The sequence below is a fragment of the Saccopteryx leptura genome, chromosome 5 (genome assembly GCF_036850995.1).
Source record: "Saccopteryx leptura isolate mSacLep1 chromosome 5, mSacLep1_pri_phased_curated, whole genome shotgun sequence".
In the NCBI taxonomy this organism is placed as follows: Eukaryota; Metazoa; Chordata; class Mammalia; order Chiroptera; family Emballonuridae; genus Saccopteryx; species Saccopteryx leptura.
In genome coordinates, this window is record NC_089507.1 from 186,871,733 (window position 1) to 186,943,821 (window position 72,089).

At 41.4% G+C, this 72,089-nt stretch overlaps 1 protein-coding gene across 1 annotated transcript; it reads right to left on the reverse strand.

The window, feature by feature from the left end:
- Positions 1-15,775: 15,775 nt before the first annotated feature.
- On the reverse strand, positions 15,776-55,296 carry LOC136406625 (adhesive plaque matrix protein-like). Its single transcript, XM_066386594.1, has 6 exons — positions 55,241-55,296; positions 50,314-51,038; positions 48,700-50,158; positions 26,304-26,442; positions 25,986-26,087; positions 15,776-15,838 (listed from the first exon to the last, which is right to left on the reverse strand). Exons 1-6 carry the CDS (start codon positions 55,294-55,296, stop codon positions 15,776-15,778), a joined length of 2,544 nt encoding a protein of 847 aa, XP_066242691.1.
- Between the last annotated feature and the right edge of the window lie 16,793 nt (positions 55,297-72,089).

Genomic DNA, 72,089 nt, shown 5'->3' on the forward strand with positions numbered 1-72,089 from the left:
AGGGCAAATCTCTAGAGAAGGGAACAGTTGTGAGCCTGTAATATTCACAGGAGCCTGGCAGGGATAGATCTTCCTCATACAGGGAAATTAGGCAAGGTGCCAACAGCCCTCATTGCCTATGGGTTTGGATGTTCACCTTACATAACCATATCCTAGGGTATTGTAAATAAATGATATTTTGGGGAACTCAGCATGTCTTTAATTTTTTCCTTGTCTCCCCTGATTGAGGATATGCTGGAAAAAAATAATGCTCCCATTCATATTTCTAATGGGGACACATTGGACCAAGGTCTCAGAAAGCAGCAAGAAAGCTGCCAAGATAGTGTCAAGCTCTCTGAAACTTTTCCCATCTCCAACCCCAGCTTCTCTCTTCCCCACAAAGTGTCGTGGTCAGAATATAATCCTGTCGGAAGCTGTGTCTTATCTGAATCTCTTCGTTGCCTGGTAACATTTTAGATTAACCTTCCATTGATCTCAAATTGCAAAAAACACCTGAGCTCAGAAATAAAGTAAGCCCTGAGTAAAATAGAAATGAGTGGGCAGGCTTTGGTGTTGAAATTCTGGCTTATCCAAGGCCATTTTTAAGAAGGACTTTTTGTTGAGTAAGAGTGAATGATTTTCAAGATAAGTTGGGGTCATCACTGAGTTGATTATAACAAAAAATAATGAAGATAAATGTGGGTATTCCTGCAGCTTCTGTGGGTTTCCAAATATAAAGTCATTTACAATTAAGACATTAAAAATAGAGAGAGAGAGAGACAAATCAGTACAAATATGTTAGTACAATTATCCCAAAATTATTTACTGTCAGCTGAACAAAATGAAGCCTGTTCTTTCTACCTTTACTTCACACACAACCAAGGGCCTAGCACCTAGACCACCCTAACATTCTGAAGTGATTTCCCAGTTCTCAAACTCTTCCTCTCTGACTATAGCCCTTCACACATACAATGAGTTACCTATGGAAACAGGGCAGCATCCCTCTATTGCAAAACCCTTTGAGGGCCCCTAGCTGACTACCAAATATAGACCAAACTCATTTGCTTGACCTTGAAGAGCCTCCAAATGTGACCCCAAACTGGTACTCCTTCCTTTCCTTCTGCTAACATCCATGACAAAAGGTGATGTAATAAAACATGAACGTTGGGGTCAGAACGACCCTGAGTTCCCACCTAACTCCAAATTGACTTGTTTGAGATTAGGAAAGCTCCTCGAACTCCCGAAGGTGCAATTCCTTCATTTGTACAAAATGAAATTATAAAATAGAAGATTTTAGGTGATGATAAGAATTCTATTATTGTGCTTCATAACAATATGCCTTAGTCTATAATAATTGCCATTTTTCAATTTCCTACAGAAACTTCTTCGGACTAAATGCTCCTGTTACTCACTTTTTTTTTCCCTCTGGGAAAACATCTTTAATCCAACCTTCATCTCATCTCTTCTGTGGAAATCCTTCCATCTTCTCCACACATTGTTCTCCCTTTCACATTCCTGTTGCTTTTTGTTTGGATCTCTATTACGAACTCTTGCTTTATCCTCCATCCTTGTCTCGTTACTGCATGGAATGGGGTTTCAGTTAAGTGTGGGCTCAATGCACCTGGGCCCTCTTGCCCTTCTGAGCATTGGGTGTATCCTACATTGTAAAAACGTGTATAGTATTAGCTCCCGTGTTAGACCACACTTTTATTTAGGGCACTGGATCTGACTAGTATTTACCTGAGCTCCCCACAGGGTATTCATCAGAGAATACCCTAAATTTTAGTAAGATAATAATTAGAATTATCATAATAACAACACCGCTGAGTACTAAGTTCTTGGTCCTGTGCCAAGTACTTTATATATACTCCTCACAAAAATTAGGGGATATTGTATTGCTTCCTATTTATTTTGAAATATCCCCTAATTTTTGTGAGCAGTATATATTGCAGTACTTAATCTTCACAGTGATTTTAAGGGCCAGACTCTATTACTAATCCCAGTTTCCAGATAAGGAATCTGAAACACAAAGACTAAATATCTTGCTAAAGTTAGTAAAGTGGCAGCGCTGAGAATGAAACTCACACCACCAGGCTCCAAAACTCATGTTCGCCAAAACTCAAATGTTTATGTTTCGGCCATCTTGGGATTTTTACATCTGAAGGACAGCACATTTTGCCACTGCAACAGCAAGGAGAATATGCGTCAATAGGGAAGACTGTCGCAGAGGTGTCAGGCCCTAGGGGAGTCAGGCCCTGGTCATTCTCAGAAGACCACGTTCTTCCGTGTCTGGCATCTTTCCAGCAAGACACTGTGATTTCTATTCCTTCTCTTAAGCCAGCAACTATGCTTTGATTACCAGTTTATTTTGTAAGGTTTTTATTGACTTTATTAGGGTGACATTGGTTAATAAAATGATATGGGTTTCAGGTGTATAATTCTATACTACGTCATCTGGATATTGCCTTGTGTGTTCACCACCCCAAGTCAATCTCCTTCCATCACCATCCATCCCTTTTCTACTCCTTCACTACCAGTTTACTTCTGAAGAACCATATCGCAGATGCCTCAGCGCCCATTCTCTCCCTTTATTAGATTCTTACTGTGATAATGGTATGTAACAACACGCCTCCTCCAAATCTCAGTGGCTTACAACAACAGATGCTCATTATTTTATTTTATTTTTTTGCTCTTTTTTTAAAGATCAACTGTGGTTTGGCTAATATCTTCATTGGCTTTACCTGGTTCAGACGGGCTCAGCTGGGCTCTTCGGATCACATTCACATCGGTTCCCTCTGCTTTCATAATTTTGAAACCAGATACACACCAAAGACCAGTTCTTCATAAGACAACTAGGGGAGCCGAAGAGACTAAACTAACTACAAAGCACCTATAAGACCTCTGCACGAGATACATCTGGCAATGCTGCATTGGCCAAAGCAAGTTGCATCAACCCAAAATGCACAAGGTAAGGATGCATATCTCTGCCTATTCCACTGGGAGGGAGAATCTCCTATGGTGAAGGAACATAGAACTATAACTATAAAATACAATGTAAAATTTTAAGAAGGACTGGATAATTGGAAATGGTAAACCAAGGCACAGACCTCTCTAATGCCCCAGAGACAGCAATGCAGGGAGCCAACACAAATGGGGCAGGAACAGCACAATGCAGGATGTACACCTGGGCTCTGATATGGACTCAGCCCCTGCAGTCATTTGGAAGTGGATGGATAAGACCGCACCATCAGGTATGGCCAGAGAGTGTGCTGCTGTATAACGTTCATGTCTCAGAAATATCACGTTCCCCCAGCTGAAATAAGTGGGGTACCATTACACAATCAAGCAACAAATAGGTATTGAGCACCTACACTGGAGCATCAACTTGCTATTACTGAGCCCGAAAGAGAAGTGGCGTGTCAAGGACCAATTGACCTCTCTGGGAAGACATGACTAACACGCTTGCAACACTTATTGAACAAGCCCGGGTGTGATTAAGTTCTCAACCACATCGAGGAGCTCCTAGGAAAGAGGACAGTATTTTTTAAAGTGATAATTGCACAGCACAGAGCACATGCAGAGAAAGCCTTGGGGAGCAGAGAGCTTTGAAAGAGGACCTTGAACCTTGAACGTCCTATAGATAGAAAGAGCAGATAGGAAATGTTAGACACGCATTTCCGGAGAGAATAACGAGATGAGTCAGGAGACGGGGACAATAACAGCATTGGATATTACAAGATTGTCATTTGACAGAGTTTTAGAAAATTATATTCCAAGAGCAAGAGAGGGAGAAAGGAAAATCATGCCTGTGCTGACAAATATTTTGGCTGTTTGGTCTGGGAGAAATTCCTAAACTGTCATTTTGAGTAAAGTTCTATTTTCTGTGTAATTTTTTTTTCCTGCTTCAACCCCATTGGCTTTTTAACTAAAAATGTGTGGAAATAAAAAATAAAATTTAAATGATTCAACATATGTCACCCAGAACTACAGGGCCCTGTCGTTCTTTTTTAAAGAAAACCCCCATGAGAGTTCTATTTTTGGTTTGAGCAGATTTCCATTTCAACCAGAGCTTGCTGGAAGGATGCTTTCCTGCCTCTCCTGTTGAGCCAGGCAGCGACTGGGACTGGTTACAAGGCCTGCTGTGTTGCTGGCTGTCCTGGGAGACAATGTACCAGCAGCATTGTGGGAGCTCCCATGAAACGGGTAGTCCATGACCTGGAAAGCCCAGCCCTGGTGCCCACCTGCTCATCACAAAGGAAAGGAAACACAGTGTCTTTTCTTTCTTTCTTTCTGGCAATGTAGCACCCACAGATTATAATATGAGAAGAGAGTATCAATATCTGAAAGCGAGATATTTTTTTTAGCTTGAGTTAAAACATTACTCTGGGAGCACAGACTGGTTGGCTCAGTGGTAGAGCATCGGCCCCACATGTGGAAGTCCTGGGTTCGATTCTTAGGAAACACAAGAGAAGCGCCCATATGCTTCTCCACCCTTTCTCCTCTCTTTTCTCTCTATTTCTCTTTTCCCGTCCCACAGTCAAGGCTCCATTGGAGCAAAGTTGGCCCAGGCACTAAGGATGGCTCCATGGCCTCTGCCTCAGGTGCTAGAATGGCTCCAGTTGCAATGGAGCAATGCCCAAGAGGGGCAGAGCATCACCACCTGGTGGGCATGCCAGGTAGATCCTGGCCGGGTACATGCGGGAGTCTGTCTCTCTGACTCCCTGCTTCTCACTTCAGAAAAGTACAAAAAAGAAAAGAAAAGAAAAGCAAAAAAGCATTACTCTGGGATTATAAATGTCATTACAGAGATTTCCAGTGCTCACCCAAATCTGGTTCTAGGGGCACAAGAAGATTAAACATCACTGCCCCTTGGCTGTGGGGTTCCGAGATTGGACTGCTTCTGGACAATGGACAGAGAAGATGTGTGTGGAGGACAGAATAGCTCAGTCATGTTTCTCCAGTGACTCTTCCACTGCCTGTTAAGATGGTCTCTTATTCCTGCTGGTGCAGTGAATAGTGGGGCCCACCTTCCTGGACCACTGAGCTATTGCACAAAAGGCAGCTGTCCTGAAGGAGTTCCTGCACTCTTTGAAAATTCCATCAGCAGAAAATACATTTTGCTGTGTTCAGGCACTAAGATTTCAGAATTGTTTGTTATTGCAATTTAACTACCTTTACGGATACATGCGAGGTCACAAATACAGTAAGCTTAATTCAGGCTAGAATAATGATGACTAAAAAAAATGGAGCCCAAAAGGCAGGGCTGCCTGAGCAGCATCCATTGATCCTACAAGCTTTACTCATAGTTGAACTCCTCACATTCCTATTTAGACACAATCCACGTTAGACACAATTCATCATCTCTTCTTTCTAGAATAAAGTGGAAAGGTAGAAAGGATGGTGTTCAGAGTCGCACTAATAAAAACAGAGACAGCTAACAATGTACCAGTTTTGGTGTTTTTGCTGCATGCTTGTTCCTGAATTAGGTGAATTTATGAGTTTCCCATTTTAACAATTGATTTTCTGAAACATAATTAATATTGTATCTTGACATTGACTGTTTAACATCTTCTCTGTGACGTTGACCACCCTGTAATACCAAACATTTCCTAGACAGAATGCCTTGGAAAAAATACCAAGAGAATGGGGGTGTTGACAAGATGCCAGTGCAAGCACATGAGCCTGAACATGCATCTCAGCTTCTTCCCACCGGCCCGCAGCATTGGATCTGCGTGTAGACACCAAGCGCCCAGGGGCTCTAAGCCATCAGCTTCTTGTTATCAAAGATTTGCAGTAGCCTGACCTGTGGTGGTGCAGTGGATAAAACGTCGACCTGGAACTCTGAGGTCGCCGGTTCAAAACCCTGCACTTGTCCGGTCAAGGCACATATGGGAGTTGATGCTTCCTGCTCCTCCCCCTTCTCCCTCTCCCTCTCTCTCTCTCTCTCTCCTCTCTAAAAAATGAATAAAAATAAAGATTAAAAATTTAACAAAAAAAAAAAATATTTGCAGTAGAACTTTATTATACAAACGCAGACATACAACCGCCCTCTTTAGTATTACAAGCTTTGTGGGTACAGACTATAATCTCTTAAGGTTAAATCTACCTACAATTAGTAACTCCAGGTATACTGTAGATCCTTGATTGCCACTTTCTCCTGCATACTCGACCACTGTTTATGAAAAGCAAAGTTGACAAATGGTACCCAAGGGAGATTTGATGGATGTTATCAGGTCTCAATGTGTGATTAACATTAGACATTTATAATCCACCTTTAGATGTTCAGAATCTACTTCTACAAACTAATCAAATCTTTTTTTTAAAAAAAATTATTTATTCATTTTAGAGAGAAGAGAGAGAGAGAAGGGGGAGGAGCAGGAGGCATCAACTCCCATATGTGCCTTGACCAGGCAAACCCAGGGCTCCAAACTGGCGACCTCAGCATTCCAGATTGACGCCCTATCCACCATGCCACCACAGGTCAGGCAAACTAATCAAATCATGTGCTCGACTATACAGTGTCACTACTCTACACCTGAAACCAGGCAGGGAGGGAGTGGCTAACAGAGTAACTATGGTGCATTTAATTTTCTAACCACTTATCTCCCTGAATCGATATGCTCCTTATGAAAAGTTCTTTGGAATTTAAAGAGGTGGGTACCTTGTGTTCTTGGCCAACCTATCTTCCAGCAAGGCATCTGAAATTTCCTTGCCTGTGCACACTAGCTAGTGTTTATGTTTAGCAACCAGGAGTTTGGAGTGATGTTGAATAGAGGACAAATGTGTGTGATTCACACTAGGTGACAAAGCATAACCCCCAGAAGGTTCACGTCCCTCAGTAGCACAAAATCAGGTCTCTTTGGCAAACAGTTCAAATGAATTGGGAAACTTACAGAGAAAGAATTCGGGGTGATGATGAGTCCTTTCACAAATTGGGTATAGTCAAGGATGCTACCTCTCACAGCCACAGGGATAATCAGAACTCTACAGCAGTCATTTACAAAGCAGACTGTCAGACACACCATTTGTGAGCCCAGTTAATAACAACAAATTTGTGGACAGGGTCCTTAATCTCAGCTGTGCCCTCTTGATCACTAAGAGCAAATGGTCAGGTTGAAAGCTAGGACTACATTTTAAGGGGACTTTAAGATGCCTGCCTCTAGCATCTATGCTCTGATATTCTATGCTCTGAAAGATCCATCTGGCTGAAGAGCAAATATACTATAATTCAGGAACTGCCTTGATGTAGACTCAAGTGCTGAAATGCAAAATAATGGAAAAAAAAGGAAAACAGAGCAGCTAAGATGTTCTACTGTCTGATCTTCCCAGTTTTATGAAGAAATTATTCTTTTATTTCCCCCCCGGGAAATAAAACAAGACAAGTTTCTGCTGTAATAATTGAGGGCATGTTCACCTCTGTCTTGCCGACTCAAGCATGCATATATTTGATTGAGGAATCGAAATTGGCTCACTTCTGAAGAACTTCCTCCCCATATGTCACAGTTCACAAACAATTACAAGCAATTGCTTTAGTCTCACATGGCAGAGATCTTACTTATTTTGTAGAAGCCATGAAAAGAAGGATTTAATCATTGTACTGCTGTCCTCTCAAAGCTTTCCAAATAGAGCCATTTACTGTTTCTGTTCCTACAGCTAGAACATGGAGGCCTGACATGTGCTGGTGGAAAGACTGAGAACAAGAGTGATGAGAAGACAGAGGGTACTATTTCAACACGGGACTTTCCTTTAGGGGACCAGAGCAACCGAGGGGCCGGCAAGCATGCAGGAAGGTTTGGCATTTCAATTACGGAATGTTGTTCAAGAGTTATTGACTCTTTCTGGTTTATGTGATTCTGATATAAGAATCAATAGAAGAAGGTTGTGTGTGTGTGTGTGTGTGTGTGTGTGTGTGTGTGTGTGTGTGTAAGAGGAGAAATGGAACAAAACGTTTGGTATACTTCCCAAAATCATTCTGTGTGACTACATAGCTCTGTAACTTAATATTTATCCTTACCCACATTTTTATACATATCATTTTTTTGAGAGAGAGACAGAGACAGACAGAGAGAGAGACAGATAGAGATAAACAGACAGAAAGGGAGAGAGAAAAGAAGAATCAACTCATAGTTGTGGCACCTTAGTTGTTCATAGATTGTTTTCTCATAAGTGCCTTGACCAGAGTGAGCTCCAGCCAAGCCAGTGACCCCTTGCTCAAGTCAGCGACCTTGGGCTCAAGTCAGTGACCCTGGGCTTCAAGCCAGCGACCACTGGGCTCAAGCCAGTGACCATGGGGTCGTGTCTCTGATCCCACTCTCTAGCCAGAGACTCTGCACTCAAGTTGGTGGGCCTGTTCTCAAACCAGATGAGCCAGTGCTCAAGCTGGAAATCTTGGGGTTTCAAACCTGGGCCCTCTGAGTCCCAGGCTGATGCTCTATCCACTGCACCACTGCCTGGTCAGGCTATATGTATCCTTTTTAACAATTAAGACTGCAACTTGTATCAGAGTATTTTAGTATTTCCATGAGTCTCAGTATGTCCATTTAAAGTCTCATTGTTATAAAAAACTCAAATGCGATATGTGATTGTTAGAGATCCCAAACCATTATTCTCTGTGGTAAAAGGTGCCAAATCATACTAGAGTTCTGACCTTGAATACTTCTGAATGGCTGTTTTCCTGCCACTCAGGGCCCATGGATGGATGTTGGGGCTCTATGAACACTCAGAAGTATATAAAACTGTGTGTGAGCTTGTATATGTATGGGTGTGTGCATGAGTATGACAAGAGGTTCCACGCTTTCATCAGAGTCTCAGAGTAGGTCTGCCACCCTCCCCCCCCCAAAAAAAAGGGCAAAAGCTACTATCTTCAGAAAGAATGCCCTCTATAGGATGCACCCAGCTCAGAAATCTGTAGCCCTTCCATCCTCTCAAGCTCCCTAGGAGAGTGCAGGCAAGCCTCATCCTGGTCTGTCCCCACGTTCCCCTCCGTGTCGCTGTTCCCCTTACTGTCTCCTCTCCTGAAGCATCCTTGGTCCTCTGTGAATCATGTCCAGCTGCTCTCTGACAGGACTATTTCCTTGTGGGTGTTAACTGCAAAATGTATCGTCTCTCCCAGCGCTCTTTCGCTCTACACTTAAAAATAAAACAAAAAATAAAAATGAACAAAGCAAAGAGTGAGAGTCACCCCGAAGGAATAATCTGATAGAATTTCCAACACTATGGTTTCCAGATTGAAACTGCTGAAGGGTCCCTCCCAACAACTTTCCGATCCCACCAGCAAGTGACAAAATTGTGCTGCTTACAGGTGTGGCTGATTCTAGCTAAGCCGTTTCCTGACACGATACAAAATAACCAAAAGGACCCAACTATAGCTCAACCGGATAAAAAATCAGCGGGACTTGTTGAGAGAGTAAATAAGGGTTGGCTGCTTTTCACATTAATTTGTATTCTGATCACAGAGCCTAATCCGTAAATTGCATAGTTATGTCTCTTTAATTACCTCAGACCACAGAAGGACCTATACCAGTGCCCTCTCTACAAAGACAGAAAGGGTAGGGTAAGGCCAGAATTGCTTATCTCGCTTTTCCTAAAATGTACACCAGCCTCTTCCAGAAGGAAGGCGGACAGGGGAGTCGTGGGCACTTTCTCAGCCCGCTCTCTTCCTCTCCAGCTCTGAGCAGATGTTTGTGGCTGTGTCAGCCCTTCCCACACCCCATCTTTTTCTTTATCTCCCCTCTGCTGTCCCCGCCCCAGCACCTCTCCATTCCCTTTCCTCCAAAATACACCCCACACTCCAAAGGGTGTCCTCCACATGTGCAAACATCAGCATCTTCCTCCAGGAGGAGGGGAGGTAGCCAATTATCTGTCGATGATGCTGAGAAAAATGAATATGTATAATGAAACTGCTTAAATAAGCCTGGAAAGAAGGATTATTTCAGACCTTCCCTGCAGTTTCTGCGAGTCTCCTGTGATGTGCCTGAAACCTAATCGTCTTCCATATTTTGCCCACTTTTCTGAGCAGCGGTGGGTGTGTGCGTCTCTGTTCCATTATCATTAATGGGAATTGGGAGCACTTAAGAGGAGGCAAACCTTTCCCTAGGGATGTAATTTTGTGCATTAAGATATCAAAACATGAGAGAATACACATTGATGTGTGGTGGATTCATACGATTGGCTCCATTAACACTAATGGGAATGAGGCCCACGTCTCCCGCACACAGAGGGGGCAGATGTATAAACCCAGGAGCCTCAGGAGGCTGGGGCTAGCTGACTGACCTCGCCCTTGCATGTAGCTTCTTTTGTTTTCAAATGCAGCTGAATAAACACAGCAGAGGCCCCTGATTGAACATAGATACCAGGTCCTCACCCTGGCAGCAGGCAATCTATGGGATACAACTTTTAGTGAATGCATGAGACTGATTCTATGAGCCATACATAAACATCAGTCCAACCCATTTACAGCCACGCTTTTCAAAGAACAGACAAAGCAATTTAAAATCAGCAGTTTTATTAGAAGGGAGGTGCAAAATTATGAAACTGAAAGATCTACACATGCCACAGACTCAAGCTACCTTAGCAACAGCCATTCTCCTCTGACACTCACCTGCCTTTCCTTCCTTAGGGGAAAATTTGTGCTAAACTGCCTTTCCTTTTATGCCTTTTCTCTGTCATACATTCTGGTATTCTCTCCCTTCTAAAAGTTTTGCTTATTTAATATTCACTTGAATATAACATCCTAGCCCCTCAAAACATAAACTTAAGAAGAGGTATAGCATCTTTAAACAAATGACAACATTGTCAAATAATTCACTATGAGACATTAGTCAGCAAGAAATAATGATCAAGGATCCAGAGAAAGTGAAGCACTAAATGGTAGCACTTAAAACCATGGGGTTGCCTGACCAGGTGGTGGCGAGGTGGATAGAGCATCAGACTGGAACACGTAGGACCCAGGTTCGAGACCCCAAGGTTGCCAGCTTGAGCGTGGGCTCATCGGGTTTGAGCATGGCTCACCCGCTTGAGCCTAAGGTCGCTGGCTTGAGCAGGGGGTGACTCGGTCTGCTGTAGTCCCCCGGTCAAGGCACATATGAGAAATCAGTCAATGAACAACTAAGGAACTGTAACAAAGAATTGATGTTTCTCATCTCTCTCCCTTCCTGTCTGCCTGTCCTTGTCTGTCCCTCTCTCTGACTCTGTCACAAAAACAAACAAACAAACAAACAAAAAACCATGGGGTTATTCCTGGTTTGCAATCAAATATGTAATGCATGATCTTGACCAAGCGATTTAACCTCTCTTGTTTCCACATCTGTTAATAAAAATCACATCTCTATTGTAAGATTGTTGCTAAGCTTTGGATCAAGAATCTGTGGCCACAACAATGCTATGCATGAAGCATGAACAAAACCTCAGTGACTTACAGCAGTAAACATGGATTTTTGCTTATGAATCTGGGTGTTGGCTGAAGGATGCTGCAGACTTGCCTTGGGCTTGGCTGACTGGCTGGCTTGCTTCTGCATCTTTGGATAGTTGGTCTGTCAGTGTGTCTGGCTGCTACAGGAGGGTCTCAGTTGTGGTGGCTTATCTGTGCTGCACGTGGTCTCTCATTGTCCAGCTGTTTCCCACACCTGTTCTCCTGATTACAAGGGCCAGAAAGAGGAAGGTGCATGGCCCGTGACTTTCTAAAGCTTACAGCTGCTACACAATCACTTCCACTTCATTGTATTGATCCAAGCAAATCACATGGCCAAACTCAAACTCAAAGACATTTCATCTCTAGATATGAATTGCTACAAAATCATATGCCCTAGGGCATTGTGAGGGAAGAGTAACATTCTATAGCCACTTTCCAGTCAGTTTTGCCCAAAGTCAAATAGAGCTGTTTACGCTAAGGGCTTAGGACAGTGCCATGCACACAGCAAATTGCTCGGTAAAACACTTTTATTGTTAAAACTATTGCAATTATACTATAATTACTAATTATTAATGATGTAGTAGAGTGTCTGACACATTTTCTGTGTCTCTTCAGATTCTCTTGGTGACACAACCTTTTCTATATTCATAGGCACTTAGCCCGTCTTAGTTACTCTACAAATGGCCAAGTCTGCTTGGACCTCTGTGGTCCAACCAAAGATTTCTTCCCACAGGAATGTCCCAAGTAACAAGCTAGCTCCTGGGGCAGCTTGGGAAATAAGCATTGCAGCAGAGATTGGGTGGGAAAACAGATCTCTTAGTGCCACAGTTGGTGCTGGTTTTAAGTTGGGTCTACATCGCGCAGCTGAAGATGTTTGGCAGAGCAAGTGGATGGGCAGGATGAGTGTGCGGATGGGTTGCAAGGCTGTGTACTGTCTCTTACAGAGCCTGGAGTCCAGAGCAGTGAGTGCTTTGTCTCACAGAGCTTGTGTGTCCCAAAGAGGACTCAATTGTTCTTCTTCCATATCTGCATCTAATCCACAGTTCCCCCTTCCTTATATTGTGACAAACTGTCTGATGTATTTTCACAATGCTGAAGTTCCCTCCTACTATGGTTTCCAGATTTTACAGATTTTTACATGAGATGCTCCAGATCCTCAACATCTTGAATATCTGAAAAAAAGAAAATTAGTGTTCTGGAGTTGATAGGGGTGTGGGGTGTGGTGGACCTTAACAGAGTCATGATATTGTCAAGTTATTGGTTAAGTTATAGACCAGAATTGGCATGCCCTCCTCAATTTATTGGGAGACACAATTAGATAGTGTTCAGAACATGACTTTGAGAAGAAACCAGCTGAGTTCAAATGTGGGTTGTGATCCTCGTCAACCTGTCAACCTTGTGAAACAATTAAACAAGTTGTGTCACTGACCTTTCCTTGGTCGTGTAATTGGTAGTAATATTCCTTTGGACTAGGGTTTTAGGTAAGCTAACCCTGAGATGAGAATTAATGCATAAGTGGTTTTTTAGGACATTGCTCATGGAAAAGACTCAGGGAAGCTGGTAGAAGGAGAAGAAAGCAAGTGAGGAGTGGAATGTTCAGGTGAATTCCCACTTCAGCATTATGCCTAGGGGAGCTTTGGAGTATAAATTCCATCCCATAGTCTATGCTATGTCAAAGCAAGTGAGCTGAGCTTTCATATTTTTGTGCCAATCAGTAAGGCTCATCTCCTCATTTATAAAATGGGAAGCATATCTGCATTATTGGCCTATCGGAATTCTAAATTCTATGTGTGTAAGATAAGCACGTGCTATATGGTGGCTTATATAATGAACCTCATTGTTTTGAAGAAATTGAGCCAATTGCTTAAAGGTCACCCCTCTAGGCAGAGCAGAGACTTGAAAGAGGACATGAGCTTGACTCGTTCCCTTCAACTCCCTGGGGAGCTCAAAGTAATACTCTGACATTCTGAGTCATTTGGTACCCAAGTGTCTCCTTCTAATTGGTTCTAATTTTAAAATCAACAAAAATTAATGTGAAGAATTAGTAATAAAAGTGATTCTGTCATGTGATTGCGAGGGTTGTTCTGAAAATCTGAATATAAAAGGTCAGACAATTCAAAATGCATCCATCCATGTGGGTGCATTCACATGGAAGCATCATTGAATTAAAAATATTTCACACTGAACAGTGTTAAATTGTTTTTGCAAGTACAGTCTTCTCATCTCTCATGAAGTCTTTAAGGCATATCTAAGACATGGTGAAAATAAAATGGATATTTATTATGTGAATATACACATATTCTTTCCCGGAAATAGTCAGTGCTTGTCTACCTTTCTTTCTCATTCTGTGAACTTTGCTTCTAATAAAGAGGCTTTCCCTGTGCCTGTAGTTGGAAGACTATTCTCAAACCGTGGAAGCCATTTTGCCTGCACACCCAGAGCCAGAAGTGCTGAGAGATTCCATCAGTCAGGGTGAGCCTTTACTTGATTTTTTGGTGCTGAGTTATGAAATCCCAGTTCCCTGTGGGGTCGGGCTAAGGTGGGAATTCACCTGACATTTCTCTGTCCTTGCTTGGTTTCTTCCTGTTCTCCCTCCAGCTTTCCTCGCTACTTCAACAGTTTTTTCTGGAAACGATTTCATAATAAATTACTTCTAAGGGAATTCCTTGTCTGAGGGTTGGCTTCTGGAGTCCTGACCTGAGACACTGGTACAAAAGGATTTTCTTAACAAATTCTAATACCATTTTCTTTATGACTATTATTTATCAGGGAATGTGTGAAGCAATCTATAAGTTATATTATATATAAGCTAAGTAACAAATAAGGAACCCATATTAATAAAGGTTAAATAATCTGCCATTGTCATACAACTAGTTAGTGACTAAGCACATTTTGATTTGAACTGTCTGATACAAAGCCTGGACTCTTAACCAGCCACCACTTTTGAACCTTTGAACTTAAAATTGAGAAAGTGTGAAAAGAGATCCTTTAGTTCTTATTCCAAGAGGCATCAATCATTTCAACCTCTGGGTCAATCATACAAGTAGATTCTGTCTTTGTTTTCAGATTCTCTCCTAGGTCAGCATTGTCAGTGTTTATGCATATTGCATCATCGTCCATGGGGAAGTGTGTGGACTGACATTTCTCCGGCATATTTACGCTGTCTTGCTTAGATCTTCTTAGGGACCCCGTTGAGTTTTAATGCTTGTTGCCAGTGACTCTCTACCACCGAATGAGGTTTAAAATGATCACTTACAAAAAAGGCTCATCCACCAGAAATATAATATCCCTGAAACCTGACCTTCTTCAAGTTCAAAAGACAGTATCACTAAATTGAAAGGAAATCCTTATGTGGAGGGTTGATCTTAACCCTAATGAGGATCAGAGTTTCAATTTGCCTCCCAAGTGTATTGTAATGAGAAGGGAAAGAGAGAAAAACAGGAAAGTGAAGATGAGGTTAGTTCAGTACTGCAAATGTGTTGGTCTTCTGCACTTACTCAGTTTGTTATACTGGGCATCACTATTGTTTCCTTTTTTTGAACTACATCCTAACTTCTGCAACCGCATTCAGCACAGTAATAAATCAATGACTCTAAGGATAATACTCCCTTAGTATTTCTTCACCATTCATAACATCTATTTGGAAACTACAGAGTTAAGGGTCATAAAAAGTAATGAACACAAATACACAGCCAAAGAGAGTAAAGCTGTGGACTTAGAACCTGTCATTGTTTTCTTGTTCTTTTCCTCCTGCTATGTATCAGCTTCAAGAACAATAGTTATTAGAACCTTGAAACATCTACATTTTGTGGTTGATGTTTACACATTTTGAACCATGTGAAAGATATCATACCAAGTGTAGGCACCTTCTTTTTTGCCAGAAACATCCAGTCCAGATGGGAAGTAAAACTTTTAGATTGATTGATATATTGTGAAATAATTAGATTCTTTCTATGATTGCATGGGTTTAGTGAATGAAATGTCATTTAGAGCCAGTCTGACTAGAGGTGGTCCAATGGTTAGAGTATTGATCTGGGACACCGACGACCTGGGTTCAAAACCCCGAGGTCGCCAACTTGAGTGCAGCATGCTCATCAGCCTGAGCTCAGGGTTGCCGGCTTAAGCATAGGATCATCGACATTATCCCATTGTCACTGGCTTAAGCTCAAGATTGCTGGGTTTTGAGAAAGAAAGAGGACAGTGGCTTAGTTGGAGCCCCCCAGTCAAGGTGCATATAAGAAGCAATCAATAAACAACCAAGGTGCCACAACTACAAGTTGAAGTTGATTATTCTCATCTCTCACTCCTCCTCTCTCTCTCTCTCTAAAAAAAACCAAAAAACCCCCCAAAATACCAGTCATTTAGAGCCAGAAGTCAAGGCACACATCATGAAGGAGGTTGAGTGTGAACAGCAGCTTGCTGTGGGTAGTAGGCTAAGGCGATCAGGATCTGATTAAGCAAAGGTGTAGCAGGAGAAAATTTATAACACATATGTAATATTTAATGGGCCTACATGCAACAAAACATTTATAATAATATTTGAGCTGTTTTAACTAGGGTTAAATAGGCTTTCAAATATTTTTGAAATATCAAATCCTTCCCTTAAACACCCATGCGTGTTGCTGAACAAACTATATATTATATATTACTAAGTTTGTTCCTATATAACAAGCTACCATAAACATAGTGAGTTAAGACAACAACCATTTTATTCACTCATAATTCAGTGGATAAGCAATATGGGCAGGACTCAACTGAGTGGCTCTACTGTTGGTCTAGCCTGGGATCATCCATATAGCTTTGGTCACCTGGTAGCTCAAATGGAGCTGGGTGGTTTGAGGGTTTTGGATATATGTTCTAGTTTCGAAGACCTAAAGTCATTGATTCACTCATATTGAGGGTATATGTTCCACCCACTACACTCTCCATCCACGTTCAAACTCACCCATTTCTTCTGCTCTGCACTAGGAGGACTCTGGCTATGGACTCTGTCCTTCCATTGGAGTCATGAAGAAGACTCTTACAAATGAAATCAAGAAAGATAATGGATCTAAAGTCAAAACATTAATCATGCTTTTATTATAGAGAAGAAATTCCAAGTGAGGTTTTAAATTTGGAGATATATCTATGTTATTTATCTAACTTTAAAAACAAATCACCCAGTACCACATTCTGGAATAGTTGTATTGTAAGATGACCAGCCATTTTGTTTAGCACAGTACAGTAAGACATGGAAGGAGCCCATGGTCTTAGGAATGCATAGGAGCTATAGTGGTGACATCTTTATTCAAAGGGGAGAAAACAAATCTGTGTGCTCCTGTATATGTCTGTAGGCTCTGGCCTCAACATGGAAAGTTCTTTCACCCTTTGGGCTTGAGATGCACAGCATTCTACCAGCACTTTTTTTTCTTAACTCTTACATAGAGATTTGTTGATACCTGAATGTAATGTTTTTATTTCCTTTCACTAATGAAAATCTAGCTCGTTAATCTCCTGATATGTTAGAGAAAAAACAACTGTCATTTATGACCTGAAACAGATTCTAACAAAATGGGACCCTAACAGGTTAAAATTTTTTATCTTCTTTCTAAGAGAATCCAAGAGAACCTGCTATCCAAGGAGAATAGTTTCTTGCAATACCTTGTCCACTTGCAGCTGCTTTCTCAAAGGGTATAGAGGGTTCTCAGAGCACTTCAGAAATGTTAATTCACTAATTTCTGAAATGTCCTTAATTAATGTATAAAGAGCAATAATTTATTGCCATTTTTTTAAAAAAGCCACATTAGCATCTGTCCATATCTCCTTTGGCCCTAACCCTTTGGTGCACATTGACCTGACATCCAAATGTCATCATTTGCATCTCTTTTGCCTGAGGGCTTCTCTTGCCACATTTCTCTGCCCTTATCACAGCAGGCTAGCAGGACTGGAGAATTAACAGTCCCCAAGAGCAACCATCAACTAATGAGTGACAAAAATCAAATACGGGCACACAGCACCTCTGCCTCCAGCAAGCTCTCCCCTCTTGTGGCATAACTCTGAGGCTCACGTTCTGCACAGGCTCCACGGTTCCCCAGCAGGATGGAGCTCCAAGTTACCCAGAGTGACACTACACTTGACAATCTACCCTGAATCACCCACCTTGTCCTGGTGTTTTCTAGGGTCACCTCTTAAACACATCACTTGCACTCAATTCCTTGTCTCACATTCTGCATCTGGGGGAAACAGAACTAAGACACAGAGTGATGCCCAGAGTAAACTCATCTGCCTTTAATTAAAGCAGACCCAATCTTCTCTTTGAGGATCCAGAGATCCTTTCATAAGAACATGTTCTTGGCCCTGGCTGGGTGGCTCAGTGGTAGAGAGTCATTCTGGTTTGTGGAAGTCCTGGGTTTAATTCCTGATGAGGGCACACAGGAGAAGTGACCATCTGCTTCTCCTTCCCCTCACCCATCTTACTTTTCCAATGGCATGATTAGTTCTAGCGCTACAGCCCCAGGTGTTGAGGATGGCCCCATGGAGCCTCTACCTTAGATGCTAAAAATAGCTCCATTGCAAGCATGGCCTTAGATAGGTAGAGCATCATCAGCCCCAGACAGGGGTTGCTGGGTGGAACCTGGTTGGGGTACATGTAGAAGTTGTTCTCTTTATCTTCCCTACTCACTTAAAAAAAATAAAAGAAATGTGGCCTTGTTTTATATTTAGAATTGTGGGGTTTATAAACTAGAAAAGACCATAGAGAGACTGACCAGGTGGTGGCACAGTGGATAGAGCGTCGGACTGGGATACGGAGGACCCAGGTTCGAGACCCCAAGGTCACCAGCTTGAGCGTGGGCTCATCTGGTTTGAGCAAAGCTCACCAGCTTGGACCCAAGGTCACTGGCTCAAGCAAGGGGTCACTCGGTCTGCTGTAGCCCCACGGTCAAGGCACATATGAGAAAGCAATCAATGAACAACTAAGGTGTTGCAACAAAAAAGTAATGATTGATACTTCTCATCTCTCTCTGTTCCTGTCTGTCCCTATCTATCCCTCTCTCTGACTCTCTCTGTCTCCGTAAAAAAAAAAAAAAAAAAGACCATAGAGAGTTTTGTACTGAACTCCTCATTCTGAAGATGAGGAAACTAAGAGTGAGATAGGCAGAAATCTTGATTCTTGGGGGTAAAGCAGAGCATCTCTTTGTTCCCACAGCCCCACTGAGCCACACCATATTGATGGTTGAGAGCTGCTATATGTTTTTCTTTATTAAATATGGTGCAATCAAAATAATATACTCCAAAAAGGGAAAGAGAGAAAGTTGAAATAGCAAGAAAAACAGGTGAGAATAAGAAATCAGGAAGGAAGAAAAAAAATTAAGTTAGCCTAGCAATGGAAGGTTAAATTGAGTGGAACAGTTTTCAGTGTGGGACACACATTGGTATTACCTGGGGATCTTTTATTTTTATTTTTTCCAAATTTAATCATTTAAAAATTTTTTTTCAGTTATAGTTGAACTACAATATTATATTAGTTTCAGGTGTACAAACCAATGATGATATATTATATAAGTTACTAAGTGGTCATCTTGATAAGTTTAGTATCCATCTAATACTATCCATAGTTATTAGAATAATATTGACTGTATTCCCTATGTTATGGATCCACTTCCTGGAGATCCTGATTTGATTGATATAGTGTGCAGCCTTGGCATTAGAACTTTAAAAAAAATTCTCAGTTGACTCTAATGTGTAGCCAAGATTGAGAACCACCAGCTTCATGTACCAAACTGTGCAATTCTTCCATTATTGAGAAATCACATTGTTCCCAGCAGGGCCTCTCAGAGGTCAAAAGAGATTCCATAGATATTAAAAAATGAAGACATACAAGAAGAAGTTATAAAACTGTTGGTATATTTTAAAGGTTTACATTTACTCAGTTAACACTTATAAAGAGCACTGTGCAATATTACACCTTAACTCACAGTGCTCGTTCTAGGCCAAATACTGGCCACAAAGATGTCTTTGTCTTAACCTCCAGAACCTGGGAATATTACCTTTCTGATAAATGGGGTTTTTAATATGATTAAGTTAAGGATCCAGAGATGGGAAGATTAGCCTGGATCATCTGAGGTGCTCAGTCTACTCACAAGAGGCCTGAGGGTCAGAGGCAGAGAAGTGAGGCTAGAAGCAGAGGTGGAGGGATGCCGTGGTTGACAGGAGGCCATGCCCCAAAGAGTGTAGGTAGCCTTCAGAAGCTGGAAAAGGCAAGAGTTGGATTCCCTTGAACCCCAGAAATGATGCAGCCCTGACAAAACCTTGACTTTAGCTCCCTACACTCTGACCTCCAGGACGGTGAGGTAATGAATTTGTGTGGTAGTAAATTATTACAGTGGCAGTAGGGAACAAACGGAGGGCTAGGGGTGTGGTTTATTAATGAGATCACTTTTAAAGTTATTTGATAAACGTTTTCCTCACTCTTGTATTCACTCCCATTTCTGGATAATGTAATCTAAAGATAAGTCTAAAATTGGAGCACTTTCTAACTGTGCAGCCCAGGCTAAATGATGACCCTGGCCCCCAAAAGATAAGCTTTGACTCCAAGGGACATAGGATAATGTTGCAGATGATGCAAAATAGTACACACACTTACATTTGCCTAAATATATATAATGTCCAAAACAGAGAATTAGAGATTCTAAAGAATCACTTGTTTTTCAATTCTTCTATTTATCTATTTATTTGTCCATTCAAACCAGTATATTTTGGCTCCTGCTATTGTGTTGTGATCTAGTATTATTAAAATTGTCAGGTAAAATACAATATACACAGTCAAACTTTAACTGCAATCAAACAACAAATGATTTGTTAGTAAGTGTATCCCAAATGTTGCATCATGTTGATAATGTAATATTGCTTGATGTTCATGTGAAATGCAAGTTTGAAGTTTGATGGGGCATCCTATATTTTTATTTGCTAAATCTACCAACACTAAGTGTAGTGGTTCTCAGCCAGAGTCCCAGGGCACACTATTCTGTTACTGGTAATTTTTTGCTATCTTTTGTGAATTATCTATGTTTTAAAAAATCAATTCTCTCTAACTGAATTTACTCTGATATGTAGTCTCTTACAGAGAGAAAAGAGTGAGTGGGTTTCTGGTCAGAATAAGAATAAGAAGAAAGAGGCCTTGCCTGTAATACTTAGACACCTCCATGGGAGATGGGAGATGCCATGCTCTATGTATGAAAAGGTAGAAAACAGAACGGGAGAGCATAGCTGATCTGGTATGTATTTCAGAGGCTCATGAAACATCTTTTGAATTCTGGTCATGATATTCACTAACTCTCTGACATAAGGAAAGTTATGTCCTTTATGAATTTTGGGGATATTTTTCCTGTAAAATTAGAACATTATCTGACTTATAACTCATTTATTCAGTCAACAGAAGTTTACTGCATACCTGCTCTGTGCTAAGCATCATTCCAGCTACTAGAAATACCATGTTGGCCCTGATCAGTTGGTTCAGTGGTGGAATGTCAGCCAGGCATGTAGATGTCCCAGGTTTGATTTCTGGTCAGAGCACACAGAAGAAGTAACCGTCTGCTTCTCCCCCCCTCCCCCCCCTCTCTCTATCTTTATCTCTCTCTCTCTCTCTTCTCCTCCCATAGCCATAGCTCAATTGGTTCAAGCAAGTTGACCTCAGGCACTGAGGATGGCTTTGTAGCTTCTTCCCCAGGCTCTAAAAAAAAAAAATGGCACCATTGCTGAGCAATGGAGCAATGCCCTAGATGGGCAGAGCATCGCCCCCTCGTGGATTTGCTTAGTGGATCCTGGTCGGGGTGCATGCAAGAGTCTCTTTGCCTCCCCTCCTCTCACTGAAATGAAATAAAGAAAGAAAGAAAGAAAGAAAGAAAGAAAGAAAGAAAGAAAGAAAGAAAGAAAGAAAGAAAGAAAGAAAGAAAGACTATGTTTTGGGGGTTTTTTGCATTTTTCTGAAGCTGGAAACGGGGAGGCAGTCAGACAGACTCCCGCATGCACCCAACTGGGATTCACCCAGCACGCCCACCAGGGGTCGATGCTCTGCCCATCTGGGGCGTCGTTCTGTTGCATCCAGAGCCATCCTAGCACCTGAGGCAGAGGCCACAGAGCCATCCTCAGCGCCCAGGCCATCTTTGCTCCAATGGAGCCTTGGCTGCGGGAGGGGAAGAGAGAGACAGAGAGGAAGGAGAGGGGGAAGGGTGAAGAAACAGATGGGTGCTTCTCCTGTGTGCTCTGGCCAGGAATCGAACCTGGGACTCCTGCACACCAGGCCGATGCTCTACCACTGAGCCAACCAGCCAGGGCCAAGAAAGACTATGTTGAACAGGTCGAGCAAAGTTCGTGTTCTCAAGAAGTTTTTTTCTTCAGTTATTGTGATGATTAAAGAAATTCTCACACTCCTGAAGTACATACAAGGTGTTCAATGAACAGTAGACAAGGACTGCTTTAGTACTGATGACTTAAGACCCCACCTTCAATAGGCTTATCCTCAAGTGAGCAAGTTAGTTATGCCTGCCCCATTTGGTTATAGGCCTGGGAAATTCTATTTGGGAGACAACTATTTTAACCTTGAATAACAGAGTATAATTTTCATCTGGGCCTAGGATAAACTAGCAAAAGAGAGAATGGACCTCATTAGGTTCCATACTTCCTCAGTAAGGTAAGTTTCTATGAAGCAGTTCATACAATAGCATGAAGAAGTAGAGTGCATTCTGTAATAATTTGCCTGTGAGTCAAAAGACCAGGTAATGGGTCATCACATCTTTTGCAGCTTTGATAACCCACATGAAGATGGCTGTTAGTCCGATTAGGCAGGAGCCTAGACATCTGAGGGCATACATTCAATTTCACTTACTCAAGTCAAGTTTATCAAATTAATTCTCATGCACAATAAGGTAAACTTCATTTTCACAACTGACTGCTATTCACATTGCTTATGTGCAAAAATGTGGCTACGGCAGTGAACTCTGAGACTGTATAGAAAGAAATTCTGATGGAATCCACAATATTTTCCTTGTGCCTGATGTGCTATGATTTCTTCATTCTGTCTGCGTGCCTGGGAAAGCATATATAGGAAAGACATTTATTAATCCACAGGAGAGAAAATCATCCATTTATTTACTTGGATGAATAAATAGATGCTCCTTATTAAGCATAGTGCTGTATGCTAAGGAGAAACAGAAGAAAAGTCATGTAAGACCTTCCTAGTTACAGTGTGCTCAATCCATGGACAATGAGCATCATTGTTTGTGCATTCTTCAGACAGGCGGAATCTCTGGCCCCATCTCAGACCTACTGAATTAGCATCTGCATTTTAACAAAGGTCCCCAGGTGGTTCAAATGTACATTGTAGTTTGAGAAGTCCTGACACACACAGTCATGCTCACCAGGAGGGACGCCTGCCCTGTGGAGAGATAATTTACCCATAAGTTAAGTAGCAATGAGGACAACTATATGATTTTTCTCAAATTAAAATTCAAACTTGCTACAGTGATGTCCTTCGCTTTCTTTTCGCTCACTGTTATTACAAACTTTTCTGACCAGAGGTAATTGTGCTGAACTAATTTAAAACTGTATTATTCCTGTCTATATATATTTATTTCCTGGGTTTTATTTCTTCCTCAAGAATTCTTAGCTTTAAGCATGCAAATTCTCTAGTGACATTGTTTTTGAATGAATACAATCTCACTAACATGGGAATGGTTTTTTGCCCTTAGCTTCAAATATTTGTGCCAATAGGTAATATCAAATTAACAGAACAAATAGAAAAATGACCCCCAAATCAATTAAATTAGGGTTTGCAATATTCTTTGTATTTGCAGTAAAGTTTAATATGTCTTCCTTTTTGCAAACCCACATTGATTTTTTTTAAATTAAGATATGATTCACATACAAAAAAATAACCATTTTAGAGTATATAATTCAATGGTTTCAATACATTCTCAAGGCTGTGCAAACTTCACCTTGTTTGTAGAACATTTTTATTTCTCCACAAAGAAACTCAATTCCATTAACAGTCACGCTCCGTTCTCCCTCCCCACACCGCTGGTCATCACTAATTTACCGCCTGTCTCTATATATTTATTTCCTTATTCTGATGTTACATACAAATGTGATTATCATACATGTTGCCTTTTGTGTCTGATTTCTTTTACCCTTTCACATTTTCAAGCTTCATTCATGCTGCAGCCTATCTATCCTTTTATTCTTTTACATAGCTGAATAATATTCTACTGTACAGACATACCACATTTATTTATCCATTAATCAGTTGATGAAAACTTAGGTTGCTTCTGCTTTTGGCTACTATGAGTAAAACTGCTATAAACACTTTTTTTTACAAGTATTTGTATAAACATGTTATTAACACTTTTCTGTATGTACTTAGGGATGGAGTCATTGGACCATATGATAACTTTATGATTAGCATTTTGAAGAACAGCCAAACTGTTTTCACAACAGCTGTACTATTTTAGATGTGCAGCTGCAATGAACAATGGTTTTAATTTCTCCACATCCCTGCCTACACTTGATTTTGTCTGTGTTTTTTATTATGGACCTGTTATATGGTATAAAATGGTATTTCATTATGGTTTTTATTTGCATTTTCCTAATAACTAATGATGTTGAAAATATTTTCATGTGCTTTTGGACATTTGCGTATCTTCTTTAGGGAAATGTCTATTCAAATCTTGAGCCCACATTGGTCTTTCTATTGGTGAGTTTCAACATTCTTTATATATTCTGGGTACTAGATCCTCAATAGATCAATTATTTGTGATTGGTTCATTTCCAGAGTTGCAAAATTTAACTCTAGTTAGTAATTCTGACTATTTTTGACAATTTTCTTCTAGACTTTACAGAGGATACAATTTTCAGAGGTTAGTACCTTACTCTCCCTATTTTGCTGACATCAACCACATTAATTATTTTAAAGTAAAGATATAAAAGACTTAAAATATTGGTCTTAGGGGAAATTAGAAAGTTTATAAATTTCATCTTGCTGTACCATTCAACACTCCCCTGTGATAAAAAACAATGCCATGTATATGATTATCTGGCTGTATGAACATTGTGCACATTCATTTTACTGAGAATATTGTAAAGATATAGAGAGGGCCTGTAATGGCTTAATCACGAATAAATAGGAGGATATTTTTTAAAGATGCCTATTTCTCAAAACGGCAGCTAGACTTTGGAAACATGGACTACCTAGCTAGGCAAAGTATGTTGCCTTCGGCCTAACTATTGATAGAATTCAAGAAATATAGTAAAATAAATCTTGATTTTGGTATTTCATGTTCCAGCTCTGGCCAGGAAGTTGATTAAGCATTGCCAGAGCTGAGATGAACATTTCCCACTGTGGAGTGGTGTCCCCAAAGAGCAGGCAGGCTAGAATGTAGTCTCTATACCAGGCGTCCCCAAACTATGGCCCACGGGCCGCATGTGGCCCCCTGAGGCCATTTATCCGGCCCCTGCCGCACTTCTGGAAGGGGCACCTCTTTCATTGGTGGTCAGTGAGAGGAGCACTGTATGTGACGGCCCTCCAACAGTCTGAGGGACAGTGAACTGGCTCCCTGTATAAAAAGTTTGGGGATCCCTGCCTATACTTTTGTATACATTATCCAGACTGCTTATGATCCTGGTGTTGACGGTGTTTCTTTTTCTTATGTTACCATTTAAGATGATATTCTGTTATGAAAGCCAGGTAAGGATGTGTGTTCAGGAGAAATCAAATCTCAACCCGATCTCATCTGTGAGAGTAACTTACCCAAAGTCAACATTTCTCATATTTCAGATCATGTACAACACCATTATATGTCTTTAGAGTCAGGGCTTATTGTCAGGGACCAGGAGAAAAATTTTGCTTACCCTGCAGAGTCATGGATGGCCTCAATATTAGACTTTTAATTTTGTTTTTAGATTATATTGCGGTGGGAAGGAGCACTACAGGAGTGATAGAATATAAAACCTTGCTACTTAAAGTACAGTCTGCAGATGATAGTGCAGTGTGTTGACAATTAGCTCTGCCATTTTATGAGACATTTTTTATATAGATAGTATCTAAGCCACCACCCTAAGACCAACTGAACCAGAATATACATTCAACAAACAAGATCTCCTGGTGACTCTGTGCACATTAAAGACTGCCAAGCACTGCCATAGGTAATTTGCCCACGGGTTGCTGAAGTTTGATTGCATTCACTCCATTAAACAAGGCCCTAAGGAATTGAAAAGGTTGTTTTCGGTCTTTCTAGCTACTCTGCTCCCTTCACTTCCAAAAGCAACAGGGCAGCCAAAATAGTCTAACCTCAAAGCGGCCTCGTAAACTATTAGCTGAGTTATATAAATATCATTTCATATGGTACTGCGGTAAAATTTCTATGGCAAGAAACAGAGAAAAGTCATGCCTCTTCCCCCCAATAAATTTGAATTATTCTTCCTAAAGAAATTTCGTTGTCACATCATTCCATGTACTAAACAGTTTACATTTTCTTTGGCTGCTTCTTGAAAGAGATGCCAACCATTATCCTTGGACTTTTGATAGGGAGAGGTGGCAATGATGATAATGGGCAGCAGATCTTACCTCACTGCGTAGGTGAAATTTCTGAAATGCATTGAAAATATGCATTGTCACATTAAATGAGAAATGACGTAGGAGGTTATGCAGGGGTCTTGGGGAAAGGTTCTGGAAGATAAGATTAATCGGTATCAGGAATTGTCTTAAAGCAAGTTCTCTAAAGTCAGGCTGAAATAGGGATTCAGGTGTGTACAATGGTTCGAGGGAGAGCCCTTAGGTAAAGGGGAGTAAGGGGAGCAGGAAGGGGCAAGAAGCAGATGAGCAATGTAGTAGGTATCTACCTTCTACCTGATCCCACAAAGAAATCTAAAGTATGAATCTTACCACAGAGCCCTGCCCTGAGGCAAGGGGCGTCACCTGCAGTGTCTCCATGTCAGTCTTTGACTGCCTGCAGATGGTAGACATGGCTTCCGGAGTGAAGCAGCTTCCCTTGGCCAAGGGCAGGTCTCCAGAGAGGTGGCCCCTGAAATAACCAACACAGCATCTGGAACATGGTGCACCAGTTGGCTGGGTCCCCTACTGGGTGGGCTACAGATGATTCTATTGGAAGAGATCGGCCACTCTGAACTTCTGTACTATTAATCATGGCTACACAGCTCAGTAAACTCTGACAACCGCAGAGACCACAAAACAAATGTTGATAGAGGGCACATTTTTCATTCATCCATATTTACTTCATCTGTAATTTTAGCCCCAATGATGTATATAGCTCTAGCTAAGCACTGCACTGATATTTAAATTTTCAATATATGGTGTCATATACTTTGGGTTCCCTTAAATACAAAGCCTAAAACAAAGATTTGGGCACAGGTAGCATATCTGGGAAGTAACTCCAAGAAGCATGAGGGAGAGTTAGAGCTCCAGTAAGACTGGAAAGGGAGGAAGGAATTACTCTAAAACCGATTGTGACCTGTAGTGAACAGCGCTTATTGAGTGTAGAATCACGTGGGCAAATGGAACTCAGTCTCGCTGCGTTTTTGAGGAATGCACCCAGAATTGTGCCGCTGAATCTCATTGCTTGTTATAAAACTCTTTCTTCTGAAAGTGTTAACTTCACAGCATATCCTGGCTATCCTGGTTGTGGGCTATATATGTGACTTTAGAGGAAAGAAAGATAAGTTTAGGATAATCAAAGGTTTTCTACAAGAAGCAAGATATGAGTAGGGCTAGAGACATTGCTCCAATTGAGACAGACAAAGGCTAAGGGGTGTGATACTCTACCAAGTAGAAGAAAGGGAGTCTAAACTTGACCCAGTATAAAATGAATTGTTCTGAAATTAATATGGGCACAGTGTATAATAACAGCACTGATCTGTTGGGATCCTTATAGCAGAATATTGTAGTAAGATGGGCAAGCACGCAGCCATGCAACAACTAGGCATTAGTGCCAACTGTATACCAGCACTTGCAACCTGGGGACAGAAAGATAGCTTCCAGGACTCCAGTGTGGCTGTCCAGCCTAGGTCACGACTGAACAGCCTTCTCCCAAGGCTCAGTATTTGTCCTCACATGTGACCCATGTTTCCCGCTCTAAGGTTTAGGGAAGGGGGCCACCTCAGCTGACTCAGCTTGAATCTGTGGAGGTCCTGGCACAACGGACAAAATTTCTCCTACGTCAGCAGAAAGGGCGGCTGCTGACCCAAAGCTCAATGGGCGGAGGTGTGGTTCTTGCTGTCACTGAACTACACCAGCTTTTCTCCTCTCTATACTTCATTTCTTTTTTCTCTACGAGTAAGAAAAGCCTATTGGAGAATGTCTACAGCCTCTAATATAGACTCTCTGCTTTGACAAAACCCCAACTCCCTGATCCCACAAAGAAATCTAGAGTATAGAAATCTCATTTTATGAAACTAACACCTCATACTCTGTCACTTGTGCAACCTGTTCTTCCATAAAGGTCCAGGGATGCTTTTGATTCTGTCTTTCAATTGGCGTGGCAAAGTCACTCCTCATATGAAAGGTCCTTTGCCCATTTGCAAGGTCCATAAAGCAACATTTTTTCATATTCGTTTGAAATTAGCCACCTTGTATCTGGCAGAAAGCCTTCACCTCATCAATTTTTATAACTCACAGCAAACTCAGGCACACCTTTCCTTTCTGCAGAAAGCTATTCTATGGTATGTCTTGACTTTCTAGCTACCTAAACAAATATTTTTAAATAAATTTCACATTTAATATTTTTCCATTTACAATATTTTTAAAGAAAAAGATACTTGTGAGAAAACGTGCTGATTGAAAATATAATAGGCCTGGCTGGTTGGCTCCGTGGACAGAGCATCTGCTCAGAGTGAGAAGGTCCAGATTCAATCCCAGTCAGGGAACACATGAGAAGCAACCATCTGCTTCTTTCCCCTTCCTCTCCCTCTTCTCTCTCTCTTCCTTTCCCATAGCAAGTGGCTTGGTTTATTCAAGTGCTGACCTAGGCACTTAGGATAATTGAGTTGATTCTAGCATCAGCTCCAGATGGGGTTGCCAGATGAATCCTCATTGGCGTGCATGTGGGGGTCTGTCTCTCTATCTCCTCTCCTCTCGTTAAAAAGAAAAACAAAAAAAAAGTCTGACTAGGCGGTGGTGCAGTGGATAGAGTGCTGGACTGGAATGTGGAGGACCCAGGTACAAGGCCTTGAGGTCACCGGCTTGAACACGGGCTCATCTGGTTTGAGCAAGGCTCATCAGCTTGAGCCCAAGGTTGCTGGCTTGAGCAAGGGGTCACTTGGTCTGCTGTAGCCCCACAGTCATGGCACATATGAAAAATCAATCAATAAAAAACTAAGGTGCCGCAAAAAAGAATGGATGCGTCTCATCTCTCTCTCTCTTCCTGTCTGTCTGTCCCTATCTATCCCTCTCTCTGTCTCTGTTTCTCTCTCTCTCTCTCTCTCCCCTCTCTCTCTCTATATATATAATAATATATATATATATTATTATATATATATAATGGGCCAAGCCAATGGAAAGTCTTTCTATTCAGAACACAGAGCCATTCACTACAAAGCCAGGGAGGGTTGGCTTACCCAAACTTAGCAATAGAATCCAGGAATATGGCATAACTTGGAGATGTAGCAGGTTCAGTTCCAGACCACTGAAGAAAAGTGAGTTGTAATGTTTTTGCTGGTAGAGGGTTTTGTCTTCAATTTGTAAGAAACTCAACATCTGTGAGGTACAATAAAGCAAAGCTCAATGAAACTAGGTATTTTATTCCTGTAAATAAAATACTATCCCAGATGTATTAAATGACAATAAATGTCAGTGCTTATAAGAATTTCCAAATCTTCTTGATCTATAGCAGAATCTAAACATATCAGGTACTCAACCTACCAGTCTAGACAGAGATTCTAGCTATGCTTTTCTGAATAAAGCTACCTGAGGGAATCTATAGCATATGTCCTTGAATTTCGGATATGTTGGCAAATGCAAGTTCAATCAAAGGCAGTAATGTTACAAGTATTCTAAATATAGTTACAATAAATTTCAACAGCCACATTAATAGTACATACAATTGTGAACAATGCTGCTATAAACATGGGGGTGCATTTCTCCTTCTGGAATCGTTCTATGGAATTCTTGGGGTATATTCCTAAAAGTGGGATAGCTGGGTCAAAAGGCAGCTATTTTTTGAGGAATCTCCATACTGTTTTCCACAGTGGCTGCACCAGTCTGCATTCCCACCAGCAGTGTAGAAGGGTTCCCTTTTCTCCACATCCTCGCCAGCACTTATTCTGTGTTGTTTTGTTGATGAGCACCATTCTGACCGGTGTGAGGTGATATCTCATTGTGGTTTTAATTTGCATTTCTCTAATGATTAGTGATGTTGAGCATTTTTTCATATGCCTATTGGCCATCTGTATGTCCTCTTTGGAGAAGTGTCTATTCATTTCTTTTGCCCATTTTTTGATTGGACTGTTTGTCTTTCTGGTGTTGAGATTTACAAATTCTTTATAAATTTTGGTTATTAACCCCTTATCAGACGTACTGTCAAATATGTTCTCCCATTGTGTAGCAAAGATCTGGAAACAGCCCAAGTGTCCGTCAGAGGACGAGTGGATTAAAAAGCTGTGGTACATATATACTATGGAATACTACTCAGCCATAAGAAATGATGACATCGGATCATTTACAACAACATGGATGGACCTTGATAACATTATACAGAGTGAAATAAGTAAATCAGAAAAAACTAAGAACTATATGAATCCATACATAGATGGGACATAAAAATGAGACTCAGATACATGGACAAGCATGTGATGGTAACAGGGGGTGGGGTGGAGGGGTGGGGAGGGGGCGAGGAAGGTGAGCGAGGGGGTAGGGGGAGGGGAGGAGCACAAAGAAAACCAGATAGAAGGTGACAGAAGACAATTTGACTTTGGGTGAGGGGTATGCAGCACAATCAAATGTCAAAGTAATCTGGAGATGTTTTCTCAGAACATATGTACCCTGATTTATCAATGTCACTGCATTAAAATTAATAAAAATAAGATTAAAAAAATAGTACATGCAATACCTAAAACCTAGGTGCAAATTAAAGCTGTTTCTTTAAATGGTGAGAAAATCAAATTGTGTAGAAAAGAGTCATGATCTTGGGAATACATGCTAGAAAGGTCTAGATTCTCAAAGACATGGGACATATTTTTTTTTATTTCACTAAAAAGAGAAATAAGCATTCATGGTTAATGTTGCAGCACTACATTGCACTAAGTGAAAAATTTTATTTGGTTGCTTTTTTCGAAAAAGAAACTATTTCTGAACATTCAAGAAGGGCTGACTCCAGGGCAGTCAAATTATAAATGTCATGTTTTGATAAGAATTTGAGAGAAAGAAACAGTGTATCTGTCAGCCTTGGACATGCAGTAATGATGCCTCCAGTTTTATGTATATAATGACTTTGGTAAACATTTCAGTTTGGTTCTTTGGGATTTGAAAGACTTGCTGCAAGAAAACAAAACCCACAAAGGGTTCATTTCATACCTTTGCCTTTTCTAGCCAGCCTTATTATTCAACACCCAAAATTTCATACAAGGATAGATTTGGAAGGCACTTTAAAAGCCATGTAGTCCAAGTTCCTACCCACTCAGGAATACCTGATAGGTATTTACTCTCAGCTTCTGTACTTCTGGGGGAAAGAAGACATGGGTCATTTGTCAAAGTCTCATTCTGCTACAAGGCCACAATTGCTTTTCCTCTTCTCCTCCTCCCTCCATTTCTCCACCCTACCTCACTCTTTCTTCATCCCCCTTTTCTTGTCTCTTCTATTTCCTCTTTTCTTCCTTTGTCCTTTCTTCGCCATCTTTCCTTCATTCTTTCTCTCCTTCCCTTCAACCCTCTTTGTACATTCTCCTGTCTTTCTATCCCTACCTTCCTTTCCTCTTTTTAAAAAATTGCCTTGATATTGAAAAGTTTGACCTCCTGCTGTGCAAACATCCACCCCATCTACATCTGCCCGTTTGTACACAGTGCTCAGCCTCAGAGCCCAACAGAATAACCCATCTGGCTTACAGAATGCTTTCCTTCCAAATTCTACCAAGGCCTCCGGTCTCTTCCTTTCTCCACTTCCAAGTCTCTCCAAAAACTCACGCTTATGATTTATGAATTGGAAGCTGGAATTTCCAGTTAGAGAAGAAACATTATTTTTAACGCTTATAGATTAGGTTTTTTGGGGGTTTTTTTGTTTTTTGTTTTGTTTTGTTTTTAATGATTTGGGTCCTTTATCTTAGGGTTGGCAAAGGAGCTGGCCAAATAATAGTCAAATCTATTGCCTATTTACCATGTGCCAGATAATGAGCAACCTTTTCATAGTGACTAGCGACTATCTCATTGAATGTCTTCCACCTGCAAGAAAGCTATTATCAGTGTTTTCATACAGAGTTTAAGAAACATGCCCACCATCAACCAGCTGAGAAATGAGTGTCTAGCAATAAACCTATATTCGTCTGACCACGTGTTCTCACGCCTCCCAAAGTCCTGTCTTTACATGCAGACAGTGCTTAATTTCCAAAAAGGCATAGAAGCTAACTTTAAATTCTGCCCGGTTGTTCTAGTTAGCATTCCCAGGAGCACCGGAAGCTCTGTACCCCGTATGAGGTCATCGCCACGGCAGCCACCAAACCAGCTGGGCTATCTCTTGCCACTTCTCCCTTGTGCGGCTGTTCCTTTGTCCTGGACCACGCTCCTCACGCTTCTTCCCCTCGTGCGAGGCCTGCACCCTTCCTTTCAGACCTGCGCATGCTCATCCTGCCCCTCCGCAGCTCCCTGAGACCACCTCCTGCCCCGACCCTGCCTCTCGGCGCTGTGGCTCAGCCCAAGAAGCGTCTGGTGCCTGTCTGAAGTTCTGTGGGTGCCTCTCTCCACCCCATCTGATTCTGAGAGTTTCCAGGGCAGACTCCCTGCCCTGGGGAAGGCTTTGCACACAACAGGCCCTCGATGCACGCATGTTGGATATGTTATATCGCTTTCCGAACATCTCCACTAAGTCATCTAGGCTTAGATGACTTTTTTTTCTGGATCTGCACACACAGCCCTGATATCTCAGAGGAACACAAGCATACCGCAACTCCCAAAATCCCTTTTTAAGACTGCTCGTCTGCTTTACAACAACACCCAAACTTTGAGATTCTTTCAGCAGCCTGTTTAGAGAGGAGGGAGTTGGTAAGCGGTATGTTTAGCGCTTTAATTCCTCATTCACACACAACCAATAAAGAAAAATGATAGTAGTTCCCAGAGAGTCTCAGCTTAGAGGAGATGGTGGAAGATGACTGCCCTTGACCCAAGGTCTCGAGGGGAGCGCAGGCTTCCTCTGGCTCATGAGCAAAAGCCCCCTGAAGCATCAGAACATCATTTTCTCTCTTAATAAAAGATGAATCCCAGTGTAAAAGACCATGTGGGGACCATCATTACTAGTTAGAGAGGCCGTTCCATTGCCCTGTGCCGTGTCTGACCTGCTCTGGACAGCTGTATAATGTGCTGCCAGGGCTGTCAAAGGAAACCGAGGCGGAGCCTGTGTAGACCCAGATCAAGAGGCCAGCACTCTGCTCTCATTTCCGACATTCCCATTTCCATTCCTTGGTTTCCATTTCTGTTTATCAGACCATCTCAAAGAGGCTTTCTTATTCTCCGCTTCTCCGTGGCATGATCAGCATGTTTTAAACACACCCACATGCAGTCTTTCTTTTGCTGGGGGCTCACCACTCTATTTTATGGTCTAGCCCAGGGGTCGGGAACCTTTTTGGCTTAGAGAGCCATGAACACCACATATTTTAAAATGTAATTCTGTGAGAGCCATACAACGACCCATGTACCTTACACATTATCCAATAAAAATTTGGTGTTGTCCCGGAGGACAGTTGTGATTGGCTCCAGCCACCCACAACCATGAACATGAATGGATTGTAATACATGAAAATGTTTTATATTTTTAACGTTATTATTTTTTTATTAAAGATTCATCTGTGAGCCAGATGCAGCTATCAAAAGAGCAATATCTGGCTCTCGAACCATAGGTTCCCAACCCCTGGCTAGCCAATTTCCAGTGGTTAGTAGCAGCTACCACACTTCTGAATACTTCCTAATGGAAAGGCCCTATGAGTGGCACATTCGTTTGAGTTATATCTTTTAATGCTTATTAATCTTGAGGCAGATACTTGCATTATTTTGATAAATCCATAACTAATAATATTATGTTATACAATTATATGTAATTAATGTTTAATAAAACATGCAATGGAATGTGTGATTAAATAATAATAATAATCTTCATTTTACAACTGAGAGATCATTCTGTGTCCCTCAGCTAATGAGTATTGACTTTGAATGTAGACTTTTCTAACTCTTAAGTTTTTGCATTTTACTACTCTGATATACTACCTGTCTGTTCATCCTTCAAGGCCAAGTTTAAATACCCTTTATATGAGGAGACTCCCTTGGTGACAACAAAGTCAATTGAGTGATTTTTTTCTATCTCCCTAAAACATTTTTATGTATATTACTGAATAAATCTGAGTCTCCTCGAGCTGGTCACAGTACAATGCAAAAACCAGACAAAATAGCAGCCCTATATCCAGAAATGGTCGAAAACTCACCAAATCTGTTTTGCAAACTCTTAAAGCATAACCAAAGGTGGATTACATTTATCAAACTTAATATAAATTCAAAATATTTTAAAATCATGAAATAGTTCTCTATATATAGAGATAGATATATATACTTAGATATAGACACATACTTATATACATGGAAACAAATGAACACTGAATAAAAATCAAGATTCATGGTGAGAGTGGGTTAATCATGAAATAAATTTCATTTTTTTCCCCTTATTTTTCTTTTAAATCTATTCTGTTTTGGTTCTTTCCCTGCCCCTGGAAGAAAGAAAGAAAGAATAAAATAAAGGAAGAAAAGAAGGAAAGGAGGGATGGAAGGAAAGAGGGGTAAAGGGAGGGAGGGAGAGAGAGAGAGAGAAGGAAAGAAAGAAAGAGAGAGAAAAGAAAGGGAAAGAAAAGAAAAGGAAGGAAGGAGAGAAAGAGAGAGAGAAAGAAGAAAACTTAGTAAATGCAGACCGCATGACTTACCTTTTATGTCACAATTACTGTATTTCCCCAGGTATAATAAGATGTACCTTTTTTCAAAAAATGTGGGGTTTAACAACTAGGTGTGTCTTATACAGTGGTTGTGGCATTTCAAATGCCATAGATGGAACTGAGGACAAGGTAATATATGAAGACACTGATTCATCATCAGACACAGATGAGGACAAGCTGAGGGATGGGAGTTTTGACAGTGATGAGGAGTTGTATGAATTTTATGATGAATAAAACTTAAGTTCAATAACTTTATGAAATACATTTTTTTTTCTAATTTCGGGCCCCTAAATTAGGGTGCATCTTATACATGGGAACATCTTATACATGGGGAAATATGGTGTGTCATAAAAATGCCCTATCATTTTATTTTATCTTATTTTTTATTCAGTGAGAGGAGGGGAGGCAGAAACAGACTCCTACAAACACCCCAACTGAGATCCACCCAGCAAGCCCACTAGGGAGCAGTGCTCTGCCCATCTGGGGCATTGCTCCATTGCTCAGCAATCAAGCTCTTCTTAGCACCTGAGGTGAAGGTCATGGAGCTATCCTTAGCACCCAGGGCCAACTCACTCCAGTTGAGTGATGGCTGCAGAAGGGGAAGATAGATAGAAAGAGAGAAGTGAGAGGTAGAAGGGTGGAGAAGCAGATGGGCACTTTTTCTCTGTGCCCTGACCTCGTATCGAGCATGGAGCATCCATATGCTGGACTGACACTATACCACTGAGCCAACTGGCCAGGGCTCCTCATTGTTTTAAATCAGAATAGTGATTAAAATGTCCAACTCGTCTATAGTCATACAACACTGAACGTGCCTGATCTTGTCTAAAACATCCAAGTCCTTGTAATTGTCAAAGATCCTTGCTAGGAAGGAGGAAAGATATTGAGAAGTTTTGACTTTTATAGGATTAGGGCATGGAAAGGAATCACAAGACAGCTTATACTTGACTGAAACTCTTCTAGGCTGCCTTTATGCTTTCTGGCCATAAAAGTAATATTTTATATAAGCAGTATATATTACACAAAAATATGTAATATTAAATGTAGCAAATATTTTACAAATTCAAAACAGCACAAGAACAGAAATCAAAGTTCCCCATACCATGCCAAAGGACCCCTGTCAACATTTTAATGTACACCAATGAAATTTCATTCTCATCTGTAGGTGTATGTATCACATCATCATGTTGAGGGAGCTACTTGATCTGGACTGTCTTTTTCAAATCTTAGCAATGTCTTTCTCTGTCACATAATTCTTTTTTTTTTCTTTTTCAGAGACAGAGAGAGAGTCAGAGAGAGGGATAGATAGGGCCAGACAGACAGGAACGGAGAGAGATGAGAAGCGTCAATTGTTAGTTTTTTGTTGCGACATCTTAGTTGTTCATTGATTGCTTTCTCATATGTGCCTTGACCATGGTGCTACAGCAGACCGAGTAACCCCTTGCTCGAGCCAGCGACCTTGGGTCCAAGCTGGTGAACTTTGCTCAAACCAGATGAGCCCACGCTCAAGCTGGCAACCTCGGGGTCTCAAACCTGGGTCCTCTGCATCCCAGTCCTCTATTCACTGCACCACTGCCTGGTCAGGCATGTCACATAATTCTTGATTGCAATAAATAAAAATAAACAATACATTGCCTGTTAATAATAACCATAACTGCCTGACCTGTGGTGGCGCAGTGGATAAAGCGTCGACCTGGAAATGCTGAGGTCGCTGGTTCAAAACCCTGGGCTTGCCTGGTCAAGGCACATATGGGAGTTGATGCTTCCAGCTCCTCCCCCCCTTCTCTCTTTCTCTCTCTGTCTCTCTCTCTCCCTCTCTCTCTCCTCTCTAAAAAAATGAATAAATAAAATAAAAAAATTAAAAAAAAATAATAACCATAACTTCTTTGATTTTTACAACTAATCTAGAAAGTGGTCAAAAGTATAGGTCAAGAGTCTAAACCCCAGAGCTAGACTCCTTGGGGTTATTAGAGTACCCCCCACACACTCATTAACTGAGTGCCCTTCAGTAAGTGAAATCAATTAATGTTTCTATATCTCAGTTTTCTAATGTGTAAAATGGGGACAATCATAGTAACTTTCCTCAGAGGCTTTATTGTGAAATATAGACTATATAAATGAGCTTAGTCTTCTTTCATAAGAGTCCAGCAAATGGTAAGTTCTGTAACTAGTAGCTCTGAAGATGGAGACAGTAACAATGCTGATAGAATCATGCAATAGGAACTATGGTACTCAAGAGTTTATAATAATTTACTTTGTGAGATGAAATGAGTGCAAATCAAACAATTAGAAAAGTTTTATGTGCTAATTGAACTATTTAAATGCTTAAAAATGTCATAATTGATTTTAATAAACAAGATGGAGCTTGGGAGAATTTAAGCTTATTTGACTCTATGTTGGCAAATATGTAGACATTGATGTAGCCATAGACACAGATATAGATATAGATATAGATCATAGATATAGACATGGATGATATAGATAGATATAGATATAGATAGTGTTACGTTCCCTGCACTGGGTTCTATTTCTTAACATTTTTCTGAGTATTTTTCATGTCCCCTAAAATCCAACTAGTTTTGTAAGATAAAGTTATGATAGTAAGCTTCTCCAATCCTAAAAAATAAACCATAGTACCATGCAGAGAAGCCACACAGGAACCTTACTGCTTCTGCCCATTCTCATTAGACTTGACTACAATCAGAGCAGATCAGAAAAAAAGGGTGAAGCTAATGGCCTGGCATCATCCCCTCCAATCACCTGCCAGAAATTGGTGTGAGTGGAACCTTTCTTTTAAAACTGAGAGGCCCAAACAGAATTGGGGCAGATAGTCCAGCATAAGAATTAAGAAGCAGGGCCCTGGCCGGTTGGCTCAGCGGTAGAGCGTCGGCCTGGTGTGCGGGGGATCCGGGTTTGATTCCCGGCCAGGGCACATAGGAGAGGCGCCCATTTGTTTCTCCACCCCCTCCCTCCTTCCTCTCTGTCTCTCTCTTCCCCTCCCGCAGCCAAGGCTCCATTGGAGCAAAGATGGCCCGGGCGCTGGGGATGGCTCCTTGGCCTCTGCCTCAGGCGCTACAGTGGCTCTGGTCGAGGCAGAGGGACGCCCCGGAGGGGCAGAGCATGCCCCCTGGTGGGCGTGCCGGGTGGATCCCTGTCGGGCGCATGCAGGAGTCTGTCTGACTGTCTCTCCCCGTTTCCAGCTTCAGAAAAATACAAAAAAAAAAAAAAAAAGAATTAAGAAGCAGGACTGCAGGACTTCTGTCAAGATGTGGAAGGAGGAGCGCTAGGAAGCCCTGAGTGGCAGTTCATACTCACAAGCCCAGATGTTTTTATACTGTCAGCCTGAAAGGTTTCATACATTTTCTTTCCCTTGATGATGTCTTTTTATTCACTAGGCCTGGGCTTTGAAGAATGATTAGGAGTTTTTTAAAGAAAGCAGGAACTTATCTGCAATGATATGAGACAGTCAGGGTCTTGGAAGCGAGTGTTTCTTGGAGGCACTGCGATACCAGGCAGTTCCTCTGAGTCAGTGGTTCTCATTTCCTGCTGCTTGGTTAGAACTGTCTGGGAGCTTTCATACAGCCCGGTGCTCACGTGGCACCGAGATCACTTTCAATCTGAAATGGAGAGAGTGGAACCCAGCCATTAGCATTTGTTAGAAGCTCCCTAAATTATTTCAATATTCAAACAAGGTTGAGAACCAATGCTATATGCAGTAGCTGAAGTGGACATATACTCTGTCCATATATTCTTTTGCTGTATAGGGAAATCCCACATTTTCAATTAAGTCCTTGACCACAAGAAGAATGGACGTGGTATAGGAGCACAGCAGCATGGCATCATGGTGGGGAAGAAGAGGACTGGTTTTGTGGCTTGAAAGTTCTGGGTTTTGCCTGACCTGTGGTGGCGCAATAGATAAAGCATCGACCTGGAATGATGAGGTCACTGGTTCGGAACCCTGGGCTTGCCTGGTCAAGGCACATATGGGAGTTGATGCTTCCTGCTCCTCCCCTCCCTTCTCCTTCTCTCTCTCTCTCTCTCTCTCTCTCTCTCTCTTCTCTAAAATGAATAAATTTAAAAAATCTTAAAGAAAAGAAAGTTTTGAGTTTATATTGCAGCTCTGTCATGAACTCCTGAGCTGCATGGATTTGGACCAGTTACTAAGCCTCAGTTTCTTTCTTTGTTCATTCAATGGAAATAATAATAATTTTGTAGGGATTTTGTACAGGTTAAAAGAATGAGATGAGAAGTGCTTAGCACAGTTCCCGGAACATGATAAAGGATCAATAGTCAAAGATTGCTAGCCGTCACAGCTATTATTTGCAAATAGAGCACATGCTGCTGACAGCGGAACAGGGCTACCAGAGCCACACACCCAAAATAGCACATTTCAATTGAATATACGTTCATACTACTGATTTATTTAATGTTAACACCTGCCTCTAAATTCATAAGTGCTCATAATTATGGATATTAACGTTCTAAATGAAGGAGGCATTTCCTATGCAGGATGTGATGCAGAAAGGGAATGAAAATTTAATGGATGCATGCAGTGTGTCTTTTGAAGACCTCTACGCGACGTGCAGACATGATTGCCTCCATCTTGGCAGTTATCTAGGGAAGCAGAGAAGAATATGCGCTATCATCCAAGGAGGATCACTAAGTGGCCTAACAACTCCTGTAGTCATAAAATATAAAGTGTTGAACTTGCAAGAGATCATACAGTTCAATGATTTTAGAATCTTTGCAGCAGAACACTTTCCTCAGTAGAAATCTTAACGGTTAATGCCACATATTTGTAAGTGAAATTCTTATTGTTGCAGTACGCCTTCCCCACTTCCCCCCATAGGGTTGTTTGGAGTTCCCGTGATCACAGAGAATGTGCTTTGAAAGTCACTGGTTGAGTTAGAGCCACTTGTGGTAGACTGTACTTTGGTGTATCCAGTGAAACTCACCCCCTGGCATTCCCACTGTTGTGCGCTCATTTCCAGCATGGAGTATAAACCTTGCCTTGTGAGAAGCCACTATGTATATATGATCTTGCCCTTTGGTAGTCTCACTCTTTGAATCTATTGCCACGCTATAATAAAGCTTGGGCTGGGCCATTGTATGATGAAACTATGTGGAAAGAGAAACCACAAAGAGGACACTGAGGTACCAGATTTGTCTCTACAGTACTGGGTCCTTCAGGTTAGCTTCCAAATAACCCCAGCTTCATGAAAGCCAAGCCAAATCCAGACTGCAGAATCATGAGGAAATTAAATGATTGTTGCTATAAGCCACAACGTTTTGGGGTGAATGTTAATGTAGCAATAGATAACTGAAAAGTTATTTACTATAGCCCTTGTTATATCTCTAACTGTGCCTTACATTAAGAAAGTGCTCTGATAATAAGCATTATATTCACCTTACTAACCTGTAAGGGGAAGAATAAAAAATACAATCAAAGTCTTCTCATTCTGAATTCATCTCTTGTACTGCTATTCAACTAATCCCATATTAGTGGACTAAAACCCCTAAACTCTAGATCTCCAAACTAGATTTCTCAACAGTAGCTATATTTTGAGGTAGAAAGAACTATTTCTGTCCCTAAAACCAGAAGTCTCAACTCATAAAACAACTAAGAATAAGTGGCTTCTACACAATGAAATAAGATGTCACAATGTCATGGCCTTATTCTTAGGGGAGAGTCTCTCAAAATCTAAATTCTCTTATTTAAAACAAAGTTATGTTTTGACATGGTTTTCTGGATCCCCAGTCCATATAGATTACCCAAGAGGCATTTTTTAGCAAGTATATTAAAATGTCAATAATAGACAATAAAGAAATAAGAATACTACAGAAAAATACAGATACAAATATTCAACAATATTTATGAGACAATTTGGTATAGATATTAATAACCCTACCCACCATATCATGTACCAGAATATTATAATATACCAGGAAGATGGACTAGTGACTTCTTGAGAATCAATAAAAGTTTGATATATTCTGTTTGATATTTATGCTTTCTAACTTACACAATACTATAATGTACCTATGGTAGTCAATTCACTATTTTTGGGGGGGGGGGGGAATTATCACTTCCACATTCTATAACATTCCTGTTTGTTCCATATAGTTTCTGATGGAGCTGAACTCCATAGCCCTAAAAAAGACATAAAACTCATTTTTGTCCATAGTGTATTTATTTTCTTCCAGAAACACAACAATTGGTTCAGGGATGGACATGTGACCCAAACCTGTCCCCCCTTGATGTTTTAAAGTAAATATGGAAGATGAAAATAGCATAAAGTCAAATTTACCATAACATGTTCATATATATATAGACACAGATGTGTCTTGTGTGTGTCTACACATCAATATATAATGAACAAAATAAACTGAACAGAATAAATGGCATATATATTTACAAATAAATTTGATTTACAAAGTTAAATTTATATTCAATAGTATTATACTGTATATGTCAAGAACCAGATTAAATCATACTTGAACAGTGTTTGAGGATATTGTTGGAATTTCATCATTTCCAGGAGTGTTAAATCTGAGATATTTCTTAGCAAAGCATTTGTTATGAGGGCTCTGACCCGCGTAATGATGAATTGTTGACTCCAGGCTCAGCATTTCACCATTGCTACCAACCCTCCCACATATACTAGTTAAGTATTATTCCCCTAAACCTGGAGACCATAGATGAAGCTTTTATAAGTTCATAGAAAGAAGCCAGGTGGTTACTGGTGGATTTATTTCCTTCTTTCTGCCAAAAGGACGTGGCAAGAAAATGTATTTTTTCTTAGAATTTGAGAAAATTGCAGAGGCTGTGAGTTGTAGCCCACTTTATTGGTTTAAAAATGCACTTTTTTTTGTCATCTCTCAGAATCAAATAAACTCTATTCTCCTGCATAGTTGATGAAAAATTCCACCCCACTCTCAGAGAATAACTTTTAAAAGATAACAAAATAACACTCAGACAAATATAAGGTGAACATGTGTCAAAGATTTATTTAACTCATTAACTACGGAGAGAAACAATAAGGTATTAAAACCAGCCCCCCCAAAATTTGAAAGATAGGCATTTATAGGCAAGTTAATAGAGGCATATTAGGAACAGACTGCTGTGTAAATACAGCACCAGTTAATATCTAACGGTGTGAAAGACCATAACCTTTGAAATGATCTGTTCCACTGATTGGAAATAATTCTCATCTGTACTGAAGAAAAATCCACAAGATAGCATGTAACTTCAGTAAGTCTGGGACCTCCAAGCAATAGCAAACCTTGAGTTAAAGACCATGCATTTGCTTAATTTCTGATGATGAACTTTGTATCCCTTGAGACCATGGGAGAGAAAAGTAACAAGCCACAAGAATGTGATATGAGTAGTAATGCCTAGCAGGACTGGGGGACAGGGAGGTGTTTCAGCTCAGGAGAAGTTATCTGGGAGGGCTTTAGGAGGTTACTTTTGAGGATCAGCCTGCCGGTGCATCCAGCTCTGGGATTTGCTTTTTTCTGCCTTTGCATCGATGTTGCTCAACATGCCCACACATCAGAGTCACCTAGGGACTTCTGACAATCCAAGTCTGCAGGCTGTGGCTCAGATCAATTAAATCACAGGGTTGGGGGCTGAGACATAAGTATCAGTATTTTTTTAAATATCACTATATAAAAAAAAAATTCCCAGGCAATTGTAACTGTAACGTGCGGCCGTTTTAGGGCCACTGTTTTCTGCTTTCTTCCTTTGGCCGGAACACTGGTTCTCACACACAGTACTGATGCTGGAGAGGAGCCCAGACTCCCCTTCAGTTTCTGATTCCGTAGATTGAGAACAGAGACCCAGAATGTGCATTTCTAGTAAGCTTCCAGGTGACATGGACACAGTACTTCGGAGATGCATTCAATGAACAAACAAAGGCTAGATTTTCACCTTAAGGAAATTGTAAGCAACATATTTTAAAAGCGGTTAAAATAGTTAATGATTCATAATTGTATGTGATCTATTCAGAATTAACAATTCTAGAATCTACAATAATTTTTACTTGTCTTACTGCCTAAGCAGCATGACACAGAGACCAACTGCCTCCAATCCAATGAGAAAGGCCTTTGCACAATGGCCACTAGGAAAGAACCATGTCTTCTCAGCTGCCTCACATGTCAGAGTTCTTGTGTTTGGTTGGCACCTCACACACATATAATCCTTTCATATGTTTCAAAATGTGTAACATATGTTATATATTATTACATATAATATAATGCATATTATATAATGAGATACATATCTCATTATTTAAGTTTTAGATTTCTTAGAGAAGTTTTAGATTTAAAAAAAAATTGAACAGGAAGTAGAGACAGTTCCAGTATACTCTGTCCACCCTCACAGTTGTCTCTCTTCTTAACATCATTCCTGTGGCACATTTGTTACAATTGATGAACCAATACTGATACATTATTATTAGCTAAAGTTCATAGCATATGTTAGTATGCACTCTTTCTGTTGTATGGTTCTATTGTTTTACCAAATGTTTAAGGTCATTTATCTGTCATTATATTATCATATATAATAGTTTAATTACCCTAAAAATGCCCTGTGATTCACCTAGTCATCTTTCCCTTCCCCCAAATTCCAGGCAATTCTGATGTTTTTACTGCCTCTGGTATTTCCTTTTCCAGAAAATCATAGTTGAAATTATATATGGTATATAGCCTTTTAGACTGGTTTCTTCTACTTACCAATATGCATTTAAGTTTATTCCATGTCCTTCTGTGACATCATAGTTCATTTCCTTTTTAACACTAAACAATAGTCCATTGTCTGGATGTATATTTGAATGTTTGTTCATTCATCCCCTATTGAAGAACATCATGATTGCTTCCATGTTTTGGCAATTATGAATAAAGCTGCTATAAAATTCTGTGTGGGCATGAATTTTCAACTTGTTTTGGTAAATATCAGGAGGGCTATTGCTGGATGTAAAGCCACAGCTGCCTGGCCCATGCAGGTTTGCACTGGATTCGGACAGACGGTAATGAAATAACAGAGCCACAAACTGGTGGGCTATTATCTTTAATCCTAGCTTGTACCAGGCGGGCAAGTAAAAACACACACTGGGCTCCAAAACCCACTCATTCAGTGCTCACAAAGCTACTGACTTATCCGAGTTTCCTAGAATCAAAGGTTTCTAGCTCACTAGCCTCATTCTCCTTTGTTCCCCATCTCCTTCTCTCTACACAAACTCTGCACAGACTGGCTTCTCTTTCATCACTCCACCATCTTGGCTGTATCTCCTCTCCTCCACGTGACCTTTTCTCTGCTCTCCAACCTGCTCTCTCCTCTCTCCTCTAATGCTAATCTCAGGAACTGAGAGAGCAAGCTCTTGGTCTGCCCCCATTTTGTAGTGTAGAAATCAAAACCTTTAATCCAATATACAAATAAGGAAATTTCTGATACAAAGTCACTTATCTGAGGCATAATGGGATTCCTCATGAGAGTGCACCACCCTACATCAAAAAGGGCGGGAAAGGCTTAGTCCTAAAACCAAGCCCCAGGCTACAAGGATCCTGCCTGCCCACAGCCTGCCCCAACACACATTAACATCACCTGGGCGATGGGCTTCCATGTGGGCAGTGCCATCTTTAACAAAGTGAGCATAATATATTTTATCTGCCCAACACTGGATTGTGTGGTAAGACTGTGGTCAGCTTTATAAATTGCCAAATTGCCCTCCCAAGTGAGTAGTCCATTTTGCATTCTTACCAGCATGAGAATTCCTGTTTTTTGCACATTCACCCTAGAATTTAGTGGTGTCAGTGTTTTGCATTTTAGCCATTCTAATAGATGTGTAATAGTATCTCATTATTGTTTTAATTTGCAACTCCTGATGATGATGATGTGAAGCATCTTTTCACATGCTTATTTGCCAATCTGTATTTTTTTTTTCCTTTGGGCAGTGGTATTTTTAAAATAATTTCCTAAGAGATTTTCTTAGGAAGGCGGAGTTGATGATTGCTGAAGCCTGAAACTCACAGTGGAGATCAAATATGGAGGAAGTGATATTGTGGGAGAAACAAGCTCTATTTTTATGTTGTGATTTGAGGGAAGTAGACTCCATCACATCCTTGCACATTTTTGGTGTTAGGATCATAGCGCACGGTGGTCTGATTTCCATGCCCTAGGGCTTTCTCCGACTCTACAGTCTTCCTCTGCCTGCACAGGGCAAGCCCCAAGTGTCAGAGGTTAACACACACATGTCCTCAAAAGTAGACCTCAATGTAACTGATGGGAGTTGGTGTATAAAACGTTCAGCTCTCTCACCCCTCCAGTGGGATAATTTTAAGATGTGTTCCCAAGATTGAGGTCCACTTACCCACAACGGTAACTCTCTTGTTACGCATCCTTTATTCCCTGCCATCCTTCTCTGTCTCACTTCCCCATCTTCTACTGTTGTTTCCTGGCAGCACCTGCCAAATTAGCCACTTCCCCTTACCTTCCAGTCTAGGGGTCTGCTACTAGAGGAGTCCAAATCCATATAGCTTTTTATAAAGTAGAGTGGATTATAGAGATTACGCCAGGCCACAGGGTGGGAACCTGAGTGACGCTAAGAAGGTCACATAGAAGATCTGTATCTAGTCAAGAAAACTGGTAAACATTCAAACAACATACTATTTTAAACCATTAAGTAGTTTTGCTTCTATCACTTTGGGAGCCCCCTGCCATGGCCTGGGCTCTCAGACCACTAAACAGTTTCCTAGGAAATGGGGAAAGGCGCAAATCAATCAAAACCTGCTCTCTTTTCTATTTTTCACAAATGCAATTGGTCTTATTTTTGGATCATCAGAAGGCTGAGGGGTGAGGTTGAAGGTGAATATTATATTATTTTATTAGGGTATATGAACCCAGGGAAGAGAAGCAAGACTCAGGAAGAATCAAGAAGGGAAGGAAGAAGAACCAATAGAGGGGATCAGAGAAGGTAAAGGGATTAGTGAAACTATATATAAATAACACAGAGATAAAGAATAGGACAGCAAATCTTAGAGGGAAGGGGGGGGGAGTTAGGGGAAGATGGGCAAAGGGACACAGGGGTGGGGGTGAGGGAGTTATATTCAGTGGGACACCTGAATCCATGTAAACACAATAAGTTAAAAATTAATAAAAATTAAAATAAAAGAACCAACTGAGGGGCTGCGGTATAAGGGTGGCTGCCACTAGGGAAACTAGTCACCCAGTCATGGGACCACACCACTGCAAATTCATATAAGCTACATCCCAAGACTGATGATGGTGGGGTAGAGTGAGAAAGGGGAAATCACTGGCTTTCATCATCAATGGTCCGAAGACTAGTTTCCAGGGGATGTTTGGAGGGAAAGTTCAGAGTTGATCACCTATGGTCGCCAACCTTCAACACCCAACAATGAAGAAACTGAAGAGAAATGTGTGACCCTCACACTCTCTTTTTTCTGCCTTTTTCAAGAGATTAAGTGTCCTAACTTCCTGGAGACTGACTATGAGGTATTTCATATATATCCTAATTCTTCATAAAAACTTAGTAGTCCTCTTAAGAAAGAAAAAAAGAGGGGAGATAAAGAAATAGGAAAGTTAATGCTTCCCCTGACTTTTCAAAAATAACAGTTTAGCTGAACTTCTCTGACCCGGATCTCCTAAGACATGATAACCTCCATGAAACTCTACTCCAGGATCCAGGGTCAGAGCCATTTCTTGTGAATCTATGGTCATGTGACTTCCCCCTATCATGATGCAAAGAGAAGCACAATCTTCCTTCCAGGAAGAAGTTCAATACAGACAAGAAATACCAGGCAGTCCAATTACATTATAATTGACTCTAATTGGCCCTCCCACGGGCTGTTAAATTCTTTATCTGCAGCCCTGTGGCACATTAGAAAGCTGAAACACCTCTATCCTGCCCTGAAGAACACAATAGAAAATGTCTAAAAATTCCACCAAGCAGCTGAGCTTGGATAAAGGGAACTCCTGTGGGGTCGATAGAATGAAAGCTGTTTTAGGAGCAGTGCTGAGGGACTCTCAGGGGGGATAGGAAACTTCAGACTGCCTTCTCACTACAGACAGAAGAGAAAAAAATGTTCTTGAGGGATTATTATCAATGTGCTGAGAGTTTCTAAAATTGATATATCTTCTAAGAAACTTTTCCACTTTCCTTCAGTCTTTAAGAATGAATCGACTCCAGCTAGGGTCAGGCAGTGTCAGGATTGGAGATTCAGAGTGGAGACAGTATTGTGGAGTGTAGCATGAAAGAGAGGGTTCAGTAAGATGCCACCAGGACCTGATGACCCTGTAAGGGTAGGAAGAGGGTAGGGGAGGAGAACTGGGCAGGTGTGCTCCTGGTAGTGGTGAGAGTAAGTACAAAAGCTAGGGTTCAGGGCTAGGGTTCAAAGTAGACACAGCAGGAATCTATCTGAGCCCTGTGCTGCTAGGAAGCAGGGCAGTTTCCCCTTTCACACATACTTTGTCTTTCAGAACCGCCTACTGCAAAGAACCACCCCTCTTCATAGGACCCAAGATGTCCTCCTTGGTTACCTAGGACTGGCCAGACATAGATAGTCCCATCCTGTGCCTCATAACTGGCTAAACTGATTATTTCCACTCACCAACTGGAACCAAATTCTGGCAACTAAACTGTGATTGGGATTCTCTCCTTCCCCAGGGGCCCAGAACGTTAACCCACCTTTAACCTGGACTATCACACACCCCTCCTTCATGCTCCCTCCTGAGAAGAGACTTCAAGGTAAAACATTCTCTGATCTACTAGCCTTCACCCAGGTTCTGTCTAGCATTGTCTACTCTTCCTGTAAAGACAAATCCCTTTTGCTTAACCCTTGAGATATTTGCTGATTTATGGAGACGCCATCCCCCCTATTGCAATAGCCCTTCCCTGTCCCTTGCAATAATCCTTTAGAATAATTTCTTCCCTTTCTACGTCCTGCTTTTGTTGTTGTTTTAATTTGAACGACTGAACGTGTGTGCTAGTGATTCTTAATATTGAGTGCTGTTCTTAAACTTTAGCTGCATCAGAATCCTTTGGAAAGCTTGTTAAGCACAGAACACTGGACCAGAGTTTCTGATCCAGTAGGTCCCGGGTGGGCTTTGGAATTTGCATTTTTTAACAAGCTCCTGGGTGATGCTGAGGATGTTTACCCACCACCTCACTTTAAGAATCACTAGTACAGAACCAGACAGGGAGAGGCAAGTGATAGGGTTACCAGAGAATTTGAGGAAGGAGGGGAAGGCCTCCTCTTCCCTGAGAAGGAAGAAACAAAAAGAATGCAAGGGAAAGCAACCTGCAGGGACAACTGAGTCAGCCAGTGATAGATTAACTATTTTCTATAGTTCTCTAAACGGTTGCCTAGAGCTGGTTGTGACATAAAGCAAGAAAGACAGGACTTGTACATAGCTGAGATCAGTGGTCTGCAAACCCCTTACCCTTGCTTACCTCACCAAAACTCACTCTCCCCTCCTGGAGTCACAAAAGTGACATATGCCTCTGGACAGCTCTTTGCCTGGACATATGTATTTTGTAAAAGGTATATAACCTGTAAGAAAATCAATCTCAGGGAGCATGTGTCTTTGGAGTTACTAACCCCACATGCTCTGCCAGCTTTTAATAAATTTTGCTTCCTTCATTAATTAAGTTATCTGAGTGTCGTACCTCTGTCAGGTCACTTCCTGCTATAAGTTCAGCATAAGCCAGAACAAGAAGGACCACAGGTTTATACTCTGATCTCAGGCACTATTGAAGGATGGAAACAGGCAGGTACTCATCACATCTGCCTCTTTTGGAAATCCTTCCGCATGAAGCTTGGAGAACAACTTGGAAAGGGTGGGAAACAAGGACAGGAGGCCTGTGAGAACTTTGCTGTGTGAGCCAAGTGAGAAGTGCTGGAAGTCTGGGCTGAGTGGGGGAGGTGCTGGGGACTGAGGAGAAGCAGATAGTCAAGTGCAATAGCAGGTGCGGGACTCAGCAGCTGGCTGAGGGTAGAGATAAAGAAGAGGAAGGAATCTTTCCTGGTGCCCAGATTTCCAGCAAGGAAGGAAAGCCAAAAGGAGGAAGAGCTCTGAGGGGAAAGCTGGGGCTGTTGTTGCTGTGGGGCAAGAGCTGGGGCTGTTGTTGCTGTACAGGGGAAAGCTGGGGCTGTTGTTGCTGTACAGGGGGAAAGCTGGGGCTGTTGCTCTGTGGGACGAGAGCTGGGGCTGTTGTTGCTGTACGGGGGAAAGCTGGGGCTGTTGTTGCTGTACAGGGGAAAGCTGGGGCTGTTGTTGCTGTGTGGGGTGAAAGCTGGGGCTGTTGTTGCTGTTCAGGGGAAAGCTGGGGCTGTTGTTGCTGTACAGGGGAAAGCTGGGGCTGTTGTTGGTGTACAGGGGAAAGCTGGGGCTGTTGTTGCTGTGTGGAGGGAAAGCTGGGGCTGTTTCTGTGTGGAGGGAAAGCTGGGGCTGTTGTTGCTGTACAGGGGAAAGCTGGGGCTGTTGTTGCTGTACAGGGGAAAGCTGGGGCTGTTGTTGCTGTACGGGGGAAAGCTGGGGCTGTTGTTGCTGTACGGGGGAAAGCTGGGGCTGTTGTTGCTGTACGGGGGAAAGCTGGGGCTGTTGTTGCTGTACGGGGGAAAGCTGGGGCTGTTGTTGGTGTAGAGGGGAAAGCTGGGGCTGTTGTTGGTGTAGAGGGGAAAGCTGGGGCTGTTGTTGGTGTAGAGGGGAAAGCTGGGGCTGTTGTTGCTGTGTGGGGTGAAAGCTGGGGCTGTTGTTGCTGTACAGGGGAAACCTGGGGCTGTTGTTGCTGTACAGGGGAAAGCTGGGGCTGTTGTTGGTGTAGAGGGGAAAGCTGGGGCTGTTGTTGCTGTACAGGGGAAAGCTGGGGCTGTTGTTGCTGTACAGGGGAAAGCTGGGGCTGTTGTTGGTGTACAGGGGAAAGCTGGGGCTGTTGTTGCTGTACGGGGGAAAACTGGGGCTGTTTCTGTGTGGAGGGAAACCTGGGGCTGTTGTTGCTGTACAGGGGAAAGCTGGGGCTGTTGTTGCTGTACGGGGGAAAGCTGGGGCTGTTGTTGCTGTGTGGAGGGAAACCTGGGGCTGTTGTTGCTGTACAGGGGAAAGCTGGGGCTGTTGTTGCTGTACAGGGGAAAGCTGGGGCTGTTGTTGCTGTACAGGGGAAAGCTGGGGCTGTTGTTGGTGTACAGGGGAAAGCTGGGGCTGTTGTAGCTGTACGGGGGAAAACTGGGGCTGTTTCTGTGTGGAGGGAAACCTGGGGCTGTTGTTGCTGTACAGGGGAAAGCTGGGGCTGTTTTGCTGTACAGGGGAAAGCTGGGGCTGTTGTTGCTGTGTGGGGTGAAAGCTGGGGCTGTTGTTGTTGTTCAGGGGAAAGCTGGGGCTGTTGTTGCTGTACGGGGGAAAACTGGGGCTATTGTTGCTGTGTGGAGGGAAAGCTGGGGCTGTTGCTGTGTGGAGGGAAAGCTGGGGCTGTTGCTGTGTGGAGGGAAAGCTGGGGCTGTTGTTGCTGTACAGGGGAAACCTGGGGCTGTTGTTGCTGTATGGGGGAAAGCTGGGGCTGTTGTAGCTGTGTGCGGTGAAAGCTGGCGCTGTTGTTGCTGTTCAGGGGAAAGCAGGGGCTGTTGTTGCTGTACGGGGGAAAGCTGGGGCTGTTGTTGTTGTATGGGGGAAAGCTGGGGCTGTTGTTGCTGTGTGGAGGGAAAGCTGGGGCTGTTGCTGTGTGGAGGGAAAGCTGGGGCTGTTGTTGCTGTACAGGGGAAAGCTGGGGCTGTTGTTGCTGTATGGGGGAAAGCTGGGGCTGTTGTTGCTGTGTGGAGGGAAAGCTGGGGCTGTTGCTGTGTGGAGGGAAAGCTGGGGCTGTTGTTGCTGTACGGGGGAAAGCTGGGGCTGTTGTTGTTGTATGGGGGAAAGCTGGGGCTGTTGTTGCTGTGTGGAGGGAAAGCTGGGGCTGTTGCTGTGTGGAGGGAAAGCTGGGGCTGTTGTTGCTGTACAGGGGAAAGCTGGGGCTGTTGTTGCTGTATGGGGGAAAGCAGGGGCTGTTGTTGTTGTACAGGGGAAAGCTGAGGCTCTTGTTGCTGTATGGGGGAAAGCCAGGCTTGTTGTTGCTGTACAGGGGAAAGCTGAGGCTCTTGTTGCTGTGTGGGGGAAAGCCAGGCTTGTTGTTGCTGTACAGGGGAAAGCTGAGGCTCTTGTTGCTGTATGGGGGAAAGCCAGGCCTGTTGTTGCTGTACGGGGGAAAGCAGGGGCTGTTGTTGTTGTACAGGGGAAAGCTGGGGCTCTTGTTGCTGTATGGGGGAAAGCCAGGCCTGTTGTTGCTGTACGGGGGAAAGCCGAGCCTGTTGTTGCTGTGCGGGGGAAAGCCGAGCCTGTTGTTGCTGTGCGGGGGAAAGCTGGGGCTGTTGCTCTGTGGAGTTTGCACTGCTGGGGACCTGGAGCAAGGAGTCCAGCCCATGCTGAGATGAAGGGTTCTCACATGGTCTATGCCAGAGATAGGTGTAGGAATTTCAGGTGAAATACGTATAACATGTGAATCCACAGAAATAGTTGAAACCACAGCAAATTGAGAACAGAGAGTAAGAAGTAAAAAGACTCATGCAGGGAGATAGAGGACTAATACCTTTAACCCTACACAAGCCAGGCCAGTCCTGGTCTCACCTTCTTTAACACAGTCTGAGAAGTCTCATATTCTTCTCACAATTCCATGAGACTCAGCTTTCACTGCCTTACTAGACCACAACCTGGAGAACACTGTTATTCATTAGTCTTGCCGTTTGTCCCATATGGATTCTGCATCCAATTCCAATGTGTGTGTTTGGCATGCGGGAGTTTTTCCCCACACCACCAAACAATTTTTGGATATCAACTGGGTATCTTATAATTCAATTCAATTCTGACACCAGAGATAGCATCAGATCTCACCAGTTAAGGGCTCAGTCCCACAAGATTGCCCCCATCTCAGATGCCAATCACAAGTCCAGGTTATCACCTGTGTTTCTCACCAACTAGCTATGAATCAGAAGTTCCAATGACCCCCTCCTTGGGTTTAATTAATTTGCTAGAGTAGCTCAAAGAATTCAAGAAATCCATTTATTCATGAGATTAATGGTTTATTACAAAAGATATTAAATGATATTAATCAGGGAGATTCCAAGATGGCAACTGAGTAGGCAGACATTCTTACTGCCACCTCCTATGACCAAATTGGATTACAACTTAATTTAAGCACAGTCATCTTGAAAAACCAACTTTGGACTAAACAAAGAGGACTCTGTAATCAGGATCACAGAAGAAGCCACACGGAGACTGGTAGGAAGGCTGGAGATGTGGAAAGGGCTGCCCAGCTGCCAGAAGCGAGGGGCAGTGGAGGATCTGGAGGGACTCTCACTGTGGGAGGGTCACCCTAAGAGGTGTGGGTGCTCAGCCCCAGTCCCGGAGTCCTATCCTAGAGACCCGGAGCCTAGAAGAGGCGCCCAGACAGTATTTGGTGGTGAAAAGAGCCAGGTTTCTGTCTGTGAGAAAGAGACAGCTTTCTGAGACTCAGACTCCATCTGAAAGGGCCCACGCAGAAAATTTCATTCACAGACACTTACCCAGGGCTTTGGGAGAGGGATTGCTGAGAGGACTGAAGTTGCATGAAGAGAGTGTAAAGTTGGAGGCCCAATGAGAGACAGGGTGGGGATGGCCACCCTAAACCCTGTTCTGATTCATTCTCCTGTACTGTAGTCACCATATTTCTTCAGTGGAGTGTCCCCTTGGAGTGGCATCAGCCTGGGGAAAGGCAACTGCTCCACCCTAAGGAGTCTCTCTTGCTCCAGTCAGAGTGAAAGGTCATTCTGAGAGGCCAAGAAGAGCAAAAGGTCGTTCTGAGGGGGCACATCAGTGACTCAGTTTTCTGGTGCTGAGGCCAAAGCTATACCTCCACACTCTTTACAGTCTATGAGTGGTGCTTCCACCTCACATAAAACTCAGTTGGAATGGTGGGCAGGCAGACCACACCTCTGGGTCTCAGACTGCTGGGGCCACACCCTACTGAGGTCTGTAAAAAGACTCTGGACAGACTAAAACCTGAAGCCAAGAGGTGGAGCCACACCTACCAACATTCCTAACCCCTGAATTGCTGCAGGCTTTAGACACTAGAGACCAACAAGCAGCCAGCAGACAGAGGCTACAGAAGGAAGGACTCAGGGAACTTTGGCCTTTTAAGCAGACTTCCCCTCAGGCCCAGTGTGGGTAAGAGCCAACCTTGGTGTGCAGCTGATATTTTGATGTGCATCTGGGCCCAGCAGAGGCAGCCACAAACTCTGGGTTGCTTGTAGCTCCAAGAAGGTTGCTGAGGACCAGTCATGGGTAATGTCTCCCACTGGTCTGTGTCAGTTTTATGCCAGGGAGGCACAGGGCTGGCACATTCAGTGGCCAGTTGCAGAGAGCATCATTTCAGGACCTAAAAACCCTTGCTTGATTGGTATCCTAACTCGTCATGCCTGGCCCAACTGATGTGAGTTCTCTCTCTGTGATCAGGACCTGCACAACAACTCATGTGCATTGGATATGGTGGAGCTACACAGTCAGTTGACCTGGGTGCTGGATATCCTACCCAGCTGGGATAGACTCCAAAGGGGGAAAGGAGAGAGTCTTGGAGCATGGACATTAAAAATGTGGGTCCCTGTGAGCCTATTCTTGGATCTGGTAGAGGGGCATAGCCACTTTCTGGAGGACACAGTCAGACCCTAGAAGGGACTCTCTCAGTCTTCCTCCCTGAAGCCAGCATCTCATCAGCCATAAAATTTCTGCAGAGGGGACAGTTGGCCCCACTTGATCTGAACCTGCTGTTCACCTTGGGGAGAAATAAAATTTGAGTACCCAGCAATGATTGAGGGATTAGGCTCTGGAGCAGGGGCCACAATCCCTGTACTGAGCTACTGCTTCAGAGAACCCTGAAGTACAGGTTTCCACTAATATTGTATTCCTAACCTCAGCTTCCCTAACCCAACAAGCTTGCAACCTGTAGAAGGATTGGTTAGGTGAAGCCAGTCTGAGCTCACACTAAAGTCTTTCTACAGAAGACTATGGGAAGAGCTGAAAGAGGAAGTGAAGGAGCTGAAAAGTGGAGGAAAATCTTACAGAGACTGGAGCATTTATGGAGCTGCTGTCAGCTCTAAGCAGGAAGAAGCTGATCCTTATACACAGGTTGGCCCCTCCCACACTACCCAGGCACAGAAAACACAGACACAAACAGCAAAAGAGCAGTAGCTGCACAGAAGTAGCCCACAGTAGGTTACAAACAACAGCTGACACCAAGCTAAGAAGATCTAGAACCAACACAATTGCTAGCTGGTAGCAGACAGCACCAAACCTAGACTCAGCTAGCTACACAAGCAGCACGCCCATAAGGAGGAGCCTGTACACAGACAAAATGGGTAGACAAAGAAATGCAACCCACATGAATCAACAAGAGAAATCCACAGAAAAAGAACTGAATGAGATGGAAGTAAGCAAACTACCAGATGCAGAGTTTAAAACAATGATTTTTAGGATACTCAAAGATCTTAGAGCAACAAAGAATGGACACAATGAGCACCTAAATAAAAAGATAGCAAGCATCAAAAAAGAACCAGTCAGATATGACAAATACAATATTAGAAATGAAGACTGCACTAAAAGGAATGAACAGCAGACTGGATGAAGCAGAGGATTAAATCAGCAATTTTAGAGGACAAGATAAATGAAAGCAAAAAAGCAGAGCAGCAAAAAGAAAATAGGCTCAAAAAGTCTGAGGAAACTCTAAGAGAGCTCTGTCACAATATGAATAGAAACAACATTTGCATCATAGGGGTTCCTGAAGGAAAAGAGAATGAACAAGGGATAGAGAACCTGTTTGAAGCAATCATAGCTGAAAACTTCCCTAAATTGATGGAGGAAAAAGTCACACAAGTTAAAGAAACATAGAAAGTCCCATTAAAGAGGCACAGAAGGAGGCCTACATCGTGACACATCATAATTAAAGTGTGAAAGTTAAGAGACAAAGAAAGAATACTAAAAGCTGCAAGAGAAAAGCAGTTAATTACCTACAGAGGAGCCCCCATAAGGATGACATCTGACTTCTCAACAGAAACACTTGAGACCAGAAGGGACTGTCAAGAAATATTCAAAGCAATGTAAAACAAGAATGTACAACCAAGACTTCTTTATCCAGCAAGGTTATTGTTTAAAATTAAAGGAGAGATAAAAAGCTTCCCAGACCAAAAAACAAAAAATAAATAAATAAACTCAAGGAATTCATTATGACCAAACCAGTACTGCAAGAAATGTTAAGGGGCCTGCTGTAAAAAGAGCAAAGAAAAAAATATATAGAAAAAGAGGATTGTAGATTTAAAGAATAAAATGTCAATAAACAACTACATATCAATAATAACCTTAAATGTAAATGGATTAAATGCTTCAATCAAAAGACATAGGGTAGCCTCATGGATAGGAAAACAGGACCCATACATATGCTATCTACAAGAGACCCACCTCAGAACAAAAGATACACATAGACTGAAAGTGAAGGAATAGAAAAATGTATTTTATGCAAATGGAAATGAAAAAAAAGCTGGGGTAGCAATACAGTGGTACCTTGAGATACAAATTTAATTCATTCTGTAACCAAGCTCGTAAGTCAGTCAACTTGTATATCAAACTGCTGATACTGGACCCGTGTGCCAATGCACCTACTAGTGACAGCTTCCTGAGTCATGACTTGTATCTCAAAATTTTGCTTGGATCTTGAACAAAAATATGAACCGAGTTGCAGCTCGTATCTTAAAAATTTTGTATGTTGGTCTGTTTGTATCTCAAGGTACCACTGTACTTATTTCTGATAAAATAAACTTCAAAACAAAGGTTATATAGTAAGGGATAAAGAAGGTCACTATATAATGATAAAGGGAGCAATGCAACAGAAGGATATAGCCATTGTAAGTATCTATGCTTCTAATATAGGAGCACCTAAATATACAAAGCAGATTTTGATGGACATAAAGGGCAAGATCAACAGCAATACAATAATAGTAGGAAATTTTAATACCCCATTAATATCAATAAATAGATCCTCCAGATAGAAAATTAACAAAGAAACAGCGGCCTTAAATGACACACTAGATCAACTGGATTTAATAGATATCTTTAGAACCTTTCACCCCAAAGCAACAAAATATACATTCTTTTCAAGTGCTCATGGTACATTCTCTAGGATAGACCATATGTTAGGACACAAAATGAGTCTAAATAAATTTAAGAAGATTGAACTCATATCAAGTATCCTCTCTGATCACAATGGCATGAAACTAGAAATCAACTACAATAGAAAAACTGAAAAACATTCAAACACTTGGAGGTTAAATAGCATGCTATTAAATAGTGAATGGGTTAACAATGAGATCAAAGAAGAAATAAAAAATTTCCTTGAAACATAAAAATGAACATACAACAACTCAAAATTTATGGAACATAGCAAAAGCAGTCTTGAGAGAAAAATTCATAGCATTACAGGCATACTTTAAGAAGCAAGAAAAAGCTCAAATTAACAACTTAACTCTGCATCTAAAATAACTAGGAAAAGAACAGCAAATAAAGCCCAGGGGAAGTAGAAGGATGGAAATAATAAAGATGAGAGCAGAAATAAATGACATAGAACCCAAAAAAACAATACAGAAGATGAATGAAACCAAGAGTTGCTTGGAAAAGATAAATAAGATTGGTGAACCTTTAACCAGACTCATTAAGAAAAAAAAGAGAGGACTCAAATAAATAAAATTAGAAACGTAAGTGGAGAAGTAACAAATGACATCATAGAAATACAAAGGTTTATAAGAAAATACTATAAAAATCTGTATGCCAAAAAATTGGACAACCTAGATCAGTGGTAGTCAACTTGGTCCTGACTGCCCACTAGTGGGCATTCCAGCTTTCATGGTGGGCAGTAGCAGAGCAACCAAAGTATAAATAAAAGGATAGATTTAACTATAGTAAGTTATTTTATAAAGATTTATTCTGCCAAACTTAGCAAAAATCTGACATAAAGTACTTGGTAAGTAATTAGTATTATATGCTTTCACTTGCTGTAACTGCCTTATAAATTTCATAAAGTAAAGTTACTTCTCTACTTTATAAATCTCCATTACTGTGGAACCGGTGGTTGGTTAGAAAATTTTACTACTAAAATACAAAAGTGGGCAGTAAGTATAAAAAGGTTGACTACCCCTGACCTAGGTGAAATGGATAAATTCCTAGAAACATAATATTCCAAAACTCAATCTGGAAGAATTAGAAAACTTAAACAGACTAATTATAATAAATGAAATTGAAACCATCATCAAAAACTCCCAGCACACAATAGTTTAGGATCAGATGGCTTCACAGGCATATTTTACAAAATATTCAAAGAAGAACTAACACCTATTCTTCTCAAGCTATTTCAAAAAATTCAAGAGGAGGGAAGACTTCCAAGCTCCTTTTATGAGGCAAGCATAATCCTCATTCCAAAGCCAGGTAAAGACACTACAAAGAAAGAGAACTATAGGCCAATATTCCTGATGAACTTAGATGCTAAAATTCTCAACAAAATATAATATATTAGCAAACCGGATCCAGCAATACAAGAAAAAAATCATACATCATGATTAAGTGGGATTTATTCTGAGGAGGCAAGGCTGGTATAATATTCACAAATCAATCAATGAGATACATCACATAAACAAAAGGAAGGATAAAAATCACATAATAGTATCAATAGATGCAGAAAAAGCATTTGATAAAATTCAGCACCCATTTATGATAAAAACTCTCAACAAGGTGAGTGACATCAGAGAAATGGTGCCATGAGGGGTCCTCTTGATATCTCCCCCTGAAATTTCAGCAAATCCAACAGCTAGAGGCAGAGAAACAATCTCAGGAGCATCTAAAATATACACACACCAGACAAAGGTACAATTGGACGAAAAAGTGGCTGAATATATAATCCACTCTAAAGGAAATAAGATGGAGAATGTTGTATTCTGCTTTCCTCACTGATCTGAGGAAAGGCTGCTTTCGCCTAGAACTGAGAGAACCGGAGGATTTGGAGCAGAGGGAAGAAGCTAGGCTAGGGCGGATTATCAAGCAGAGGAGAGGGCACGCCGGCTTGGCCTGAGATTGTGTATGCAGGGCTAGTGCAGGCGGCAGACTCCGATGGAGGTAGCTGAAGCGGGTTGCCCGTGGAGGCTGGTGCTGGAGCAGTTTTGGGCTTTGTGCGCTCTTGGTCCACGATCACGGGCAGTGTGCGTGTGGCTCCATCTGACGCCGCTGGTGTGGGAGTGCATGATCACGGGTGGAGGGACTAGGCCTGAGATTATCATTAGTGGACTTCTGCATGGGCTGTAAGCAGCATTTCTGTGTGGTCCCGGGTCTCTGACCAACAGCATGGGAAGTGCACAAGGGCCAGGATTCCTAGGCCTAGACCTGTCCAGGTGGGGCTCCTCTGCCAGCCGATACAGGTCAGAGAGCATTCCTTTGGAGCAGGCCTCCGAGTGCACTGTGGAAGTCATGGGGGCTGAACTACAGGCTTCCAAACAGGGCACAAGGGAGAAAAGCCTGTGGAGATTAAACCCGCAGAGTGCTGAGGCATACTAGACATGCCTGGGGGCCGTTAGAAAGGCTCCTGATCAGCAATTGGCTCCCTGCCCTGCCTGCTTACACTGGCAGCTCTGTTTACAAAGCCTTACCCAGAACTGTGCTTTGAGCAGTGCTGGAGGAAGGACTTGGAAGCTCTTGGAGCCTCTTGGTCTGTAAGCAGTGGCTGGGGCAACTGCACAGTCACGTCCACAGGCTGTTGGATCAGGAGGGGGAGATGTGGGAGAAGCACCTGGAAAACGAACTGACTCTCCCATTGTTGGAGCTTGCAAACCTTAACAAGCATCAAGTGTCAATAGGACTGAGGCCCAGCCTATGTCATCACCATAACGACACATGAGCAAATTACTCAAGAGCACCACAGGGGAAAAACCAATAATACAGCATCACCTGCCAAAAAGAAAAAAGAAAAAGGATAAAAGAAAGAGCTACCTCTCAAAACCAGAAAAAAAATTACATTTTTTATAACTTTTTTCATTTTTTTATGTTTTTTTTCCACTTTGGTTATTTTATTTTTTCCATCTTATTCTTTCCTTTTCATTTTGAATTTCATTATCCATAGGTGTTACATTTCTCATCCTTGATTCTTGTTGTTGTTGTTTTTTAATGAGGGTGACATTTCAAAAACATTAACTTTTTTTAATCTTCTTTTCTCATTTTACTCCTTTTTTACTTTTTCTCTCATTTGATCATCATTTATCAACAAATTATTTTATTCTGGATTTATATTTTTCTTTGTGGCATTTTGTTTGTTTTTTATTTTATTTTTTATCTCTTTGTCATTTTCCCCCAGCTCAAGCTCCGCATTCTATGCAGTTTTTGTTCTACTTATCAGAATAGATTTTTCATTTTTTCACTGTATTTTTTCAATTTTTATTTTATTTTTTAAAATCATCTCTTATTAGTGTTATTAACAATATCACTCTCAAATGCTATTAAGGAGAAAGAAATTAAATATCATGGATACAAAAGACAGAGATGTAGCTCAGACAGATGATGAAAAATCTCTAGAAAAAAATTTTAATTGCATGGAAACCTTGGCGTTAAATGACAGAGAATTGAAAATTGAAGTCCTAAAAATACTCAGGGAAATACAAGAAAGCACAGAAAGGCAATTTAGAGAGCTCAAAGAACAATTCAATGAACAAAAGGAATACATCACCAAGAAAATTAAAACTATGAAGAGGAATCAAACAGAGATAATAAAAAAAAAACTCAATACATAAACTGAAAAATGAGGTAACAAGCTTAGCTAATAGAACAGGCCAGATAGAGGAGAGAATTAGTGACATAGAATTCAGGCAACTAGAGACGTGACAGAGAGAAGAGGAGAGAGACTTACAAATTAAAAGAAATATGAAAGCCCTACAGGAATTGTCTGACTCCATCAGAAAAAGCAACATAAGAATAATGGGTATATCAGAAGGAGAAGAAAGAGAAAGTAGAATGGAGAACATATTCAAACAAATAATAGATGATAACTTCCCAAACCTGTGGGAAAAATTAGAGCCTCGAATTCAAGAAGCAATTAGAACACCAAGTTACCTTAACCCAAACAGACCTACTCCAAGACACATCATAAAGAAATTATCACAAACCAATGACAAAGAAAAAAATCTCAAGGCAGCCAGGAAAAAAAAGAATACAACATATAAAGAAAGGTCCATTAGGTTATCATCAAATTTCTCAGCAGAAACTCTACAAGCCAGAAGAGTGGACCCCAATATTTAAAGTACTAAAAGAGAGGAACTTCCAGCCACGAATACTATACCCATCAAAGCTATCCTTCAAATATGAAGAGGAAATAAAACATTTAGAGATATATAAAAGATGAGGGAATTTATCACCAGAAAACCCCCACTTCAGGAAATACTAAAGGGGGTTATTCGACCAGATACAAAGAACAAAACAAAACAAAATTAAAAGTAAAAGCTCCATCAAGATCACAATAAAAACAAGAATAATCTGTGACAACAAAAACAAAAAAGGGGAGAGGACAAAGATCAACAGTAGCAAACGAGGATGGAGTGAAGAAGCACTCATGAGATAATGTACTACAATGAATATGATATATATCCTTTTTATTACTCAATGGTAACCATCCCCCCAAAAAAACACTACAGAAATACATGGCTTAAAAAAAGAAGAAACAGGGGAAAGAAGTATGGAATACAACCAAACAAAAACAAATGATAGAAAAACAAAAGAAAAGAACCAAACAAGATACAGAGCTAACAGAAATCAATATATAAAATGGCAGTAGGAAACCCTCAAGTTTCCTTGAAGGGAGAGGTATAAAGAAAACCAAATAGAAGGTGACAGAAGACTATTTGACTTTGGGTGATGGGTGTACAACATAATCAAATGTCAAAATCTATGTACTCTAATTGATCAATGTCACCCCATTAAAATTAATTGTTTAAATAAAACTTTTTAAAAAACTCTCAGCAAAGTGGGAATACAAGAAACATACCTCAAATAATAAAGGCCATCTATGACAAACCCACAGACAACATCATACTCAATGGGCAAAAATTAAAAGCAATCCTTTTAAGATCAGAAACAAGGCAGGGTTGCTCCCTTTCACCACTCTTATTCAGCATAGTTCTGGAAGTGCTAGCCACAGCAATCAGACAAGAAGAAGAAATAAAAGACATCAAAATTGGAAAAGAAGAAGTAAAACTGTTATTATTTGCTGAGGACATAATACTGTACATAAAAAACCCTAAAGTCTCAGTCAAAAAACTACTAGACCTGATAACTGAATTCTGCAAGGTGGCAGGATATAAAATTAACATTCAGAAAACAATGGCATTTTGATACATTAACAATAAACTGTCTGAAAGAGAAATTAATGAAACAATTCCCTTCACTATTGGAACAACAACAACAAAATAAAGTAACTAAGAGTAAATTCAACCAAGGAGGTAAAAGACTTGTCCTCAGAAAATTATATATTTATATAAAACATTGATAAAACAATCAAGGAAGATACAAACAAGTGGAAGCATATACTGTGTTCATGGATAGGAAGAATAAACATCATTAAAATGACTATATTACCCAAAGCAATCTATAAATTCAATGCAATTTCTATTAAAATACCAATGGCATACTTCAAAGATGTAGAACAAATATTCCAAAAATTTATATGGAACCAAAAAAAAAATATGAATAGCCTCAGCAATCTTGAAAAATAAAAATAAAGTGGGAGGTATCACACTTCCTGATATCAAGTTATACTACAAGGCCATTGTACTCAAAACAGCTTGGCACTGGCATAAGAACAGGCATACAGGTCAATGGAATGGAACAGAGAACCCAGAAATAAACCTATGCCTTTATGGTCAATTGATATTTGACAAAAGGGGCAAGAGCATACAGTGGAGTAAAAACAGGCTCTTTAATAAATGGTGTTGGGAAAATTGGACAAGTAGATGCAAAAAAATGAAACTAGACCATCAACTTAACACCATTCACAAAAGTAAACTCAAAATGGATAAAAAACTTAAATGTAAGTCATGAAACCATAAATATCTTGGAAGAAAACATAGGAAGATATCAGAGGTAAACTCTCTGATATCTCTCATAGCAATATTTTTGCTGATTTATCTCCACAGGCAAGTGAAATTAAGGACAGGATGAACAAATGGGACTATATGGAACTAAAATGCTTTTGCATAGAAAAAGACACCATTTAAAAAATAAAAAGGCAACCCAAACAATGGGATAATATATTAAATATTTACCAGTATGTCTGATAAGGAGTTAATAACCAAAATTTATAAAGAACTTCTAAAACTCAATACCAGGAAGGTAAACAGTCCAATTAAAAAATGGGCAAAAGAACTGAACAGACACTTCTCCAAAGAGGACATACAGATGGCCAATAGGCAGGTGAAAAAATGTTCAACATCACCAATTATCAGAGAAATGCAAATTAAAATCACAATGAGATATCACCTCACACCTGTCAGAATGGTGCTCATTAACAAAACAATAAGTGCTGGTGAGAGTGTGGAGAAAAGGGAAACCTTTTGCACTGCTGGTGGGAATGCAGACTTGTGCAGCTACTGTGGAAAACAGTATGGTGTTTCCTCAAAAAATTAAAAATGAAACTGCCTTTTGACCCAGCTATCCCACTATTCAGAACATATCCTAAGAATACCAAATCACTGATTCAAAAGAAGAAATGCACCCTTATGTTTATTGCAGCATTGTTTACAGTGGCCAAGATCTAGAAACAGCCCAAGTGTCTATCAGTGGATGAGTGGATTAAAAAGCATGGTACATATACACAATGGAAAACTACATAGTTGTGAAAAAGAAAGAAATCTTACCTTTTGCAATGGCATGGATGGACCTGGAGACTATTATGCTAAGTGAAATAAGCCAGGCAGAGAAAGACAAATATCATATGATTTCACATATATGTGTAATCTAAGGAACAAAATGAACTGAGGAATGAAATAGAGGCAGAGATGGGGTCACAAGGACAAGAGGGACAGCTGTCAGAGGGAAAGTGGATGAGGGGATGGAATCACAGAAGATAAAAGGATTAGTGAAATTATATATACATAACACAGAAATACAGATAGCAGGACAGCAGATCCCAGAAGGAAGGGGGGGTGGGAGTTGGGGGGAGGGGTGCAAAGTGGGTATAGATAGGGACATGGGGGAGGGGGCAGGGTGTTGTATTCAGTGGGACGCTTGAATTCATGTTAACACAATAAATTAAAATTAATTTTTAAAAAAAGAAAAAAATGATATGAGTCAACAGCCCGATAAAGAGGTGTATAGTGCATGTTCTTGAGAACAAAAGAGGGGCCACATACTGAACCTGACAAACTCAGGGGAGGCTTGCATGGCAGCCTTACAAATGTAGAGACCTGAAGTAACCACATGGGATGGTCTGAAATTAAAACTTCCTAACTAAACGTGAATCATGATGGATAGTCATGTCCTAGTGGGTGTCTTCCTTGACAAAGGTCAATCTTTACCTTATGTGAACCTGTCCGTTTTCTTTTTGCGTCTGAGATAACATCTCTTTGAAATGTCACAGTAATCTTTTCTAGACCCCTCAGGTTGAAACTACTTCAACAGAGCAGGAGACCATAGAACCTCATTGTTCCCGGATACCATCTCTATGTGCTATAAATGGTCATTATTAACTCTCCTGAACTCACCAATGTAAAAGAAGTACAGGCCTCCCTGTTTTACTTTTTATCAAGTCCTGGAGATTTCCCCACTTTGCTTTCTCCTGCCCTCTTAATCTGTTACCGATGGATTCCGTGTTACACTCCTTCCACCTTCTCCTTCAATTCTAAGGTGCAAAATAAGATGTAAAATTGCTATTTTCCAGAACATTTTCCCAATTTGTTGAGATAATCTTCATCAGTTTGGCTCAAATAAACTCATAAAATTTCTCTACGGGTTGGAACATTTCTTATGTCAAGACCATCTAGTATTTCTTTTTTTTTTTTTTTTTTTTTTTTTTTTACAGGGACAGAGAGAGAGTTAGAGAGAGGGATAGATAGGGACAGATAGACAGGAATGAAGAGAGATGAGAAGCATCAATCATCAGTTTTTCGTTGTGACACCTTAGTTGTTCATTCACTGCTTTCTCATAAGTGCCCTGACCATGGGCCTTCAGCAGATGGAGTAACCCCTTGCTTGAGCCAGCGACCTTGGGTCCAAGCTGGTGAGCTTTGTTCAAACCAGATGAGCCTGTGCTCAAGCTGGCGACCGCGTGGTCTCGAACCTGGGTCTTCCACATCCCAGTCCAACGCTCTATCCACTGTGCCACCACCTGATCAGGCTGTTTATTTTTCTTGAAGACAGTATTCTACAAAATCAACCATATTAATTTATCAGTGTTTGTTTTTAAGATACAGAAACAAAGCAGATGACAAGTATAATAAATGTCTTCTCCCTTTGCCCCTTTCCTCCAGCATCATTCAAAAAAAAGAAAAGAGGTGATGGGATGACCCAATAAAGAAGACACAGACCCACAGGCTAGAGCTAGGCGTGCAGATGAGAAAGAAATTCATACTTTCCAAAAGTGCTTAAAATCTACCATATTGAATTCTTTAAAAGAAATAAAATGCAGCACTGTGCCCCAGAAAACATTTGTCATATGGTTGTGCATATTTATATAGAGACTGTTGTATTATTAGTTGGAAGGAGGAGTGTTTTTTCTCAGTTTCTATGGAAAGTCCCTTGTAAAGTCTGCATTTGTATGAACAAAATAATAGCATTGAATTGGTCAATTTTCCCAGTTAGAAAATGTACCCCACTGCCAGGTTTTAAAGTACATGTACCCTTTTTAAAGCAGAACCACACTAATGGAAAAAAAAATGGAATAATTTTTTTTTTTTATTTACCATCTTTGGATGTGAAGTTAAAGTTCCCAAGTCATATCTGCCTTCCCAAAGTATAGTTTCCAGGAGTGGTAGGCTGTGCCTACTCACCTTGGGAGAATGGGTAACAGGATCCACCTCCCTGGACTTAGCTCACCTGAGACAGATGATGTTCACTGCAGGGCCCACAAGCCAATCGTGGTTACTGAGCCCTGGAAATGTGCTGAGTACAAATTGAGATGTGCTGTGTCCATCTGATACACACTGGATTTGGAAGAATAAAAACTGTAAGGCTAGAAGTCCAAGATCAAGGTGTCAGTAGAATTGGGTTTGTTTTTTTGTTTTTTTCCACAGGGCTGTGAAGGAAAGCTCTGCCCAGGTCTCTCTCCTTAGCTTGCGATGGCTGTCATCTCCCTGAGGTCCTTATATCATCTTCCTTCTATGCATATCTGTCTGTGTCCAAATTAATTCTTTCTATAAGGACAAGAGTCAGGCTGGATCAGAGATCGTTCCAATGACCTCACTTTAACTTGGTTACCTCTTTAAATACTCAATCTCCAAATAAGTTCTTATCCTGGCCCTGGCGAGTTGGCTCAGTGTTAGAGCATCAGTCCAGCCTGTGATGTCCCAGGTTCAATTCTCAGTGAAGGCACACAGGAGAAGTGCCCATCTGCTTCTCCCTCTCTCCCCCTCTCACTTCTTTCTCTCTCTCCCTTCCTGCATTCATGGCTCAATTGGAGATAGTTGGTCCTGGGCACTGAGGATAGCTCCATGGCTTCTACCGCAGGTGTTAAGAAGAGCTTGGTTGCTGAGCAAAAAAGCAATGCCCCAGATGGGCAGAGTATTGCCCTCTAGTGGGTTTGCTGGGTGAATCCTGGTCAGAATGTATGTGGGAGTCTGTCTCTGTCTTTCCTCATCTCACTGAATAAAAAATAAATAAAATGTTTCTATCCTAAGATACTGGAAGTTAGGACTCCAACATGCCTTTTTTTTGGAGTAGACAGCCATAATGTTTTATTTTTAAATTATTTTTAAAGTAGCTGTTAGAAAATGTAAAATTACATAGGTAGCTTACATTATTTTTCTATTGCTCTAGAATTCTCTTCCACAGTCGGGTGGGGGTGGGGGTGCAGGGTGGGGGGCACAGGAAGACTAGGGAGAAAAGAAAGTTATGAACTTTTCTGGGATTGCAACAATCTGAAAATTTTCCAGCCTACTGAATAACATGATGATGTTTCTCATTGTTAAAGGGAAAACAACAGGCCCAAAATGGTGTCACTTGTACTAAAGCCCATGATACAAAGCCTATACTTAATACCTGAAATAACTGCAATTTCCACCTTCACCAAATATGTAATCTTAATCAACCAGTCTGGAATTTTCAGGTCAACACCAATGTAATAACCTGTCACATGGGTCCTCTCCACCCTCATTCCTCTCCCCCCCACACACACACACCACCACCACACCACCATAGGGGGAGGGAAAAAAGCAATCTGCATGATAAAATTCTGGACAGTCCCTTCCCCACAAGAAAAGATGCTCTAACCTAAAAAATATTTTTTTTCTTTTCTGTCGCTAATAGCTCCCTTTCTCCACCCTTCTTCCTATAAATACCTTGCATTTTGTACAACTCCTAGAAGCCCCCTTCTGGTTGCTGGATGGGATGCTAATCCACTCATGAATCACGAAAGCCAATTAGAACTTCAAAATTGCTCAATGGAATTTTGTTCCTTAACACCATAATTGTGTGAAAAGTCTGAACCTAAGTCAATTTTGAAATATCATGATACTGGGAGCAAACATAGGTTCCTTTTTATTACTTTCCTTTTTGTTAGGGTTACCTACAGAGAGAGCAGAGCCCATTACAGTCACTCATTCACTGATTCTCTCATTTATCCATTCATTCAGTCATTTGTTCACTTATTCAGATTCTATTTTATTCTGTTGACTACCAGTATGTGCCTCTAGAATATCTTAAAAGATCTTTGTGACTATAGTGGACAGTTTGGGAGTGGGAGCTGAAGAGGATAGGTTTTAAATAGGATGGCCAACAGCATTCTGAGCTGCGGAGGGATAATAGGAAAGAGGTCAGGGAGGATGGAGAGGAGAGCAAGAGACAGGGAGTAGTATTCAGGATCTGCCCAAGGACTCCTCCTTATTTCTTATGCACTGTTCCTGTTGGTACTTCCTGGCTCCTCATTAGCATGCAAGGCCTGTGGGAATGTCTGCTTGGCCACACACAAACACAACTCAGTTAATAGTTAAGAGAGAGTTGTCACCAATTCCTGCTCCTTTTTTTTTTTTTTCTGTTTTTTTTAAACCAAGTCAGGGAGAAAAATTATTCTAACTTAGCAGCAAATTCATGGAAGATTAGTACGCTAGTGACGAAGTTCATGACCTGCTACCCCAAAATATAGCACTTCAGCATACTGAATATATTAAGTTGAAGGAGTTTAAGGAAACACAGAAGCAGGAAGATTACTCTGACTTCCCCCACCCTTTTCTTCTGATACAGATGCCCTCTCCACATCTGGAGGAGAGAGCAACGTCAACTCTGAAAACAAAGGGATGCTTAGAAGAATCAGAATCAGCAGGCATTGCTAAGTCTTCTTGAGTTTACTGCACACACATCATACTCCTTCACCTGTCATATTTCTACATGATTACCTACTCTTCTTCAAACCCCATATAACAATACCTCAGTGTAGGCTCTGGTCGATTGGCTCAGCAGTAGAGCATTGGCCCAGTGTGTGGATGTCCCGAGTTCAATTCCCAGTCAGGGCACACAGGAGAAGCGACCATTTGCTTCTCCAGCCCTCCCCGTCTCCCTTTTTTCTCTTTCTTTTTCTCCAGTAGCCATGGCGCGGTTGGAGCAAGTTCGCCTCAGGTGCTGAGGATGGCCCATGGCCTCACCTCAGGTGCTAAAAATAACTCGGTTGCAGAGCAACAGAGCAACAGCCCCAGATGGGCAGAGCATCGCCCCATAGGGAGTTTGCCGGGTAGATCCTGGTTGGGGCACATGCGAGAGTCTGGCTCTCTGCCTTCCTGCTTTTCACTTAAGGAAAAAAAGTACTTCAATTTAACTATTTCTTAAGCTCTTTATTTCCTCCTGAAGGTTTCCCGAGTCACTTACATTTAATAACCCTGTATGTTCTTCTGCTAATCTGTCTTTGTCAGTTTAATTTTCAAACACAGCCAGGGACCCTAAGGGGGTTGAGGAAAACTTTTTTCCTTTCCTAAAATAGATTCTTGAAAAGTATAGACATCTGATTTTCTTTTTTGGCTAAATTGGGGCTGAGTTGTCTCCTGTGCACAGACCATGTGTAGGTCTCTCCCCGGACCACAGAATGAAGTCTTTCTAACAAGGTTCTATTGAGTCATTTGCATCTCGTGCAAGAACCCTTCAGAGACCGAGTTATTCAGACCTAAAATTAACTGCAGCCTCTCACTTCCTAGATTCACAGTAACCCTGTGTAGCGCAGGGGGACTTTGGTAAGCATTCTAATCTCCCTGGATTGACCTCTTTCCCATTCTCCTTATCACTATGCCAAAGCACGTTTCCTTCCTAGGGAGGGGATGCAAGACTAGTCCAAGTCTGCAGAATTACCCAGGGGAGATATAAGACTGCGCCGTATTAAGCTTCCGACCCCCTAAGCTCCTGGCTTCAAGAGGCGGAAACAAGACTCAAATTAATTTGGGTTATTACCAACATACTTAGGGCAGATCACAGATTTCAGTCTGATTCTTCCCTCCCTGCTCTGGACATCTCCAGCGAAGCTCTCTCTGGGATAAAGGGGCAGGTTCATCACACAGCTTGTTTTTGACTAAGATTCAGGAGACAGATGCAGTACTTTCTTAAATGCAGATATAAAAGCACGGTAAAGGCAGACCACAATGGGAGCTCCTAAGTAGACCATGGGCGAAGAGCTTGGAAGAGATAATTGGTCATACATAAATGCCACACTGGTACCCCATAAAGCTGAATTGGCCATACATCAAATTGTCAATAATGTATTTAGCTTTTGTTCCATGAATTAATATGAGAAAAAGGGCATGGTGTCTCCCAAATTAAAAATAGAAAAAAAAATGTTTGCCATATTCTTTTCCCTATGTTATTGTAATCTAACCAGCATCTTCAAAAGGCATCAATCTATGCACTTTGTACTAGTGCTTATCCTCTCTTGTTGTATTTCATTGATGGCCGTTCTCTCTGAGCTGTCCCTGCTCCAGGATCCAGGACTCCTGTTTAAAGTGAGAACTGTATTTCTTAAGCTGGATTCTTGGCAATTCCTGTTTAAGACCATGATGTTTAATTTTTCTAAATCTAAATGTAATGACTTAATTAATGCCTCCGACCTTTCATCCATACTTTTTATCCTGTAGCTTTCTAGCCCCTCCCACTCTAGCTCTGGATTTCACCATGTGACTTGTTTAGGCCAATAGAAAGTCAGTTAATGTAAGAGAAGCACATTTCTGCTTCCTCTCCTGCTGCTCTGCCATTCTCTGTGGTTGGAGCACACACAGTCTAGCCTACAGCGAGGTGTGAGAGCCCAAGTCACCTCTGCAGAGGCCACATCATACCAGCCAGCCCCAGTCAACCTGCTGACACACCTCAGAAACTGAGCAAGCCCAACCCAGAAGGGTAGGTCTCCCAGTTAACCCACAGATGTGTGAGAAATTAAAATAACACTGCTTCAAGACACTGAAGTTTGGAGTGGTTGCTATGCAGCATTACTAAGGCAAAAGCTGAAAAGAAAGGAGGTGATGAGTGAATATTGAAAATTTTTTTTTTCCAAGGAAGAATTAGTAATACCTCTTGCCCAGTGAGAACAAATGCTCTTGCCATTGCCGTAATAATTCACCATTTAACAATTCTATACCTTATGCCAAAATCTGATATTTCCTAAACCTTGGCTCTGAGGCTAGAAATATTGGGTGGGGAGTGTGTCTTGCTCCTCCCCTGAGCTCTGTGGTGTCCAGGCATGGGGCTGGCTCCTGGGCCTTGCAGTGGGACAGCGTCTGTTTCTTCTCCTCTACGGAAAGCAGGGTGTCCTCTGGATGTCTGACCATCCTATCTCAAGCTGTTCTCACATGGGCTTCAAGAACTCAAGTTTATATGCTTTGTATCATATTAACTGTTTTCCTCTATAGCTATAATAAATTTTACCTTTCTCTTGTTTTTGAGACAAATTGTATTTGTGAAACATCTAAGCTGAGAAAATGTTGGTGATCATCTAGTCAAACATTTTCTTATTTTCAGAAGGACCTCTCTTTCCCAAAAGGAAATATTTGGACACTGCTAATTAATTTTTTTAAATGACAAAATACAGGGCCTCCCTGTTTGAGGCCAGTCGAAGGGAACATGGTAAAGAGAAACCTCTTCCAATGTCCTTTGCTTTCCCTCTTCCATGTCCCCCAGAAGAGCCTACAGCACCACAGACACACCTGGGACAGGGCTTCTCAAACTTTAACAAGTGTAGGAACCATGGGATATCTTGTTAACATTTCAGATCCAACATTTCTGGGTTGGGGGCTGAAATCCGCATTTCTCACAGGCCTCTGGTGCAGGAATATGCTTTGCATGGCAAGACCCTAGAACACTGCAGAACAACTCCACAAACACTGGTTTTTTTCAGTACCTGCTTTTGCAAAGAGGGAATGTGACTACAGGGAGGTCACATTTAACCTCAGGGCTGGGACTCACACACAGACCAGTGACCAAGTCCCCAGAGGTCCATATGACACAGTGAAGGGACAAGCCAATCAAACTGCAGACTCAGCCTTCAGCCAGGCTTTTTTGTTCTGCTAAGATGTTTCAACTCACCAAAAAAAAAAGCCCTCTAATTTTAAAATCAACTAGTTTTACAAATTTCACAGAATAGAAACACATGCGAAGCCTTATAGTTTAAAATAGCATCTATTATGTGATTTCACTCACATGTGGAATCTAATGAACAAAATAGCCTAACAAACAAAATAGAAACAGACTCATAGATAAAGAACAGACTGACAGTTTTCCAAGAAGAGGGGGGTTGAGGGGCTGGGTGAGAAAGGTAAAGGGACTGACAAAAAATATATAAAATACTTATAGACACAGACAACAGTTTGGTGATTACCAGAGGAAAAGATGGGGGAGGGGAGATAGAAGAGGGTAAATGGGGGATAAATGGTGATGGAAGGAGACTTGACTTGGGGTGGTGATCACACAACACATTATACAGAAGCTGTATTACAGCACTGTACACCAGAAACCTATATAATATTATGGACCAGTGTCACCCTAATAATCTATAAAAATAAAACTGCATAAAATAACATCTGTTACAACTTCTTGAATACCTCTAAAACACATAAATACACAAAAGATGAGGCAGCCAAACAAAACAAATTTCTCACATGACCCCAAAATAAAAAGCGAGCACTGAATAAGCTAGTTCCAGAATTTGGAACAAATATCCTCTCTCTATAAAGTCCTTGACATTGGACTGTTAATGCTTTGCTTCATCAGACACAGTAGCTCTACTTACTGGGGAAAAAAAAAAACATGAAAAATGCCCCCCCCCCATGATCTGACATTGACCCTGGCATCTCATATCCCTCCTTCCATTCCAATACAGCAGACAGACCCTTTTGTGCATGAGAGTTCTTCAGTGAAAGAGCCCATCAGGGCATTTGGGTAGAACACATGGCCAGTCCAGCAATAGCATGCTGGAGGAAATACCCTTTGATAGCACAGTTGGCCTGGGAGTTACACATGGGTCAACTTTGCCAGGAGAACGGGTTTCTACTGAGGCAGGTTAGTAAGAAACTAGGAACATTCCCTGGCAAATGCGATGAGGAAATTGAGATAGTTGGTTGAACCAACAGCCAGATCAGCTGAGCAATTAACACCAGCTGATACACCACAAGACTCAATCCTCCCTAACTAGAGATAGCTAGGAGCAGATTGTAAATCACCATAGTTAGGAAGGTAAATAACAAAAACCAGTCAGAGCCAGATTAATCCAAGAAAAGAGGTGAAACTGACCAGACAATGACCCCCAAAGCCCATTATACCATCATGATAATGAAAATTAAAACTGCAGTAGAAGGAGAGTCCAGGAAGTTGAAGACCATGACACTTTCAGGATGGACCGTATTAGGAAAAAGACCCCTTTCCCGACCAGAAGGCGGAATCAGAATTTGGAGCCACAAAGCTTAGAGACGCCCCCATTCTCTCCTGGAAACACAAAATCCCAAGACTTAACTGACCACACCTTTAACTCACTCAGGAGCTGGCCGTATCCAGGCGGAGGAACGCCTACTTTTGCTTCTTTCACGTTGGTGCCTGCACCCTAGCCTCTTTATTTTCCTCTGCTATAAAACTTTTACATAAATAGTACTTGCTTTGGTCTCACCTGGACTCATGTCTTGAAATTTTTCCTGCACAAGTCAAGAACTTATACATCTCCTGACAGCTGAAAGGCCCCGGACCTTGCTGGCCGGGCCTGGCCAGCCTCCTGCGTGGACGGTCAGGTAA

Bases quoted from the DNA above. Each gene is read 5' to 3' on its own strand.
- LOC136406625 (XM_066386594.1), bottom strand. From the start codon at position 55,296: ATGACTCAGGAAGCTGTCACTAGTAGGTGCATTGGCACACGGGTCCAG. The intron at 51,039-55,240 runs GTTTGATATACA...TCTCTGGCATAG, and splicing joins ACACGGGTCCAGTATCAGCA to ACCATGTGAGAACCCTTCAT. The intron at 15,839-25,985 runs GTAAGATCTGCT...TTGCTTAATCAG, and splicing joins AATTTCACCTACGCAGTGAG to ATCCTGATCGCCTTAGCCTA.